This window comes from Pongo abelii, chromosome 13, assembly GCF_028885655.2.
Source record: "Pongo abelii isolate AG06213 chromosome 13, NHGRI_mPonAbe1-v2.0_pri, whole genome shotgun sequence".
Lineage (NCBI taxonomy): Eukaryota > Metazoa > Chordata > Mammalia > Primates > Hominidae > Pongo > Pongo abelii.
The window spans coordinates 26063798-26135886 of record NC_071998.2 but is presented as its reverse complement, the minus strand read 5'-3'; the positions used below and the strand labels follow the sequence as shown (position 1 = coordinate 26135886).

Genomic DNA, 72089 nt, shown 5'->3' with positions numbered 1-72089 from the left:
GAAGCCCACTTGATCATGGTGGATAAGCTTTTTGATGTGCTGCTAGATTCGGTTTGCCAGTATTTTATTGAGGATTTTTGCATCAATGTTCATCAAGGATATTGGTCTAAAATTCTCTTTTTTGGTTGTGTCTCTGCCCGGCTTTGGTATCAGGATGATGCTGGCCTCATAAAATGAGTTAGGGAGGATTCCCTCTTTTTCTATTGATTGGAATAGTTTCAGAAGGAATGGTACCATTTCCTCCTTGTACCTCTGGTAGAATTCAGCTGTGAATCCATCTGGTCCCTGACTCTTTTTGATTGGTAAGCTATTGATTATTGCCACAATTTCAAAGCCTCTTATTGGTCTATTCAGAGATTCAACTTCTTCCTGGTTTAGTCTTGGGAGGGTGTATGTGTTGAGGAATTTATCCATTTCTTCTAGATTTTCTAGTTTATTTGCATAGAGGTGTTTGTAGTATTCTCTGATGGTAGTTTGTATTTCTGTGGGATCAGTGGTGATATCCCCTTTATCACTTTTTATTGTGTCTATTTGATTCTTCTCTCTTTTCTTCTTTATTAGTCTTGCTAGCAGTCTATCAATTTTGTTGATCCTTTCAAAAAACCAGCTCCTGGATTCATTACTTTTTTGAAGGGTTTTTTGTGTCTCTATTTCCTTCAGTTCTGCTCTGATTTTAGTTATTTCTTGCCTTCTGCTAGCTTTTGAATGTGTTTGCTCTTGCTTTTCTAGTTCTTTTAATTGTGATGTTAGGGTGTCAATTTTGGAACTTTCCTGCTTTCTCTTGTGGGCATTTAGTGCTATAAATTTCCCTCTACACACTGCTTTGAATGTGTCCCAGAGATTCTGGTATGTTGTGTCTTTGTTTTCGTTGGTTTCAAATAATATCTTTATTTCTGCCTTCATTTCGTTATGTACCCAGTAGCATTCAGGAGCAGGTTGTTCAGTTTCCATGTAGTTGAGGGGTTCTGAGTGAGTTTCTTAATCCTGAGTTCTAGTTTGATTGCACTGTGGTCTGAGAGACAGTTTGTTATAATTTCTGTTGTTTTACATTTGCTGAGGAGAGCTTTACTTCCAAGTATGTGGTCAGTTTTGGAATAGGTGTGGTGTGGTGCTGAAAAAAATGTATATTCTGTTGATTTGGGGTGGAGAGTTCTGTAGATGTCTATTAGGTGTGCTTGGTGCAGAGCTGAGTTCAATTCCTGGGTATCCTTGTTAACTGTCTGTCTCGTTGATCTGTTTAATATTGACAGTGGGGTATTAAAGTCTCCCATTATTTTTGTGTGGGAGTCTAAGTCGCTTTGTAGGTCACTCAGGACTTGCTTTATGAATCTGGATGCTCCTGTATTGGGTGCATATATATTTAGGATAGTTAGCTCTTTTTGTTGAATTGAACCCTTTACCATTATGTAATGGCCTTCTTTGTCTCTTTGGATCTTTGTTGGTTTAAAGTCTGTTTTACCAGAGACTAGGATTGCAACCCCTGCCTTTTTTTGTTTTCCATTTGCTTGGTAGATCATCCTCCATCCTTTTATTTTGAGCCTATGTGTGTCTCTGCATGTGAGATGGGTTTCCTGAATACAGCACACTGACGGGTCTTGACTCTATCCAATTTGCCAGTCTGTGTCTTTTAATTGGAGCATTTAGTCCATTTACATTTAAAGTCAATAATGTTATGTGTGAATTTGATCCTGTCATTATGATGTTAGCTGGTTATTTTACTCGTTAGTTGATGCAGTTTCTTCCTAGCCTTGATGGTCTTTACAATTTGGCGTGTTTTTGCAGTGGCTGGTACCGGTTGTTCCTTTCCATGTTTAGTGCTTCCTTCAAGAGCTCTTTTAGGTCAGGCCTGGGGTTGACAAAATCTCTCAGCATTTGTTTGTCTGTAAAGGATTTTATTTCTCCTTCACTTATGAAGCTTAGTTTGGCTGGATATGAAATTCTGGGTTGAAAATTCTTTTAAGAATGTTGAATATTGGCCCCCACTGTCTTCTGGCTTGTAGAGTTTCTGCCGAGAGATCCGCTGTTAGTCTGATGGGCTTCCCTTTGTGGGTAACCCAACCTTTCTCTCTGGCTGCCCTTAACATTTTTTCCTTCATTTCAACTTTGGTGAATCTGACAATTATGTGTCTTAGAGTTGCTCTTCTCGAGGAGTATCTTTGTGGCGTTCTCTGTATTTCCTGAATCTGAATGTTGGCCTGCCTTGCTAGATTGGGGAAGTTCTCCTGGATAATATCCTGTAGAGTGTTTTCCAACTTGGTTCCATTCTCCCCGTCACTTTCAGGTACACCAATCAGACGTAGATTTGGTCTTTTCACATAGTCCCATATTTCTTGGAGGCTTTGCTCATTTCTTTTTATTCTTTTTTCTCTAAACTTCCCTTCTCACTTCATTTCATTCATTTCATCTTCCGTCCCTTTCATCCCTTTCTTCCAGTTGATCACATCGGCTCCTGAGGCTTCTGCATTCTTCATGTAGTTCTCGAGCCTTGGCTTTCAGCTCCATCAGCTCCTTTAAGCACTTCTCTGTATTGGTTATTCTAGTTATACATTCATTTACTTTTTTTCAAAGTTTTTAACTTTTTTGCCTTTGGTTTGAATTTCCTCCTGTAGCTTGGAGTAGTTTGATCGTCTGAAGCCTTCTTCTCTCAACTCGTCAAAGTCATTCTCCGTCCAGCTTTGTTCCGTTGCTGGTGAGGAACTGCGTTCCTTTGGAGGAGGAGAGGTGCTCTGCTTTTTTAGAGTTTCCAGTTTTTCTGCTCTGTTTTTTCCCCATCTTTGTGGTTTTATCTACTTTTGGTCTTTGATGAGGGTGATGTACAGATGGGTTTTTGGTGTGTATGTCCTTTCTGTTTGTTAGTTTTCCTTCTAACAGACAGGACCCTCAGCTGCAGGTCTGTTGTAGTTTGCTAGAGGTCCACTCCAGACCCTGTTTGCCTGGGTATCAGCAGTGGTGGCTGCAGAACAGCGGATTTTCATGAGCCGCGAATGCTGCTGTCTGATCGTTCCTCTGGAAGTTTTGTCTCAGAGGAGTACCCGGCCGTGTGAGGTGTCAGTCTGCCCCTACTGGGGGGTGCCTCCCAGTTAGGCTGCTCGGGGGTCAGGGGTCAGGGACCCACTTGAGGAGGCAGTCTACCTGTTCTCAGATCTCCAGCTGCGTGCTGGGAGAACCACTGCTCTCTTCAAAGCTGTCAGACATGGACATTTAAGTCTGCAGAGGTTACTGCTGTCTTTTTGTTTGTCCACACAGAACATTTATCAATTTAGTTTGTCAACTTTTATGATGTGGTTTGGGGTACATTTAAACAATTACAGTAGTAATATCACAGATCACTGATCACAGATGAACATAATAGTTATAAAAATAATGGAAAAGTTTTCAATATTGTGATATTACCAAAATGTGACACAGAGACATAAAGTAAGTACATGCTGTTGGAAAAGTGGCCCTGATAGATATGTTCATCACAGGGTCATCACAAACCTTTAATTTATTTAAAAAAACTGCAAAGTGCAATAAAGTGAAGTGCATTAAAGTAAGATATGCCTTTTCTTGGAGGCAGTTGAAACCATAATTAGAATTCACATAGATACCAAATAATCCATGAAATTATTTTATGGGCAGATCCAACCTTCCATCTCAGTTTGTACCTCAGCCATCAGCATAAATTTAGACAACCAGAGTCTATTAAATAATCCAGACACACTTAGGGGGAGAAGTACAGCATGACTAAAATCTTGAAGGATTACAGATTACTTTCATATTGTATTGATATTTTTGATGTGTCATTATCAGTTAATATTTGGAAACTTGGGAAATATCCTTTCATCCTGGTGAGCAAACTGCCTAAAAACAACTCTCCAAAAGAACTTTTCAACAGAATTCCAATGGGAACCATCAGCACAGTTAACTCCAATCATTCCTCTCCTCTACAGTCCACATTGAGCACATTGCTTTGAAAAATTTGTGCACCTCTGAATCCTTCTCTCAATTCTGATTAGAACATCTTCTTTGTGCATTCTCTTTTTACCTCTGAACCTCCTTTATGTTCCTAATTTTACTTGCACCCTCCAGAACTACAGTTGACCATAATCAAACTCCCCTTCTATGGTATACCTGATTATTCATTTATTTATTTTACTCCTGTGGGAGTGGCATACTTCTTCACTCCATTGATATTGGACTTGTCTGTCTGACTTGCTTTGGATAATGAGACCTTAGTGGTCATATATAAAGCAGCAGAAGCACAACATATACTTTTTCCACTGGGCTACTGTTCCCTTGCACCTCTGGCACTGCCCTGAGAAGAGCGTACTTGTAGCATATGTACCTTGTACCATAGGTCTATCATTCTCTGTCTAAGGGGGAGGATAATATACATATGGTACAAGGATATCCTATGTAAGTTGATTGAGCCAAGTCCAGCATAGATAAGCCAACCCCATCCATCAGAGACACATACATTAAATAAATCCTTACTAATGTATACTTTTAGATGTTTGAAATCCATTGTTATTCAGCAATAGCTAATTTATTCATCTACTCTCAACTCTTTCTTTACCATCTGGCCTTAGGTGACACCCACTTCTTACCTCAATTATACCACTCTGCTGAAGTATTCTGAAGTAAAAACTGATTTTCCTAATGTGGATGATGGGTTGATGGGTACAGCAAACCACTATGGCACATGTATACCTATGTAACAAACCTGCACGTTCTGCACATGTACCCCAGAACTCAAAGTATAATAATTATTAAAAAAAGCCAAAAAAAATGATTTTCCTGGGTTGTGTACTACAGGGAAAGAAGGCACATTTGGAGTTCTTGAAGTCCAATGTGATATTACCAAAATGTGACACAGAGACATAAAGTAAGTACTAGATTCAATTCTAGATAATTGAAGTTTTTCAATCCCTTGCAAAAGCTCCTCTTCCTTCAAGTCTTATTATTTGTATTGTGTCCCTTGTCATACACACAATTTGCTGCTGCTATGGATAGGGCCAGCTCATTCTCTGTTACTCATTACAACACTTGTCATATGTTACAGTCTTTCTCTTTTTCTCAACATCCTGCCATTGTCCTGGGTGACTTTGGCATCAAAAAAATAATTCAGCCACCTTCCAAGCTTTCAGTGTCTTAAGCTTATCATCTTCAGTGGCTAAAACAAAACAGATACACAATAAATATGAGTTATTTTATTTTCCTTTTTATTTCTTATAATAGCCTGTATTTCTACTTTACTTGAGCTACCCAATCCTTGATCCTTAACCCTATTTTCTATATTCTTAATATGATTCTCTGTTTCTATCTCTCACTCCTTTACTACTAATGGCACCAGCACTTCAAATCTATCAAGAGCTCCTGTCTCTATATTTTCTCCTTTATCCATTACTGTCAGGCATCTGTATCAGTTCTTTCCCTGCTCAGCCTGGAATACATGTTTTATCACTTCAACTGTCTCTTAATAAAGTCCCTTTTTCTCTTTTTCTTTTCTATTATACCCATTCCACATTGCAAATGCTCATTTGTAAATCTGGATTAAAGCACACACACTCACTTTCTCCAGGAGAGTGTTGGCAGAAATCACACAGGCTTAAAGATTGATGACATTTCAAGTAAACAGTTTCTAACCTCTTCTGGGTTTTTAGACCCTTCAGTAATCCTGCTACTTGCCCCTGACCCATTTCTTTACTCCTTACTGTCACCAGAATTGCTGAATCTTTCTCACATTCTCAAGTCTCTTTCCCAATCCCAGTTGCCCTCACTTTCAAGGGAGATGACTTTACTGCCCACTTTATAGAAAATATATCACATCCGTCAGAAGCATCCCCATTGTCTTTCCCATACCCCAATCACCAACCTCTCCACTGGACTATAAGCTTCTTATGGGCATAAATGGGGATTAATAATCTTTGTGTGGGTGAAATTCAAGCAGCTGAAAACAGTGGCCTCACACTTAGCCTTTTAATACATATTTGCTCAATTGCTCTGAACTCAAAAAATGATTCATCTTTCTTTATATGTTTTATTCTATCCAAGCATAGTTGCTCTATCTATTCTTTGAATCCCATTCTCTTACATCTCTTCCAAATTTGCTTCATCTCCTATATTTGCAAAGAGCCACTCATGCTTAGTCTCCCCCTTCCCACAATGAAAATATTCGCGTTTTCTTCATTCTAAAAACCTAGCCTATTCTTGACCCTACATTTCTTTCTATTAACCATCGTGACCTTTCTTCTTGCCTCTTTTCATTAACAGCAAAGTTTTTCAAAAAATATTGTATGCTTGAGGACTTCAGTTCTTGTTATTTTGCTCACGTCTCAACATAAAGGAAATCCAGTCTCATCCTTAATAATCCATGAAATCTCTGGCTAAACTCACCAAAGGCTACCTGATGGATACATACAAAGGTTGTATTTATTCTTCCTCTTATTCTGTCCTCAGTGTCTCTCCACTACTCTCTTTGTCTGGAAAATTCATTTTTTTCTGCATAAACATTAGTATTTGTTCCCATTTCCACCCCCACCACATCTGTCTAATCATTAATTCTGGTTTTCCTTGCTGGGTCTTCTTCTCCCACTCTCACCCTTGTCTCACCCTCTTATGGATCTCACCCTCTAAATCTGTAAATGGGCATCTCCAGGGCATCTAAATGAGGCTCTTTACTTTTCCATTCTAACTCTGTATATTCTTCCTTGGTGATCTTGTCTATGTCCACGGTTTTAAGCATCACTAACAATTCTGCATTCTCCTGGCATAGTTCAATCCACTTGGGCATTCAATGGGAACATTAAACTAAGTATATCACAGATACATTTTTTATCTTTATCAGCAAAACTTATGATTTTAATTAAGATACTGCCTACGTTTCCATCACCTTTTAGGAGGGAGTCAATTGCTGGTCAGGTTCATTTTTCCCACAGAGCTAAGGTACAGGAGATGAGATCAGAGTGCCTCTACCAGAGTCATGTGTAGGGCCACATAAAATAATCCAGAAATTTTAAATATCAAAAGGAAAATGATGGAAAAAAATAGGCAAAGAAAAATTTGCCTACATACAAATAGTCTCTAAATATGAAAAAATTAATATCTCCAACAAGTCAATAACTGGAATCAGAAACAATGCTAATCATTCAATGTGGGTAAGGTGGCAGTGCAATGTACAGACTCAAACTTGGCTATTAGGAGTGTAATTTGGTAGAATATTTCACCTTCCTGGGGCTTATGTCTATTCAATAATTTGAACTCTTTCTTTTTCTTTCTCCTCCTTCACCACAGTCCTAATTTAGACTCATTATTTCTTCCGTGAACTACCGCAGTAACCACTATCCTCCTCTCCTTGTTTCCATTCCTCTTCTGTCTCAAGTCCATCCTTCACTCCTCCAGAACACTCTTTCCGATCATGTAGATCGCTTGCAGAAATCCCCCATCAGTGGTTCCCCATTATCTCAAGCCAAAGACAGATTCCTTAGCATGAAATTTATGCCCTTTTTGATATAGTTCCTGTCTGACCTTTTCAGCCTAATCTCCTACCAGACTATCTGGGTTCAAATCCTGGATCCTGCCCCTACCAGCCATGTGACCTTTGGCAAGTTGCATAATATCTGCCTTACTTCAGGGTCATCTTCCTGTAAAACAGGACTATAAAAGCACCAATACACAGACACGTAAAAATTGTATGTGTGAATGTACCCAACATGATCAATAGCAGCGTCTGGGACATGGTCAGCCCTGTGGCAATATTTGCTATTATTTTCCATTATTATTATTGTTGTTACTGTCACTCTTCTACAATGACTCAGTGAGATAAAGCATGTGAAAGCATGTGAGACAGTCTTTCTTTTTTCTTTCTATTCCTCACTTTGTCTGTGCTATTCTCCCTGACAGCCTGGTAAACAACACTCATTCTTCATAATTTCCCTGTAAATGTGTGAGAAGGATAGTTCATTTTTTTCCCTGCCCCAAGGGACTCATTTTCAAATGAGGAGACAAATAAATAAGAAGTTAATATATAATTTATATTTTGGAATAATAATTGATATGGAGAAAATAAGAGCTCCTTAGAAGAATTCACAACTGTGTAAGTGACTTCTTTGGTCCAAATACTACATTGTTAATTATTTTTTAACTAATTATTCTGTTTATTTTACACTATGAGTTGCCAAGTTTACTTGCTTCTGTATCTCCAGGGCTTGGCATTTTACTGAACATATGAAAAGTATGGGAGGTACTTAATAAGGACTTACTCACCGGGCCTGGTGGCTCACGCCTGTAATCCCAGCACTTCAGGAGGCCGAAGCAGGTGGATCACGAGGTCAGGAGTTTGAGACCAGCCTGGCCAATATGGTGAAACCCCATCTCTACTAAAAATACAAAAATTAGCTGGGTGTGGTGGCCGATGCCTGTAATCGCAGCTACTTGGGAGGCTGAGGCAAAAGAATCACTTGCACCCAGGAGGCAGAGGTTGGAGTGAGCCAAGATCGTACCACTGCACTCCAGCCTGGGTGACAGAGCAAGACTCCATCTCAAAAAAAAAAAAAAATAAATAAATAAAAATAAGGACTTCCTAAATGTGCATGTGAATGCATGAAGGAAATGATGTCTAAGGGTGTTTGTAATATTTATCTCTTTTTCATTTATACTTTATCTCAGAACACAAAACCTTGTAATTACATTGTCATGATGTTTGTCTTTATTACAGAGATAGTGGAAATTTAAATTCACCTATTTGATATATACGAGTCAGTCTGAAACCCCTGATTTACAGATATATTTTACAAAACTATAACTGGGAATCAACTGCATATAAGCACTGAGAGAATTCCCCTTTCTCTTCACAGCTGGAATGCCTAGGGACCTCTCTGCCACCACTAATATGTCCTAGTCCTTCCTCACACATCAAGAATTTTTAAAACCTGAATCTGCATGCAACAGTTGCTACAGCCTTTTTAAGAGTGGGGAACACGGATTTCTTCCAGCTCATGGAAATCCACCTAAGTTGGCTCTATACCTGGTGTCCTGAAGTGCTGCAAAGCATGAGTTTTGTCAAAAAAAAAAAAAAAAAAAAAAAAAAAAAAAAAAAAAAAAAAAAAAAGCTACACGTGGTCAAACTTGTTTTTGTGTCTAATTTGTCATATTTTATAGAGAATTGGCTTTTTCAAGGTATCTGGGCACATCATCACTATTCACAGTGAGGTTTCTGTGGAGCAAACTATTGCAACTGCTAACCGGCCAATTTACAAAAGGGAATTTGGAATTCTGCCTGTTCATAAATTGGGGTTTGTCTTCACTACTGGACCAGACTTACTTCAAAACATTCCTGCTCCATTCAGTCCTCTCTCCAATTATATAATTAATTTATCTTCAGAGACTTTCACATTGCTCAGATCAAAACAGAATAAATTCTGTAGCAAATTCAAATTAGAATTAAATAGCTGAAGACTCTTTCTTTCTTTTTAATAGTATAACATTTAGGATTCCTATTGATGATGGTGGCCACCCATTGGGAGTGGCTGCTGCCAGGATGAGAAAAGCACAGCTGGAACTATGCACTCCATGGAGCCTGTCAGGGCTGGCAACAGGTGGGAACCCTGCCTCCTACCAAGTTCGTGGGCCAGGAGTCCCTCACTCCATGGGTGCAGCTGCAGCCACCCAGCCACAGCTCCAGAGCTGGGCATCCCTGCACTCTTGGGGGCCCAGGAAGCACCTCCCGGCCCTGCAGGCTCAGAAGTGCCTGTTCGAACTCCTTGGCCTCTCCCCACACCCAGGGCCTGCTCCAGCACAGAGAAAAGTAGTAGCTGAGACCAGACACTGTCACAACCCCACTGTGTGGAAACATGCTCAGGGAAGTGCTGCATGCCACCTCAAGCCCCTCTGGACTTTGGGTGCTGATGAGCTCGGGAAGGACACTGGGGAGTGGGGGCTGAAGGCAGCTCAGTGCAAGCCTGAAGGTGCCCCTTGGCACCAACAGCCTGGGTGCCATGAATGGCATGTTGATGGCAGGAGGCCAACAGTTTCCTCTGTGGAAAGGGACAGGTCCTGCCCATCTTCAAGTCAGGGACAGCCTGAAGCATGGGGTCAGGCTGCCAGTTCCAGGTGGAGTCCATGGCCCCAAGTGAGAACTTATGGTGCTTTTTTCAGGCCCACCTATGGCCACCCATGGACCAGTCAGCATGTACTTCCTTTTGAGTCCATAAAAACCCCAGACTCAGCCAGACTCAGCCAGACGTAGGGATGACCTGCCTGCAGATAGGAGCTACCCACTCGGGGTCTCCTCTCCTCTGAGGGCTGCAGGCTCAACCAGGATGACCTGCCTGCAGATAGGTGCTACCTTCTAAGGGTCTCCTCTCTGCTGAGAGCTACACACTCATTGGGATGACCTGCCTGTGGAAAGGAGCTACCCACTTCAGGTCTCCTGAGAACTGTACTGTTGCTCAATAAAGCTTCTCTTCCCCTTGCTCACCCTCCAGTTGTCCATATGCCTCATTCTTCCTGGACACAGTGCAAGAACTCAGGACCCACCAAATGGCAGGACAGGAAAAGCTTTAACCCAAACAGGGCTGAAACATGCACTCCACCCCTCTGCTCACCACACTGTGGGCAATGGGAAGGAGAGAAGAGCTGTGACCCTTCTAGGATCCCAAACCTAGGGGCTCCCTTAGCCAGGGCTGTGACACCTTCTTGGGGGCTCCGCAGTTTCTGGCATTGCTAAGCTTCCAGATGCCACCATGTTCCCCTCATCCAACCACAGGCTGCATGATGCTGGTGCTTGTGCCAGTGCCTGGAGCTGCCCACCCCACTGCAGCAGCCAGCATGCCTGGCTGTGTGCAGTGGCCAGACCTGCCACTTGTTCGCTCACACACCCTTTGCTCCTTTGTGCCTGGCTCACTTTTAGCAGGCATGGGATCTGGGCTGGTAGCATGAGCTGAACGCAGCTTGCCAGACCAAGTGAGTAGAATGAGCCCAGTGGGCCTGAGCAAAACTCAGGCAAAGGCACCACTGGCTACAGAAGCTTCCAGCTGGAAAATCGACACCCTAAGGATCTTGTGACAGCGTTGTTACAAATTATAGCAATGCTTTTCAAATTAATTTAGCAATTCTCTTCTCAGAGATTATTTTTTTAAAGGCCCAAGTAACAATGGAAAGGGATGCAGTCATTTCTGAGGGACTCAAGTGCTACCAGGGCTTTCTCTCTCCATCCCTCAACTCCATTCCTGCCTCTGTGCTTGCTTCTTTCTCTTAAAACAGCTTGCTTCAATTTGAATGACATGGCGCTGTCAGCAACTTCTGTGTCACCAAAACAGAACTAGGCATTCTCTCCTTTATTTTGTTCCTAAAAGAGGAATCTCATTGCCTATCTTGGATGATATGCTCATCCCAAGATCAATTATAGTAATTGTTCCTAAACATGTCTAATTGCTTTTTCTCTCCCAACTCTGAAATTTTCCTTTCTAATTGCTTATTATTATTTTCAAATAAATGAATGAAAACTGTCAAATTAAAATCAGTATGTTCACACCCAAACTCACTTCTCTTCTTACATAATTTCTTGCTCTTCTGCTTTTATTATCTATTAATAATGTGATTAAATTAATAGTCTTCTAGGCATCTGGACTTGAAATTTACCCACTTGTCCTAAATTCAGTTAGGTATTAAGTAATTAGCTTTTGCTTCTACCAGAACTTTCTTTATTTGCTTTCTCAATTTCCTTCTCATTCTTGCCTCCGCAACTGAAGTATACTTCCCCTCTTCGTAGACTAATGAAATAACTTTCTATTTAGTCATCATACTCCTATTCTTTATTCTAAACTAGATTTCACATTGCTATTAGAATTACCACTTTACAATAAAGCTTAACATCACATCTGTTTCTTATTAGGGGGCTCTCAGGGGCTCCTAATAGCTCCAGAATGTAATGCAACCTCATCATCTTGAATTTAACATCCAAATTTGAATATGTACCTACCAGTTTCCAGAAGCTGCTCCCCCATATATCCATACTCTTTGCTCTTGCACTGTTTCCTCAATTTCAAATGCTGTTTCCTCTTTCCCAACTACAGCCTCATTCTACTTGTGAAAATCCTATCTATCGTTTTAGGTTTATATCAAATGCCATATTATTTTTGAAATTTTTCCCATTTCCATCTGATTATGAATTTTCCTTCCTGATGATTCTTATAATTATCCTTTACATTCTTTATTTCTACTTTACTTATCACATTTGATCTATAGTCATGTATATGCTTTACTTATTTTACTTCAACTGGTTAAGTGGGCCACTTGAAAACATAGTATGAATCTTATTCATCTTCATAAATCATTCTGTAAGATGACTGCATCTTTCATAAAGTTTTTGTGCTAGTGACATTTCTGAAGTAAGCTGAAGAGCTTCAGGAATTCACTATAGATTTGCATGGCAAGAGACTGCATATGCTTGGTATACCTACTCTAAACTTTTATAAAGATGGACAAAATCACAAACAATAGCAGTGGCCCTGTATATTAAATATATGGAAAATCTGCCCAAATCTGAGCAGAATTTCTAACTACTACTTTATGAATGAGGAAATAATGAGGAACACCTTCTTAAACTCTGCACTCTGTGATGCTCTAAAGCAAGTCAGAATTTACTAAAGAAGGTGAAGAAACACTAACTCACCCCTACCCAGTTTCAGGATTCACAACCTTCATGCGTCATAAAAGGGGTTATAACCTCCAACACACAAAACCATCTTGTCTACCAAACTAATTCTGCAAATTGTCTTTTCTGGGATCTGTAAACTCTTGGTCCCTTTGATACTTTCTCTTTCTTCACTTTCACTCAGGGATGCCCAACATAAAAATGGCAGAAAGTATGGGACAGCTCAGAGCATGTGCCATCATGAGATGCTTAACTACTTAGGAAAAACCATTGTGATATTATTTTTTTCTGTCAAATTAGCAAATATTTTAAAGCCAGCGTTCAATATTAATGTAGATTTAGCAAAGTGGGCATCTAATGTACTATAAGTGGAATATAAACTGGTATGACATTCCTGGAAAGAAATTTGTAATGTGAATCAAGAGATTTTTTTAAATACACATACTCTTTCACCTAGTAACTTGCCTTCTGTGGAATAGTCAGATATATGAATGAAGATTTAAGGGTCCTCTCTATAAGACAGTATAATAAGGAGAAGATAAAGGACAGAGTCTTGTAAACTGTGCAGTCTTAGAATACCAAGACGAGGATTTAGGGAGGGGGTCTGATAGAGGACTTCAGATAACAGGATGCATGGGAAGTCAATGGAAGAGAAAGTTTTAAGAAATTATGGTGGTCAAATGTTAAATACTACACTAAGGCCAAATAAGCTGAAGACTCCGTTCAGGCTATTAAATTTAGTTATTAAATAAAATAAATTTATTTTTAAGTAAAATAGTAACATACATTTTGTTGTAAAGAGTGTAAGTTTGGAGGGCAGTTTCACTGAGGGCAGAATTGGATAGCAAGAGGCTATAGAGTGAGTGTGTGGTAAAGAGTAATGGTTATGAGTTGTAAATTGCACTTCCAAATACTTGACAGTGAAGAATTCTGCCAGTAACCATTTAAGGAGAACGTACTCTGGGGATGGCAGTGAGGGGCAGTGAGGAAACAAAAATGAATGAGACTCAGCTCTTTCCCCCAAGGGGTTTGCAGTCTGCTAAATCTCTTGGAGGCTGGCTTTAGTGGGGGCAGTGTATTGCTCAGTAGCCTCCTTTGTATCAATGGTTAAGGCTCTCCATTATCTTCCCAATATGGAATACACATAAATTTATCTTCCTGGATTACTTATTCTCTAGCAGTCTTCTTATTCATTGCTGTTTCTACCTGCAGAATTTATAGCTAAGCTGTTTTACTAACTGCTCTTGCTTGTGCAAAGCAAAAAAAAAGCAAACAAAAAACTAGTTTGATTTTCTGGACATCCTGAGTTGCTATGACACCTTGAATTAACAAACAAAGACTATTTACCTTTTTTTCAGTTAAAAAAATAGTCAGTTCATCTCTCAGACCTGAGTGGTGAAACATGAATTTAGTGACCCTGTCAACTCATAAGCGTGTGACTTCATGTGACAATCTGGCATGAAGCATGAGGCTTATTTGCTTTTCCAAGAGACAACAATGATTTCACAAGAGGCCAGTCACACTCTCTATCTAGTGCTTCTCTGATCATGGTTTGCACTTAAGAGGTGATAGGTGTGGATGGTCAAAGTTTTAAAACCAAAATATTGCTTCATTTCACACATAGGAGAAATGGGAATAGGCATTATCACTGCTGATAGAAGCAGTCTTTGGTGAAAGGGACTGTGGAGGGTATTTATCTGAGAGAAGTAAAAGTCATCCAAGGTTAAAGAAAGCTCCCTGATTTCCCAAGGCTTACACTCTAAGAAGGAAAGGCCTGCAAGGCTAATTGTAATCCGTTTACAACAATTATGGGAAAGAATGACACAATATAATTTGGGATCTTTGAACCATGTTGCTTGTGCTTCACTGTTGCTTTTCAGTGCTGTTGGGAGTGATTTCCTTGTTTGCCTGAGCCATTCTGTCAGCCATTTCTTTGAAACTAGCCCTTGCACTCATTCTATTCCTTTTATACTTTTTTTTATTACTGTGAGAGAATAGTAATAGGTTTTATATAAAGGCTGATGGGTCTACTTAATTGCTGATTGTGCTATTCCCCTTATTTCTCATCTACAGAGCTTGGCAAGCAAACAGATGCCATTATCAGAGCTATTTCTTTGTTATTCAAGGTCTATTGTTGCCATCATTCTAAAAGTAAGATTTAAGAGCAGAGCCTTGGGTTCTTCTAATTACTGAAGTCAACACAGTTTTCAACTTTTTCAAATTACTTTTGGACTCATTCTTCCTATTACTTTCTCTCTTTTCCTTCCTTCTTCTATCCCTTTTACCACCTCTCACTCTCACACACACTTATTAAGCCCTGGGCAGCATGCCAAATGCTGGAGAAACAGAGATAAGAAAGCTTTGTTACGGCCAGGCGCAGTGGCTCACGCCTGTAATCCTAGCACTTTGGGAGGCCAAGGCAGGCGGATCACGAGGTCAAGAGATCGAGACCATTCTGGCCAACATGGTGAAACCCCATCTCTACTAAAAATACAAAAATTAGCCAGACGTAGTGGTGCGCACCTGTAGTCTCAGCTACTCGGGAGGCTGAGACAGGAGAATTGCTTGAACCTGGGAAGCAAAGGTTGCAGTGAGCTGAGATCGCACCACTGCACTCCAGGCTGGGCAAGAAGAGTGAAACTCTGTTTCAAAAAAAAAAAAAAAAAAAAAAATTGTTACTAAGCCTGAGGGGGATTGGAATCCCTGGGGAAGAAGTCATTACACTTGTGATTTCTTGTTCAAATTTGGGTGTTTTCAAGAGGCTAAGTACTGTGGGTATGTGGAATTGAGGTGGATAAACAGGTCTGTAAATAAATGGAAGCCTTCATTAGAGAAATGCTATTTAAAATGAGACCTGAATGATACATGGGTCATATTTATAAGTGATTATAGTAAGAACAGATGCTGTTCTCATGACTACATTTTGAAGTCTCTTGCTGCCTCTATTTCTCTCCTTAAAAAAAGCCTCTGGCTGGGCACGGTGGCTCAGGCCTGTAATCCCAGCACTTTGAGAGGCCAAGACAGGCAGATTACCTGAGGTCAGGAGTTCGAGACCAGCCTGGCCAAAATGGGAAAACCCCATCTCTATTAAAAATACAAAAATTAGCCAAGCATGGTGGTGGGCATCTGTAATCCCAGCTACTCTGGAGGCTGAGGCAGGAGAATCTTTAGAACCCAGAAGGTGGATATTGCAGTGAGCCAAGATCGCACCACTGCACTCCAGACTGGACGACAGAGCAAGACTTCCATTAAAAAAAAAAAAAAAGCCTCTGCACAGCAAAGGAGACAACCAACAAAGTGAAGAAACAACCCACAGAATGGGATAAAATACTTGCAAACTGCCCATCTGATGAAGGATTCATAACCAGAACATATAAGGAGCTCAAACAACTCTGTAGGAAAAAAATCCAATAATCTGAACAAAAAATGAGCAAAAGATTTGAATAGATATTTCTAAAAGAAGACATACAAATGACAAACAGGCATATGAAAAAGTGTTCAACATCGTCGATCATTAGAGAAATACAAATCAAAAATACAATGAGATGTCGTCTCACCCAGTTAAAATGGCTTATATCCAAAAGACAGGCAATAACAAATGCCAGTGAGGATGTGGAGAAAAGGGAATCCTCGTACACTGTTGGCAGGAATGTCAATTAGTACAACCACTATGAAGAACAGTTTAGAGATTCCTCAAAAAACTAAAAATAGAACTACCATATGATTCAGCAACCCCATTGCTGTGTTTATACCCAAAAGAAAGAAAATCAGTATATCTAAGAGATATCTGCACTCCCATGTTTGTTGCAGCACTGCTCACCATAGATAAGGATTGGAAGCAACATAAGTGTCCATCAACAGATGACTGAATAAAGAAAATGTGGAACATATACACAATGGAGTATTATTCAGGCATAACAAAGAATGAGATCCTGTCATTTGCAACAACATGGATGGAAATGGAGATCATTAAGTCAAGTAAAATAAGCCAGGTACAGAAAGACAAACATCACATGTTTTCACTTATCTGTGGAATCTAAAACTCAAAACAATTGACCTCATAGAGCTAGAGAGTAGAGGGATGATTACCAGAGGGTGGGAAGGGTAGTGGAGGGTTGTGGGGGAGGCGGGGATGGTTAATGTGTACAAAACACAATAGTTAGAAAGAATGAACAAGACCTACTATTTTATAGCACAGCAGGGGGACTATAGCCAATAATAACTTAATTGTACATGATAAATTAACTAAAAGAGGGTAATTGGATTGTTTATAATAGAAAGGATAAATGCTTTAGGGGATGGATACCTTATTCTCCATTATGTGATTACTATGTATTACATTCCTATGTGAAAACATCTGAAATATCCCATAAATGTATATACCTACTATATACCCACAAAAATGAAAGAAAAAAAAAAGCTTTAACTTAACCATCTAATGTGCTTGTTAAAGTGCTTTGGGACCAAGGGAGGATTCAGGGGTTTGAAAAGAAACCATTAACAATGGTTAAAAAAAAAAAAAAAAAAGCAATTACCACAATATCAGATGTACATTAGTTTAAACAGTCAGGAAACTACTTATAACACGAATTTACTGGCTCAGAAACCGTGAGGAACTTCTGCAAAAATGATATCACAATGGGCCTAAACACAGAATTAATTGACCAATGAGAGGCAAAAGGAACATTAAGAAAGACATAAGATAATTTACCAATCAGAAAATAATAATACCAAGCACCATACTGTGTAAGTTTCTTATAGAAACAAACAGGATATGGATTTTTAGGGAAATAATTTTTTAAAATCATGGATGGCACATGAATGTGGGGCCTTTGGTCAAAGCTTAGGATCTCTGTGTGGAAGGAAGGGAGGACAAACTACAGGCAAGCTGTGGTATCTCCATTGAGAAGGCTTTTAAAAAGTAGATAGATGTTTTGTCAGTTATATGTCCTAGGAATGTCTTTTTGAAATACCTGGGAGCTATCCCTTTGAAATGTCAGCAACGAGAGAGAGAGCAACCCTATTTCCCAGTTTCTGTGGGACGGTAAAAGTCTAACTTCAGTAGGCACCTCATTCAAAGTTGCAAAAATACCTCCTGTCATAAAGATATGAGAATTATGTTTTTTCCTCTGGATGAAGCCAATTAGCTAACACAGATTGTTGTTTCAATTGCCATGATAAAGTTATAATGAACAATGTGTGACAAATGGTGCTGTCCAATCCTCTTACTTGAGGATTATTGTTTATCTTGAAAATAGGTATTCAATGAGTTGTATCTGCTTGGTTGTATAAAAGGGAGAGATTCCTTTCTATTTTTGCAATCTCTTAGCACATTGCCCGTGATGGACATCACATTGGTTTAATGCCTATTCAGTAATAAATATGTTTTTTCTCTACTACCTTGGTGGGAGGAATATTGGGTGGAAAGAATGTTTTGTTTTTAATTGTATTTCTCCAACACTCTATACACACAATCAGGCCATTATACTGAGCTCTTCATTTCCAGTCTATTTCCCAAGCCCAATTCATCCTCCACACTGCAGCCAGAGTGAGCTTTCTATAAGATAGCTTTAGCAATGGCATTCCCTCCTAAAACTCTTTACTGACTTACCACCAGCTCTGAGAAAACAACTATATTTAATGAGCTTTTCTGTGTCTCAGGTACTACAATAAGGGCCTACATGTATTAGTTCACTTAATTCTCACAGCAATCCTGTGAAGTAAGTACTATTTTTACACACAAGTGGATATAAAAATGGCCCTAGTTCCCACAGATGACATGGGTTTTAGTTAGGCCTGGAAGCCAAGTAGCATGTATCCAAAATACCTCTAGATTAGACTGCTCAAACTCTGGCCTCTCATTACCTTTTTGTTCTATACTTCATAAATGTTGAAGTGTCTATAGTTAACCTATCTGTTCTTTCTTTTTTCAGAGTATAGACCTCTCCAATTTCAGAACTATATAAATAAGTGACACAAAAGGTAGGATTTGGAAAATATACTGACACATACAAAATTACAGTACGTTACTTAGAATACACAGGATAAGTGCAATATTTTAAGAGATGTACAATAAGAAACAAAGAACTATTTACTAGCACCTGTTATCATTCAATAAAATTCAAGAAGAATCATTCTAAAATTTATCTGTGAGAAGAATATATAACAATAGCTCATTTTTTAAGAAAAAAGTTGAGATAACTTACCCTACTAAATAGTATAATAAAATGTGTGTTAAGTTGTAGTGATTAAAACACTGTGATATAGTAAATGAAAAGAAGGATTTATAAAATCACATAGAGCCTGAAATTACCTTACATATATTTGAGATTAGGATATAGATAGTTTAAACTAAAAAGCTTTCTGCATAGTAAAATAAATAATTAACTGAATGAACAGAAACTGAATGAACAGAAATTCTCCTATAGAATGGGAGAAAATATTTGCAAACTATGCATGTGACAGGGAATTAATATCCAAAATTTATAAGGAACTCAACAACAACAAAAAAGACAAATAATCCCATTAAAAAGTGGGCAAGGAACATGAATAGACATTTTTCAAAAGAAGACATGAAAATGGTTAGCAGAAATATGAAAAAATGCTCAACATCACTATTCATCAGAGAACTGCAAATTAAAACCACAATGAGACATCATCTTACACAAGTCAGAATGTCTATTATTAAAAGGAAAAAATTTAACAGATATTGTCAAAGACGTGGAGAAAAGGGAACTCTTATACACTGTTGGTGGGAATATAAATTAGTACAACCTCTATGGTAAACAGTATGGAGATTTCTCATAGAACTCAAGATAGAACTACCACTCAATCCAGCAGTCCCACTACTGAGTATCTACCCAGGGGAAAATAAGTCATTATATCAAAAAGATACCTGTACCTGTATGTTTATCACATCATTATTCACAATAGCACAGAGATAAAACCAACCGAAGTGTCCATCAATGCATAACTGGATAAAGAAAATGTGGCATATATATAATACTCAAGCACAAAAAAATGAAATAATACCTTTCGCAGCAACATGAATGGAACTAGAGGCCATTCTCTTAAGTGAAAAAGATGAGACACAGAAAGGTAAATACCACATGTTCTCGTCTGTAAGTGGGAGATAAATAATGTGTACACATACATGTAGTGTATGGAATGATAGACAATGGAGACTTGGAAGGGTAAGGTGATGGGAGCGGTTGGATGATGAGAGATTACTTAATGGTTACAATGTACATTATTTGGGTGATGAGTACCCTAAAAGGCCTGACTTCACTGCTATTCAATCTATGTGTTTAACAAAATTACACTTGTACCCCATACATTTATACGAATAAATAAGTACATGTGGAAGGAATCGACTTTTTTGGTTCAGCACCACCTTATCAAACAGCCTCTATTTTGTCTACTAATCATAATAGGCATTTTTTTCATAATCCCTGTAAGCACTAAGACATGGTACGAAATGATGGATAAAGATCAGATCATTCTCTGGAGAAGTGATTCTTTGCTCATTTTCAATCTAGACTCAGAGCACCCAATTCCTTTTCTCACAATTAATTTCTGAGGCAAAGTAGCATTTTTATAAGGGTTTTCATAATGAAAAAGTGGTGAAAGATTAGTAATAGCTAATGGAAGAGGCATTGTTTTATTAAGAAAATCCTGTTTCTCTGTATCTCTTTGCTTTCAGAAATGTTTTTAAATCAAAGCATAGAGCACATACATCTAAGGGGATTGAGATGTTCTTTGAGGAGAGAAGAAACCTTAAAATTTAGAATAATCAACTAAATTTTAAGATTACATCATTAAATTTAAAGTGAAATTTACTGTACTTCTATCTCACAGTCCAGAGTTTCCCAAATGTTTTCAGTTCATAACATTCTTAGTATCTCAGTATTTCTTTTCATGACATTCTCGGTTTTTTATTAAATAATTAGTTTCCAACTACTTAATAAATATCTATGTCTTAACAAATTTGTAGCTATTTGAAAAGCTAATACACATATATTTAAAAAATATTTTATTTCATCCTTAATAATCATGACAACATACTGATGGAAGGTGTGTACCTGCTAGTCACTATAAATTTTTCAAATTGGATTCCATCACACCCTTCCTCATTTCCTCTTCCATGTTAGTTTCTGTATGATACTTGCTTTTTCCTCCCTATGCACCTAAGACACTACCTGACATAAAGAAAATGCCCAATAAATGGATCAACAGAAGCATTGGAGGTGGAGAGAGCTGGGTTTCCCTCCTGGCTTCACTATAAACCAACTAAATAACTTTGGACTTAGCTTCTGTGAGTCTCAGTTTTTATTTTGTTTAAACAGAGATGGTAAAAGTGAATTACTATCTGGATGATTTTAATGATTTAATGAGCAACTAAAATGCTCAGCACAGTGTCTGACATGTTTTACTGCTTTTAAGTGATACTTTTTAATACTATCACTACCACTCCAGAGTTTTGCTTCCACAGTTATTAAGTTTCTAGAAAGCAGATTTTAAAATCTGACAACCATAAATACCTATCGTCAAAATACCAAAAGGAAATAGAGGATTATAATTATATTTAAGGGATTCCTGCAAGTTCTGTTCCAGATAAGAATTCGGAGGGGTTATAGAAATAGCATAGAAAATTTGGCTCAAATCATACTTTTGCTTCTCATCAGCTTTGCTGCTACTTAGAATTGCGAACCCTCAGCTTCTCTTTCTGTTAAGTAGAAGAAAATAATACTGCTCAGAGCGATGATATTAAGAAAACTGGAATAAATATTCTCCTTTATCTCCATGAGGAGAAGAGGCTGCGAATTCCTGCCTGGTAAAATTTTGGGTTCCAAGGCTGGCAATTGAGTGGTCTCTCAACACCATACATTATAGTGTGTGGATAAAATTGCTTAAGTTAGTATCCAAAGGGGTTTCCTATTTAGTCTTGACATACACTATCTAAAACTTGGCTACATTGTTAATCAGAGTTTGGTCTGGAAAATTAAAACCATTCTAAGTATTTTACCCAGAAAAGTTTTGAATACCAAGTGTCAGAGTCTCACAAAGCAATTGGAAGAGCTGTTGGATATTGAAGAGTAAAAGTCAGCCTCTGCTGTCTGCTAGCCGACAGCCTCTGCTAGCTTTCAGTTAGCTGAAAGCACAAGAATTGCAGGGAACCACCACTGCTGAATCATGTGTGGACATCCCCAAACTATTGTCAAGACCACACAATTGCTGCTTGCTAGAGCCCATGTACCTGCTGACCACTGCTGGGGAAATAATTGCTTCTTCTCTCCAACCTTCTAAACATCATGTGAGAACCTCTCATTGATTCCTACATAAACCAGAAATCTGCTAGCAAGGAAGCATAGGAAAAGTAGTTTCCAGGCTTCTAGCCTCTGAAATATGAGAGAGAATATAGAAGGCAGCAGAAATGCTAATGAGAAGCCCAAATCAAAGTCTAACAAAAAATACAAAAAAAAAAAAAATCATGGAAACAAACAAAATGACTCACAAGGCAAGGAAGGGTAAGACAAGAGCATTAAAATATAAGACAAGAGAATTAAATAAAGGAACCCAAGGCAGAGCTATGGTGAAGGACAAAGCTAAGACTAAGCCTCCAGGATATTTTCTGTGCTGGTCAGCAAACTCCTTTTCCCTTTTGGGGACACACAGAGACAGCCAAAGTGGTGTCTTGATACACAGTGCAGTTAAGTGAGGGGCTTTCCAGATAATATGTACAGCCACCTTCCTTAGTCAGCCTGCCCAGTATTTCACATCTCCAAGGCAGCCCCTGGGTTAACCTGGATCTTACCGTGACCATGCTGCTGAGATCAGAGCACCCTGGGACAAGGCAGCAAGCATTGTAGCTAAAAGATATTCCACTGTGAACACTCATCAAATAGGGCCACTCTGCTAGTCCCTGGTGTATAAATATTATGCTGAAATAAAGGAACAAAACTATAAGTTTCCTCCATTTATCCATATCCACAGTGGCAAAGGTTCCCTAAAATCTGAGTTAATTTCCATTTTATAGCATTGAAATGCCTCTTAACTATCACCATGTATTTAAGGATCTTTTCCTTTTTTCAAGAAAGCAATAAATGGTAATACCTTTTCTTCTTGAGAAAATCACACCAAGATTTGTATATACCTGTTTTCAGAGAGAGAAATTTCCTGTTGTTGTAGCAAATGGAATATATGTTTGCGAAGTTCCTTGGAGACCCTTAGTTCAAAATCCTGCCAGCTTACTTTTCAACGCCAGCCTCAAAAAAGGGAACCGCTTATTGATCTCGACTTATTTCTTTCCTCAGGAATAATAAAACGAGTCAGAAAACGGTTTACTTAGAATTATCCTGTGGTAGACAATTTTGTCTCTGGGTTTTCACCCGCAAAAGCAGGAAATGAGCAAACTCAATTTCCCTTTTGGGAACGAAGGAAAACCTGCTAGCACTTTTGGAAGAATTCACCTCACGTGCAGTGAGCTAAAACCAACGTGATAATACCTGAGTGTTGTGTGATGCTATTGCAAATAGAGAATAAAAGGCAGCAGAATAATTCCTTGAATGGCTCCTAGATTTGATGCACTAAAATTTCTGTCTCATTGCTTATCCCAAAAGAATTTGGCCTAGTCAAGGCAAGGGACTTACTTACCCCTGCCTTTAGCAAACTCCTAATGAGTCTTCTAAGAGTGAAAGTTCTCTATCTGATCTCTCAGCTGGAAATATATGCCTTACCAAGCTGCTGTTAAGGGAACAGAAAAATGATCAACATAAATTGCACCAGGAGATGGTAAAACACAAGTGTTTTAGCAATGGGGGCTATTTAACGGGCTTCAGCTGTTCCAGCTCTACTCATTGTCATGAACTGAGGGTATAGGTACCACGGGATCCTTTAATATTCATTGCCAGTCACTGTTACAAATTTCTAATATTTTAAACAAGGCTATAAATGTTGTTAGTGTTACTATTTTCATCTTACAGTTGTGACAACTGAGGAACGAGGCAGCTAAGTGCCTTGCCTACACAGATACTAAGTGAGCAAATTGGGATTAACACCCAAGCACTCTAACTCCAGAGGCCATGCTGGGAACCCTTGGGGCACTTGCCCAAGCTGTTAAAGCAGCATGCGCCCACCCACAAACTTAAGGCAGGTGCTATACATCATTGCCAAAAGCAAGTTCCCCACCTCCTATCTTTGGTACTTGGTAGCAGCTGATATCAGGCCATCAATGATGATTTGCTTTCTAAAATGAACTCCAGAAGACTTCTGGTAAAACCCATCAATTCCTAAAGACTCGAGACCTGGGTCCACGTGTATTCACTACCCAGATAACTCTGCTTTTTTAATGTACTCAGTAAGTCTCCTGACCTATTTTATTACAAGTAAGGTCAGAACATATTGTAGCAGAGAGGCCAGTGATGCTGCCAGACTGTAGGTAGTAGCATGGGCCATGTTCTACAGAGTGCTCTTTGGGGCAATCTAACCTGTTCTTTGCTGATGCCAAGAGGTCCAGGCAGTATTTAAAAATCAAGCTACCCAGCTGGACAGAGTGCAAAGCTAAGGATATCATATGTCTCAGTTCATCTGGGAAAGTCTTGGTTTCATCCTGCTTTCCCAGTGTAGTTATGAATAGCACTCCCTTTCACTTTCAAGTCTTCCAGTGTGAACTGTGGATAGCTACATGGTGATTCTGGGCATCTTCCACCTCTTCATGCCTATAGCTAGGCAGGAGCCCCAAGAATCTGGCTTATTTGAGAGAGATGAGCTATTGATTTCATCTTCTAGATATCAGGGACTCAGGAGTCCCATGGATAATCACACCTAATCAGAGAGCCTGATGACATCAAGGAGTTCATCAATTGTGTGATGATTTTTCTTTTGTAAATTTTTTTCACAGAGTTTCAGGTTAAGTATAAGCCATTCAGAATAATTTTTTGTGTATATATTTCTCCCATCACATATGCAAAGCTGCTTGAAAAATCACTATTGGTTACTTTCTTCTTCAGAAGTTTTCATTAGCATAACATGAAAAGGACATGCACATAGCCTGATTATATGTTCACATGAAAAGTAGGTCACTCGAGGAAATTAGGAACAGATTTTATTGACAGGGATAAATAATAATAACACCTGAGCCTCTCCCACAAGTCCTAGCGGCCACTGGCCAAATGTACCAATTGTTATTAGCAGTCATTTGAGTTTCGACATTCATTTCTTTCAGTATAGAAATCTTTGAAGGAAGATCTCCAAGCATGCCTTACTGACATTCTGAAAAGCATTGCAGCTTAAACCATTATCTAATACCTTATTCATTTTTAGTTAGGTTAGTGGCAAAAATGATACACTAGATTAGAAGAAGTAGAAGGACAATAAAGGACAGGCCAGTTTAAGAAAGGCTTTATTGTTAGAGAAAAGTAGAAGAGACCAAATCTAAGCATTGTCTGTTTCAAAAATATGATTAAGTTCATGTATGCCCGGCACAATCTCAGTCTCAGTCTACAAATTCTGTTACTGACTCCTGCACAATGTCAACCCCTCTCCTCACCTCCCAGCCTGCATCGGAAGTAACCTCTATATCCACATAGTGTCTAGCTCCTGCTCCACTGGTAATGTGGAGGAGGTGTTGAGCAGCTTTTCATCTGGGTGCCCAACCAATGGAATTTACTCACTCAGACATTTAAAAAGCCCAAAGCATCATTGACAAGCTTACATCACAAATCTTTTGATCTGTGGCTTTGGAAAATGAGTGTAGGTGTCAAACCCTGAAGAATTAATTAAACATGCATTTGATTTAATTTCTACAGCCCTCAGGTCTGAGACTGAGATAGACAAAAGCAATAGGCAACATTGAGTCTCACCAATATGTACCACTGGGGTAAGGTGCCTTCAGCTCTTACCCTGTCTATACATCCCCAGCACTGAGGCCATCAATCCCCTGGGCTTCACTTACCTCTGCTTTACTCACCTCATTCCACCCTGCATTGTTTTAAACTCCCTGTGAAGCTCCTCCAAAGCAGCCCGAACTCTGGATGCTTTTGTTATGAGATGCTCCTTGAGGAGGAAGCCAGGACTTTGATTCTGGAAAAAAGAAAAAAAAATCTTCCACATACTGGAGTTGGTGCCCAGTATTTCCATTGCCTCAGCCAGACTTTATGGGACATTGCTTTCTCTTTTATTGTAAGACTGAATTTTAAATCTGACTTGTGTAAAGATTTGTCTTTTTATCAAATGTTCTATCCCTTTTTGACCTGCACCAGAAATCATTTTCCACATTCTTATTGGAGAAGTTCATGGGTCTTCTTCCCTTAGGTTTAATGGTGAGTAATAATTGTGAGGCCCAGATGTTCTCCAGACTATTTTATTTCTGTAGCAACCAGGAAGAAATGCTTTCTGTTCAGGCTCTCTCACTCTCAACTCAGATATTCAGGACGTAAAGCACAGTCAACACATCACTGTTGGTTCCTTTCTTCTAGTATAGCCCTCATGCATATCTTCTAGCTTTAAAGTGAGAAACTCCATTAAATTCCAGCCATTCTTGCTTAGTGTCCCCACTTCCTCTTATTCCCTAGGATGTGTAAAAGAATTAAATACCTCCAAACCTTGAGGCACGGAGTTTTTCTTTTACAGTTTGAAACCGGCTTGTCCAGTATTTTTTCATCTGGTTGACTCTAAAAGGCTAAAAATCATAAGATAAAACTGCCCCTCAACTTCTAATAGGACTCAGGCCTTGGGGCTCCTCATCAGTTTCCCTACTTTTCCAGGGACCAACATCCCCTTTGAACATCCAAAGCAAACAAAAATGTAAATGTTTTACTCTCATTTGAACAAGAAAATAGCTATATATATATATATAGAAAAGATTTATTATATGAATGTGCAATTCAAGACTAAGGTATTAAAGTAAGCTTTCATGAACATAATATGTAATTTGAGCTTGAGCCTTGAGGAAGAGGTGGTGTTTCACTCTACAGTAAGAAATAATTTTGCCTGTCATTTGTTTAAAATAATAAAAAGAAGAAACAGATTAATGAACAATTTTCTTTAGTTTTTATGAATATATTAGAGTCTATTGTTTCTGAATATGAAGTATACTGATTCTGAATATGGAGTATATTGTTTCTACAGCAGCAGCTGTGACTGTCCTGCTTGTATGCAGACTTTGAAGAACAAGTGGCTATTGTAAGTATTGATTCTATGAAGCTATATAATTTATGAATCCAAAATATTAAAATTATGACAATAAACCTCGGTCTACCCTTGACCCTGTGCCCATTAACAATAAGATGGATGAACTGAAAACTAATGGAGGAAACCTGAGTCATTTACTTTCCTACTACATGAGGAGCCTTAATCCTAGGCGATTTGAACAGAAAATGCTCTTTACAACTCTTCTAGTCCAAATAAAACAGCTAGATTTCATCTCACATTTTAACTCCTGGGGAAGGAAGAAGTAGAGGAAAAACATTCAGGAAAAAGTCATTTACTCAAAAAGATGATTTCCAAGGGAGCCAGATTTTTGAAAAATCGGTTCATCAAATAAAGACAGAACATATGTTTAAAGGAAAAACAAAACTGCAAAATTATCAGGTTATCAAATTTACAGTTAGTTTGTTTATGGTAGAAAAAGAACAATGTTCTCCCATTATTATCATATCCAAGAAGATCCTGACATGGTATCAACTGTCAGCATTATAAAAGTCAAGGGTGAAGGTGTTTGCATTAGGAAGTCAAAACTTAAGAAGTCAAAAACTCAGAGAACATCTGAGCTTTCCCTAATTTTGAGACTAGAATTAAACATAATGACTTGGTTATTTGGCTTGTGTTGAGGTGCTAACTTTTGTTTTTGTTTAGTTGGTTCCCTGGTCTTGAGATGTGATGTAAATTGTTACCTAATATGGAGGCCTTCCAAGAAGTCAATCTTGCTTTCACCCTCCAGACTATCAGTAACAGTTGTTCAAGCATGAAAGATTCTAAGATGCCCCAATTGGGATAAGTATATGTTGTAATATATGAACAGAATTTTCTCCCATGAACATGAAAAAAGTTGAGCAGGATCATTTCTACCAAACATTTTATTTTTTAACTTCTGCTCAATTTGAATGCCCTTCTTTTACACATAAGAAGGAGAGGAGTAACCTGGTAAAAATCATACATCAGATAGTATAACTCTGACTTGAAAATAGGTGTTCTAATAAGTGGTCCAGCAAACACATGGTAGAGAGTGAGGAGGAAGGGGACACTTATAAATATTTGTAGAATAAGCAAATTCTCTTTTCATTTCACCAAGCTGAATGCACTACAAAAATTAAAATTGCCATATCACACTCTGGAGCTTATCCATTCAGAGTAATTATACCTACTCTACTGTGATGATTTCTTTTCCAATGCGGAGAGAATTGATTTTTGTAAAATATCAAGTTGAATAATCCTTGTGTGCAATATGATCATTGAGTATTCGCTGTATGAAGGACCTCATGTGGTTTGCCAGAAATCTCAGTGTGACTCTGGCTAAGTAGTAATTGGCAGAATGCATGAATTATGTGAAGTGAATGCTGTGTGCTCATTACATGATTCCACAGAAGGTTGCTATTTCTGCCTGACTTCTTATGTAAAGGGTCATTTTTTTAATTTCCAAAATTTAGGTTTTTTATCTCAATTTAGTTTCTTGATAGTTTTTTCCCCTGTAATGAATCATTAGCTTAGCCAAGAGTTTTTATCTAGTTTTGCTTTAGAGTGCACAGATTTTCCTGAAAATTCACTCGAATAACATGTTCCTTGCCTCTTTTCCTCAGAGATGAACTGCCTTTTTCAGTTTGAGTCTGGCAAACCTAGGGCTTCTTACTCAGCTCCAGTCCCACCTTTTAGCAGTGGAAAGGGGCCAGAATATATGTTTTGCAGACTCTTGCCAAATCAGCTGTTGATGTAGTTCACTTACTTTTCAGGCCTCACCACAGATGGCAGCAAATCCTACAGCAAAGAATGTGTTGAGACCAGAGGGCCCACAATAACTGGCAATTCACTGTAGTGTACTCAAAATCAACTGTGAACCCTGAGCATCCTCTGCATGAGGTAATTCTATTTTTAAAATATTACTATCAGATTTAAGAACTATAATGCCTAACTCCTTTTGCACATTAATATTTAAATGTTAAATAATAATTGCATTCAAAAGAAAGCCACTTCTAAGAAGTAAAACAAACTTTGTTTTGAAAAGGGGTAAGAATCTCTTTGGAAGAATAATGAGAATGAACAGGAGTAAGAGAAAACTGTAGCCTGAAAGCTAGTTTCATTGACTCTGCATGAGACTAGAACATACTTAATGAATTTCTGTTTCTTTACAGACAGCCAATTAAAGTCCATTGACAGATTATATATATAGCATTATTTTATATATATATATAGCATTCTTGATGTTGGAGTGAACATACATAGAAAAAATTATAAAATGGACTTCAAGTCTACTATTTTTTCCTTTAAAAATGTATAAGAAATTAAGGTAGCATTTTTTTGCTTTGCTGATACCCATGCTATTTAAAATGTAATAAAAAATTAAGAGTTTTGCTGCACTCTTAGAAGACATACTCTTTTTTCTAAATGTGAAAATAGTGGCTTGTTCTATAAACTTCATTTCCATAAACAAATATTTAATATTTATATGTGAATGTTTCACCAAAAAGTCCTGCATTTGTGAGGTCCTGGAAAAATATATAAGAAATATCTTCTCTGAATCTTTATTCTAATTATAAAACCCACTGAAAAATGTATTGTTCATTGAGCTTTTCATTTATTATTAAAGCACATACTATATGTTAACTTATGTAAAAGATGACACTGTGAGAAAATGACTGTGACTCTCAACCTGTCCCCTATGATGACTGGAATAAACAAACGGATATTAAAATAAGAAAAATTATCTAGTTAATTATGATGAAAGCATTCTATGAAGGTTATATCAAAAGATTGAGGAGTAAATGCTGCCAAAACAGGCAACATTGTGGATTAATTTTACTCACAGAAAGTATTTTTAGTGATATGCAAAATGACTCTTTCTCAACTCACCAAGATTTTCACCATTGTGACTGGACATTCTCACCACAGAAACAAGGTTGCAGAAAATTAAATCAGCAATATGACATATATTCTGGGAATAAAAAGAAAGATCAGAAAGAGGTAATAATAACCAAAATTAACACATTAGGTCTGAAGGCCAGAAATTGAATCCCTATTTTATGGAGGCTCCATTTTTTTGAACATGAAGTCAGAAAAAATGAAAGATAAAAATACTCCAAGATAAAAATAGCAGACAGAATTAGCAGAACAAGTGGGGGTGCTGGCGGGGGAAGACTTGAATTCTAAACTCAAAAGGCATACTGAACACTTGAAGAAAATAATAAAAAGAGAATAACTAGATATATTTTGGCAGAATCATTTAATTATATGAGTTAAGAAAAATCCTACAAATATTCATTCAGAAAATGTTGTATATAACCTAGGAAAGAAATTTCTTCCCACGCTCAAAAACAAATCTAAAATATCATAAGACAATGAAGCAACATCTAAAGAGTTTTAACATGGAATACTTGTTCAAAATTTTTCTTCATGTGTGCAAGCACAAGAAATATTTTCCTCATTCTTACATATTTCAGCATGTCTATTATTCTTACATCTTTCCTAATACACATATTAAAGCCTGCAAGGAAAACTAAATTAAAGAAAAAAGAAGATGAAATGATTTCATCTATTCAAAATAAATCACCCTCAAACTAAGCAAATATATTTAATAACAAATACATCACGATCAAAAACACTAACAAGTTTAAAATAGGTCATAAAAGAAAATTATGTTATCTAAGTCAATGTTAAAATAATTTTATAAAATTTAATTCGCATGCTGGGTATAATCGAAATGAGAAAGTTATTTCTTGACATGTTAAAATGTAACCATTCTGAATTGGATCATCATGCTTAATGAAGAAATTATTGAAGCATTTTAATTAAATTTAGTAAAATAAAAAATAAAACCAAATCAAAATATAAAAATAAAGTTACTCATAACTAAATCATTAGTAAATATTTTTCTGATAATACTAGCCTAAACCAAAAATAAGAAAAGGAAATAAAAAGGCATACATTCTGGAAAAATGAGATAATAAATTTATTTGCAGTTGATATGATTACCTAGAAAATCCAAGATAACTCACTAAAAAAAGGAAAAAAAAACACACTATTAGAACTGATTATTAATTAAATACTAAATAAATAAACTAATATTACATACCTTGTTCAGAAGAAATATACAAAACAAGTAGCTGTCATATATATGAGTAACACTTTTTTCTATAACAGCTTTACCAGACAGTTCTGCACTGAGAATTACAGAAAATGCTTAGGTAGGACACAGTAACAGAATTACAAAATTTAGCTCTGAATTTCTAATACATGATCCAAAAACCATCTGTTAATTATTGCAATACCTACTTAGCTGAATGGATGAGCAACAGAAGGGGAAGTCAAGGAAGTAGAAATCACTGCCCCTGATATTATGAAACTTGAATACCTGAGAAGAGTATATATATACACAAAACCATTCAAACCTGGAATTAATTTTACATGATACATTTATATTTTTACATTCTATAGTTTTACATTTTTTATATAAGAAGAGTTCCGTCTGCCTGAATAGTCAATACAATTTGTAAATGTTTTCATCCTCAAATATAATTTCTGACAAAAAATACCTTGTTTGGGTTGGGGGAGGCAAACAGGGGCACGAAGTCAGCTTATTTCTAAATACAAAGTAAGTATATGGATTTTTCATCAAGAAAAAAGTCCATTAAACTCATCCTAGGAATTCACGAGTGAAAGCTTTTTCCTATATCAAAGGAATGTATCCCTCACTCCACAATTGCACCCCTAGAAAACCTATTTCATGGCATAATTTTTGTTCTATTACTGGAATGAAATAAAATCATGGAAATAAAACCAATCTCAGATCATTATTTTCTGAATATGCTGAGACATTTCAGGACAACCAGTAACTAAGCAATGCCTAAAAATAGCAAAAGATCATTAAGGAACAGCAACTGTGTATTTCTGGTATTTCATTTGCCACAGGTGGGGGATTTTCCAGCAGGCACATGAAAGACGAAGGAAAAATGAGACAAGAATTATACCTGCCATCTGACCCAGAAACTTTATGAATTAGTCTGAGAATGGTTCATGAGTTATCGTTTTAACAGTGATTTAGGAACATGTAGCATATCACTTTTAAATGCTGAGTGAATCTGACATGATCAATTCTTAACATTAAGAAAAAAATTATATTTGGACAAATTGCATCTCATCTACTGCTTCTCAACGGTGCCGGTGCCAGCAATATTAAAGCTTTTAGCAAACTGACTTACAGTCCTCTGTGTCAGTTACCTGGCAGACATCAGAATGGAGGCCAAGCGGTGGCCACTGTTTCACGTATTTCCACTTTTTAATCCCTGTGACTGTTTTGTATAAGAAACTTGAGTTAGTCCCAGGTATTTAATATTAATCCCATAACCCTTCTATATTCCAGCATGCAAAAAATGTCTATTTTTTTTACTTGATAGATTCTGAAGAATCAAGTACCTAAATAAATTTAAACTGATTTTGCTAACAGCAACATCAGAGAAATTACCTTTGTTTCTTGGCAATTTTAGTTTATTATAAAATATGCACAATGCAGTAAGCTGTTTTACTAATTTTTAGGCTGGTACTGAAGGGCAGCCTCATCTCCTAAGCCACCACGATGAGCTAAGAATTCGGGACCTTTAGATGTACAGTTTTCTTCAATTGGTGGCTTTATTGAGGTCATCACAATCAGTTGAGAAATCCTCTGTTTAAGCTTGCTTTGTTACAAGATCATAGATGCAAGAAAAGCAGGATTTGTGTACCTATCCTTACTCTATTGTACTTCCTCTAAGAAGGTCATTTGCTAGTTTCCTGGGCCATCTACATCAAATTAGATGAAGGAATTCTTCATATTCAATTCCTTTGGGTTCTGTTCGATTCCGGGTCACTTAGTGTTTTTGCTATATTAGGCATAGACAATTGTACTTATATCTAGAAAATTTTCTTTTCTACACTGCATGTGTCTACACTGAGATTTACGCATCTTTTGCAGGATGTGCCTTTTACTTACTCCCTATTACAAGGCCAGTTGGTCTCATGTTTACGATAATTTGCATAATAGATTGGGTTCCTCATAGAATTCCTGGTATTCTTTTCTGGATAGATGAATTAAGTCAAACAGAAATTCCCTTGATATTGATGGTTCAAGCAGTTTTAAGGCTTAGGATGCAATGACATATACAGTAATATTTTGCAAAGTTAATTTTGATGTTGAAAAAAGTGAGGGACAGAGTGGTTAGGTGGCTTCCCAAGGTCACAAAATCAATAAGGAGGACAGCAGGAATTAAAATGGTTTAATTAAAATGGTTTAATATAGTTTAGAATCTATATGCCTAAATACACTGAGATTCAATGAGTTTTACTCATCATGTCTTTGTCATCATTTCATTATCTCGTACTATCTTAATATATTTTTACCGGGACTTTCCTGGGGTTGTGTAAGTGGAATCATTTTGTTCCTATTAAGCACAAAAGATATTTGGCAGGGACACATTAAGGAAATCATAAGTTAAATAATGGAGAATAGTCACTCAGACCTGAAGCAGGCTGAATAAGTATATCTTGAAGCAGATGTATCCCATCAAGTATCAATTTCATCGATCTATTCTATTGAGCGTAAATAGGCTAGCCAACATTTCATTGCTTCATAGAGACACAATATAATTTTCAGCAGACTGTGAAGTCTAGTGAGCTGCCTGTGGCCTGCAGTGTGGCAATCAGAAGCTGTATAGGTTTGAGCAAGTCACTTAACCACTCTGGGGTTCAGATGAAATAAGGGAGTTGAGCTTGATGGGTTCTACCAATCTTTCCACTTCTAATCATCATTTTTGCTTAGACTAAGTTAGTATTTTTCATTATGATGTTACTGGACTATAACATTAGAATAGGAACCCTTAATTATAAATGAAAGGGATTTTACCGAAAATGCCACAAAAAAGGGCAAAGGAACATCCTTTGAAATGCTTTTTCAAAACCCTATCTTTTACTAATCTTAGAGTTATATCTTCTTAAGGATAATTGTATTTTCTTCAAAATTAAGTAGAATCTCTTTCAAGAAAAGAAGGTTATTCTCATGGATAAAATATAGTGAATGTTTTAAAATTTGAATTTCTTAGAAGAAAAATCGCTCCAGTATAATGAGAAGAGTCGGAGCCTCTCTCTGAAAGAGCATTGATTGTTCCCCACCCCTTCTGTCTGACAGTCAATTACTAAGAAATAAAATTTTGTATTTAAGTAAATAATTTTTTGAAAATGAGCTTTCAAATTACTACTTACATTATCGGCCTTTGAATTATAAGTGTAAAACTATTTTAATAAAGTTATTTTATAAAATAGTTATATTTTTATACCTTGTAAAAACTAGAATACTATCCACATTATATGTTGCATTTTACAATCTTAAGCAGTATAAATGAATGTAGAAATTGCTTAATATTAATTAGCCAACATAAATACTGTTATTATCTATGATTCTTAATTGAAGACAGTCCACAGTAAAAAATAAAAAAAAATTGTCTTAAGAAGTAGTATAACTGGAGTCTACTTTCTAACCCCATGTTGTACATAGTGAATCATAAACCCCAGATTTCCATGAATTAGGGTCTTGAGCCTTTTATGGCAAATATAAATACTCTGGGGGATTCTGGTTTAAAATTTTCTAAGACCATACTTCCTGCGTCAGCCTCTTCCAATTTGTCACTAAAATTCTAATGGAGCCCTGAAAAGAAGAAATTTCTTAGTAATACTGACAACAGAAATATACACCTGGTCTACTGGCCACACCAGAGAAATTTCTGCTAACCACAAAACCTTTGGGACTCAGTTGACAACCATAATCAGGCTTCTCAATCTTAGAATTAAAAAGATGAAAAGACACTTGGCCTTCTACTAACTCCCTTTTTCCTGATTTGATAATTCTGTTTGTGTCAACCCAAACACCAAGCTAACATCTCTCTATTATGATTCCATTCCCTACCTCCCTGATGCTGTCTTTCTTCATGCATCCAACTAGAAAGTTCAACTTCCAAGGAAGAAAAAAAAATAGAAGGAAATAGAGGGATAACATATTACATTCTGGGAAGCAAAGTCCCAGCAGATAAAGCACTTTGGGAAAACATATTCAAAAAACCACTAGTAGCAATTCATGGAGGTGATCATTCTTATGAATTATTTAATGTGTTTGTTGTATCACAGAAACAGACTGTAGGAGGTGAAGAAATTCCGATCAAAATCTATCAATGCTACACTAAATGCATTCCTGTTAGAAAGTGTAAATTATCTTGAGAGTTGTTCTTTTTATCTTGCCCTTCAGCTATTGGTATGAGAAGGAAATTATAATATTGTAATACTATAGCAAAGACAGAGTACCTGCTCAAGATAAAGTTCCAGCTTATTTATCTGGTAGGCATTGGGTCTGTTTGAATCTCTTCATGTTCTAGGACAAGGATGAATATGTAAGAAGGTAGGTAAATTGATTGATAAATGACAAATTAGATAGAAATAGATAAATAAGAAAAAATGAAAGTTAACATGTACATGATTCTAAAGAGTTAGAGAAAACAAATATTAATACATCGAGAAAGAATTTGCTATAGAAGAAAAGGAAATCTTTAAGCATATTCATACACCTTTGTTAGGAAGTTAGAAAACACAGTATTCAATGAAAGAGTAGCAGAAAGATGGGATAAAACTGGATTACAAGGAAACTCAAAATTTAATAACAGAATTAAAGAGTTTATTTGAAGCAAAAAAGAGTACATCCAGGTGAAAATGAAATCAATCATTCAGAGGGCAAAATAGAAACAATTCTTCCATATCACTTTAGAGTGCTTGTGTTTTTGTTTGTGTGCACAAAACTGTGACTGCACAAAATAAGGCAGAAATGTTATCAGCGATGATGAAATCATTCATGGGTTTTATTTTTCTCTTTTTATACTGTGTTTTATTTTATAAATATTTTGAAAACAGCCAGTGCTATTCAAATAATCAAAATAAATATACATTATAAAAAGTATGATAGCAGTGCAAACTCAGAGAGATCAATTGTCAGAACAAAACACATGGAACAGATTTTAGTACAGCTGTAAGAAAAAATTGCAAGCTAATTAAAAACTGCATAGATTTTTTAATGTTCAGAAGAAAATTAAGTTAAATTATTATCTTACCTTATACATGTAACTACATAGTAAATGAATCAACTAATTAAATGGACATAAGCCATAAAAAGCTAGAAGAAAACATGTTATACTATTTGATTAATCACTCTTGAGATAGAATTCTAAAGCATACAGTAAAAAAGATTGCATCAAGCAAAAGGAAAAAATATATATAAATATATAACATATATTTTAATAAAATAATATACAGTTAAAACATTGCTAAATATAGAAAATCAGAAATCATGATAAAGAATCATTAACAAATATTCAATCATATTTAAAATTAAAGAAAATAATATTAACATGATATATTAGTATTCATATATGAAATTGGCAAAAATTTAAAAATCATTTTTCAGAAATTGGACATAAGGCTTCTTGTGGAAATGGATATTAGTGAAACCATCTAGAAAAATGAATTGGTGAAATGTATAAACAGCATTAAAAATTTCTATCATTTTTGAACCAGTAATCCAACATTAAATTTTTTATACTTAAAAGATATTCAGAGGTATCCACAAAAATTTATTTTAAATGTTTATACAACATTATTTATGCTGGTAAAAAGTAAAGATAATATAAATGTCCAAGTATAAGAAAATAACTACCTGTTAGTATAGTCAAATGTTGGAATCAGGTAATAATTAGAAATTAATTTTTCAAAGAATGTTAGGTATAAAATTTTTATAAGGTGATATTACATGACAAAATAGCAATATAGAAACAGTATACAGATGGTCCTCCACTTACAACGAGTTTACATCTCCATTATAAGTTGAATATACAGTTGGGTTGAAAATGCACTTAATACACTTGCCCTACAAAACATTATAAGCTCAGCCTCGCATATGTTAAAAGTGCTTGAATACTTACATCAGCAAAATCATCTAACACAAAGCCTGTTTTATGATTAAGTATTAAATATCTTATGTAATGTATTGAATAACGTACTGAAAGTGAAAAACAAAATGGTTGTATTGGTCCTCAAAGTACAGTTTCTACTGAATGTGTATCACTTTCTCATCACTGTAAAGGTGAAAAATTGTAAGTCAAACCATCTTAAGTTGGGGACCATCTGTGTAAAATACAGTAGTTCTTGCTTATCTGTTGTTTTACTTTTTGTGGTTTCAGTTACCCGTAGTCAACCGTGGTCTGAAAATATTAAAGGAAAATTCCAAAATAAACAATTCACAATTTTAGATTGTGGATCATTCTGAGTAGCCTAATGAAATCTCATGCTGTCCCTCTCCATCCCACCCAGGACATGAATCATCCTTCTGTTCAGCATATTCATGCTGTATACACTGCCTGCACTTTGGTCACTAAGTAGCCATCTTGGATACAAGATCATGGGTCATGGTATCACATTGCTTGTCTTCAAGTAACTCTTATTTTACTAAATAATGGCCCTGAAGCAAAAGAGTAGTGATTATGACAATTCAGATATGCCAAAGAGAAGTTGTAAAGGGCTGCCTTTAAGTAAAAAGGTTGAAAGTTCTTCACTTAGTAAGCAAAGAAAACAAAATCATTTGCTGAGGTTTCTAAGATCTAAAATAAGAATGAACTTTCTATAAAATTGTGAAAAAGAAAGAAATATGTTCTAGTTTTGCTGTCACACCTCAAACTGCAAAAGTTACTGCCACAGTGTATAATAAGTGTTTAGTTAAGATGGATAAGGCATTTAACTTGTGAATATGAGACAGCCCGGTACGAGTGGGTGCACGGAAAAACTCCAGACGGCCTGTGCACTGGAGGCAGCCTTGGGAAGTTCCTACTCTTTGCAGCGGGGAGGAGCCTGGCTCCTCCTCTTCCTGTGTGGAACCTGGGATTCAAACCGCCAGGCAAAGCGCCCCAGCAGGGACTCCGGCCTAGTGAGAGTCTCTGTTTCCCCCTTTTCTTTCTTTCCACCCAATAAAACCGGGTCTTACTCATCATTCAAATTGTCTGCGAGCCTGAATTTTTGTGGCCGTGGGACAAAGAACCCCGTCTTTAACGGAACTAAGGAAAAGCCCTGCAACAACTTTGGCGCGCACCATGGGGACTTGAGAAGCGGTGAGTGAAATGGAGACTCAAAATACTCTCACTGTGGTTTCTAAACCTTTTCATCCTGGGAATTCTGAGGGTGGGGGAAACCATGCCCCCACCCCCTGTCACTCCAACGCCTTTTCCTGGCCTTTTCCTTCCTTTTTCAAGTCAGATCTGCGAGCAACGGCTCCCCTCCACCCTCCCATTCTTGCCATGGCTGGGACTTTTGGCCCAAGGGTCCCACACAGCTGGCTGGCTGGCGTTTTCCACCACATCTCTGGAGACTTCCCCATCCCCAGCCAACGGGTTTTACTCCATCAGACAGTAAGTAAGCTTTTCTCGTGGTAGAGGAAACAGTTGTGTAAGAATAAGAAGTTCTTCTCTAGGCACCTTTTTTTTCCCCTCTTCTCTACCCCGTCAGCAGTTAACCTTGTTTTTTCCTTTTAGAAGCCATTTTACTAGGCCAGGCTCCGCAACTCTCACAGTTGGTACTCTCTGCAAAGTTTTGGTTGTCCTAGTGTGGGGTAATACATAGTAAAATTATGATATTTTGGTCTGAGACAGTATTTGAAAGCCGAGGGTGACCAGGCGCGCTGGCTTCCGCCTGTAATCCCAGCACTTTGGGAGGCCGAGGCGGGTGGATCACGAGGTCAAGAGATTGAGACCATCCTGGCCAACATGATGAAACCCCGTCTCTACTGAAAATACAAAAATTAGCCAGGCGTGGTGGCACGGGCCTGTAGTCCCAGCTACTCAGGAGGCTGAGGCAGAAGACTCGCTTGAACCTGGGAGGCGGAGGTTGCAGTGAGCCGAGATCATGCTACTGCACTTCAGCCTGGTGACAGAGTGAGACTCCTTCTCAAAAAAAAAAAAAAAAAAAAAGCCCAGAGTTTAGATGGCACTTTTACTCTAATTCAGGACCTTGTAATTGACAACTCTAGGGAAAGAGTGAGGCATTCTGCTTCCTATGAGCCTCAAGAATGATGTCCTTCTAACATTCACAGTTTTACAGTTCTGTGGGTCTGCCTCTCCATCATCAGACTGTTTTAAATGTTTGCTTCTTCTCCTTGCACATCCTCTTCCCACATCTGAATTAAACTATTCTTAGTGCCTCTTCCCCTTTCCCTTTCCCTTTGGAGAGACAATACTTTTTTTCTTCCTTGCACCACTTTACCATCTTCTTCTAGGGTCATACCCTGTTCTTCAACTCCTTTCCCACTCTAACCCCATGAGTGTGGCCAATGACAGCACCCCATCTCCTGATCCATAGAGGCAGACCTGTGCCTGAGATCTGAGCATTCATGGGACTACCGCCCTTGCTTTTTTGATGGGTTCAAATGCCAACAAATCAATCAAAACACTTCACTGAATTTTTTCTGATTGAAGTGAATACAGGAGAATTTCCCCACCCACCATTTCTGGGTGAGTTTGAAAATATATAAGCAATGATTCTATACTCCTGAGCTTATTCCATCTGAGAGAACACAGAGGAAGCACAGATAAATAAACAGCAAGAGACTGCTGACAGCTTTTGGAGGCTGGAACTGTTTATACCAGGGTTATCTATCTCATCTTTTTCTACAGATTATTTCCTTAGATCAGTTTTTTGTTGTTGTTGTTTTACTTAAACTAGTTTAAATTTTCAAATGAAAACTGGCCAGTATAACACACAACCTCATCACACTTAATTCTACAAGTTGTGTATGTTAACTACGACTATTCTATTTAGACATAGGAAAGTTTGAAACTCATCCCCCTAGCCCATGCTGGCAATTTTTCCAATATAAATAAACATCTCTGCTCTCTCTCTTTAGCCTAGAGAATTTTCATAACCAGAAAGAAATGTTTTTTTGGCTATAAAGTGTCTATAGGTTATAATGGCAAGAACAGTATAAATAATAAGACAGTGTATGTTTATTTTCAACAGTAATAATGAGAAGATTTAATGTACATCTCTAACACTTTGAAGGATAAATTATAATAAAATGGCTAGGGATAATGTAGATGATACATATAAATCTAGTGAATAAACTGCATTAAATATTATACATTGCAAAAAGATTTGCAAAACAACTTCTTTTCTAGTGCCCATGGATCACTTATAAAAATTGATTGTGTATCAGAGAAGAGAGAAATCCTCAGTAATTACTCCAAAGCAGGTTTTAAATACTGAGGTTTATGCAATAAATAACTTTATTTATGAAATATAAAAATATTCAATAATTTGTATATTTTGAATCACTACCCTATATAACTCTTTGTTCTAAAAGAAATCAAAAGGGCAATTCTTTGCATTAGGATAAGGATAATAGTACACAACAAAATCTGTGGTTCTAGTAAAAGCAAAAATCTATGAAAAAGTACACCATTAAATACATTAATATTAGCAAAAAAAGAGAAATTATCTAGATGTTCAATTAAAATTATTTTTAAGTAGAACAAAGTATTATTGGAGATAAAGTAAGGCTGAGGAAGTGGAAAACAGAAAATTCATGTAGTTATTTGCTCCCATTCATATACCTAACAATAGGCAGGGCCAAAACAGCTTCAAACACCATACTTTGGAATGCTTCATTATACCTCATCTAGTACAATCAGCAAAAGAAAGGGTACGTGTATACAAAGACAGTCATGGAAAAGTCAAATGAAGAAAAATATTTGTTGATTTAAAAAGAATAGGCTGTCCCTTACAACATATAAAGAGTAAATTCCAGATAATTTTTTGCATTATATAAATAATTTTATACAATTATATATGATTACATATACAATTATGAATATAATCTATAATTATAGAAAACATATATATAATTTAGAAAATAATATTTGCATGCATTAAGGTGAGTGAAAATTTCTTATGGAGGGAATAAAATCCAAAAGTCTTAAATGAAAAAAAGGAATATTGTATAAAAATAAATATTCTTCCATGGCAAAAGACATTGAACATGATTTTTAAGAAAAAAGGAGTGATATAATGGGGAAATTTTTTGACATGTATGTAGACAAAGGGTTAACAGTTCTATACACCAACTGTAAATTCATTGTAAAAGAAGCAAATTCAAGAAGTATAATTGGGAAAAGAAAATAGAAAACAAATTCATGTGAGTGGAAATGTAAATAATGGAAATGGACAATAAGTAATGAAAAAATATGTTCAGGCTTGCTGATAATCAGAAGAATGCAAATTATAAAATGAGAATTTGTTTTTTATCCATCAAACTGGCAAAATTAAAATGTATGGTAATATTAAGGTTTAATATTGGATATAAGGAAATGGACAGTCTCAGACATTACCATAGTGTGAATGAAGTATCTGGCAAAGCATACAGAAATGAAGACAATTAAGTGAAAATATGTACATGCAGCGATATTTTTCACAGCAATACTCATGGTAGCAAAAGCTGGAAATTCCCACAAACAGAATGTCAGATATATAACTAGACATATAAGTCATAATATTGAGGAATGGCAAAAAGACAGCAATCACAGACACACATATATAACCTAAAATGTATGATTTTATTGGACAACTTTATGGTAATACAATAGAAAAAATCTTCCCAGAGGATAACTTTCTTGGAAAATGCAAATAATCATTTCAGAAATATACACCTGAGCAGATGAATTAATGAGAGAGTAAAATGTAAAAAGACATTATCAAATAATTACTTTTGTAAGAACATCTAAGTTTAGAGAGTTGCATGAATGGATTCGTCATATCTTCAGGGAATGGTTACTTCCCATGGGATTTAAACTGGTTCCAGGAATTAATAAACAATGTAAATATTTTAATTTTTTTGATATATACACACATTCAGAAGAGTACATGTATCCTAAATGATAAATATTAAGTGAGTGCCTCTGTAACCATTAGGCAAGTCACAAGATGGAATGTTTTCTGCACTCCTGATACTCTCCAGGTGTGTCTTCCCTTCATGGTCTTTTCACTCTCCCAAGGCCATAACCAGTATGGTAACTTTTGAAAATAACTTCTATTTGTTTATGGTTTTAACTTATAGGAGCATCATCAAATGATATAGCTTAGTTTTTCATCTTTTTAAACTTTATATAAATGTATGTATTCTGACTGAATTCTCTTATTCCACATTTTGTTTGTAAAATTTATTTGCATTGTTGTTACTACATGTGGCCCTAGTACATTCACTTTTGTCAATTACTGCACTGTATAAAGGACATTGTATGGAAAGTCTACAAGTAAGCCATCTAGTTTATTGTGGATTTTTTTTTACTTTTTTTTCTGTTTTTAATCTATTTCAAATAATGTTGTTATGAACATCTTTGTACATGTTTCCTGGCATGTGGGCATATATTTCTTCAGGGTATACTCTCAGATCTGAAATTGATAAGTTATGAGATATGCCTGTCATTAAACTTACTAGAGAATGTTATATTGCTTTCCAAAGTTGTATTCCAATTTGCCTATTATGTAGTAGGGTATGGAAATTTCTGTTGCTCTACAAATTCATCAACAACTAGTATTGACAGACATTTTTTATTGTTTGGCAATATGGTGGTTGTGATTTTAAATTTGACTTACTATTGGGTTCAGTATTTTTACTTACATTTATTAATCATTTGGATTTCCTCTTTTGTTAAATTCCCTTTCAATTATTTGGCCCAGGAAGGAGCCAAGATAGTTCTCCCACTGAGATACTAGACCATCAAAAAAACTGGAACACTCCAGGCATATCTTCAGAAGGAAAGCATTGAGAACAAACAGAGGGAGGATATAGATCCTAGGCTGAAGAGTAAGGCAGCTGGGAAACCTGCACAGGGCTACTGTGTACCAGGACTCATTCCTGGACCCCAGTGGTTCCTGGGGAAGAGGTGAGTTAAATGAGTAAGGAGTGAGCATATTATATTATACTGCCAAAGATCTCCAGAATCCTAGTGCAGGAGACCTCACAGCCTCCACAGACACAAGCTGAAAGGGAAAGCAGTTTGGAGAGGTGGTAGGGACAGGACTTTAGCCTGTGTAAAGCCCACAGGGTATGGCATGGGAATGGCTGCAGTGGAGCATGACCTGGGACAGCCATCCCTAAAGGCTCGCCACACTCTTCTAGGTGGTTTTGGCCTTTGTTGATTGTTGGACCTGGATGGAGTTGGGCTGTCTTGCCTGTGAGATGAAGCCAGTCTGATCTGAACTCCCTTCTGTCTTCCAGGCTCTCATGGGGTCCCTGCCTGGCCACACCCACTTGTAGCCTCAGGTGCCCAACAAGTTGCTTCCTAGCAGCCAACACCAAGGCTACTTCACTGGCAGACTGCACATGACCATCAGAGAACTCCATCAGAAGGGACCTTGCCAATGCACAACCAGCCACCCGTAGCCTCCCCCCACCATTTTGTTGTCATGCACTCATCTGCAGCCCTTGTGCACTGCATTGCTGTCATGTGTGCAAGTAGAACACACCACCCCTCCACCACCAGCACAGAAGCACAACCCACCACTGCCATTGACACACGTGTACTCCACTGCATTGCCACCCCATCTCCGTTTGGAACCACATGCCCACTGACACGTGCACCCTGCCATGCCACTGCCACTGCTGGCATGTGCATATGAGCTCAGACTCTCTGCCACTCCCCCAATGAAACACATTAGCTTGCACTCCCCATTGGAGTGTTGTTGCCAGTAGACCAGGAATACCTCAGCCCTTCCAGTTCAGCAGGTGCTTAACCTTGAGGGGCTAGGGAACAAACCCATAGGCCTGGTACCAGCACCCAGGGTTAGAATCCACAGCTCATGAGTGCCAAGCAAAGCCTTGGCCCCCTGAAATCTTCCAGAAACAAAGCTAGTGAACACAACCTACCTTATACCACAGTCAAACCCTCAAGGTAATTAAATAATATAAAAGAAAAAAAAACCAAAGAAAAGCAGTTTCAAAGACCAAATGTCCATCAGCCCACTCAGATGAAATAGAAACAGCTTAAGAACTCAGGGAACTTAAAAAGCCATAGTGTCTTCTTACATCCAGACATCCACATTAGTTCCCCTGCAGTCGTTCTTATCCAGGCGGAAATCGTCAAATGACAGGCATAGAATTCAAAATCTGGATAGGAACAAAGATCATTGAGATTCAGGAGAAAGTTGAAACCCAATCCAAGGAATCTAAGGAATCCAATACAGTGATACAAGAGCTGAAAGATTAAATAGCCATTTTGAAAAAGAACCACACTGATCTGATAGAGCTGAAAAACTCACTACAAGAACTTCATAATACAATTGGAAGTATTAACAGCAGAGTAGACCAAGTTGAGGAAAGAAGCTCATAGCTCGAAGACCAATTTTACAAATCGATTTAGTCTGATAAAAATAAACAAAAAGGAATTAAAAAGAATGAACAAAACCTCAAAGAAATATTGGATTATATAGAGACAAATGTATGACTCATTGGTGTCCCTGAAAGAGAGGGGGAGAGAGCTGCCAATGTGCAAAACATATTTGAGAATGTTGTGCATGAATCTTTCCACAACCTCAATAGAGAGGATAACATTCAAATTCAGGAAATGCTGAGAACAGCCATGAGATACTATACAAGATGACCATCCCCAAAACATGTAGTCATCAGATTCTCTGAGGTCAGTAAGTAAGAAAAAATATTAAAGGCAGTTAAAGAGAAGGGGCAGGTCATCTACAAAGGGAACCCCATCAGGCTAATAGGAGACATTTCATCAGAAACCCTACAAGCCAGAAGAGATTGGGGGCCTCTATTCAGCATTCTTAAAGAAGAGAAATTCCAACCAAAAATTTTATATCCAGTCAAAGTAAGCTTCATAAGTGAAGGAGAAATAAAACCCTTTCAGGCAAGTGAATGCTGAGGGAATTCATTGCCATCAGACTGCCTTACCAGAGGCCTTTATGGGAGTGCCAAACGTGGAAACAGAAGACCATTACAAGCCACCATAAAAACACACTTACTACATAGATAACTGGCACTACGAAGCAACTACCCAATCAAGTCTTCATAGCAACCAGCTAACAAAATAATGACAGGATCAAGTCTGCACATATCAGTATTAACCTTGAGCATAAATGAGCTACATATCCCCACAGAAAAGGCATAGAATGGCAAGTTTGATAAAGAAGCAAGACCCAACTATATGCTGTTTACAGAACACCCATCTCATATGCAAGGACACCCATAGGTTAAAACAAACAGAAAACACAAAGAGCAGGGGGTTGCTATTCTAATTTTAAACAAAACAAACCTTAAATCAACAACAATAAAAAAAGGATGAAGAAGGGCGTTGTATAATGATAAATAGTTCAATTCAACAACAAGATTTTAACTATCTTAAATATATATACACCCAACACTAGAGGAGCCAGATTTATAAAATGAGTTCTTAGAGACCTATAAAGAGATGTACATAAACACACAATAATAGTAGGAGATGTCAACACCCCACTGACAGTGTCAGACAGATCATTGAGGCAGAAAACTCTCAAAGATGTTTAATACCTGAACTTAACACTTTTCCAAATGGACCTAACAGTCATCTACAGAACACTTCACCTCCAACAGAATATACATTCCTCTCATCTACACATAGAACATTCCTGAAATTGAACCCACGATTTGCCGTAAAACAGTTATCAACCAACTCAAAAAAACCGAAGTCATGCCAACCACACTGTCAGACCACAGTGAAATAAAAATAGAAATCAATTCTAATGTCAAACCACAATGCAATAAAAATAGAAATCAGTTCTAAGAAGCTCTCTCAAAGCCATATGATTACATGGAAATTAAATAACCTGCTTCTGAATTGCTTTTGGGTAAACAATAAAATTAAAGCAGATGCCAAGAAATTATTTGAAACTAATGACAACAAAGATACAGAATACCAGAAGCTCTGAGACACAGCTAAAGCAATGTTAAGAGTAAAGTTTTGCTAAATGCCAACATAGAAAAGTTAGAAAGACCTAGCATCACACCTAGAGGAAGGAGAAAACCAAGAGCAAACCAGCCTCAAAACTAGTAGAAAACAATAAATAACCAAAATTATAGCTGATGTGAATGAAATTGAGATGCAAAAAGACATACAAAAGATGGATGAAGCTAAAAGTTCTTTGAAAGAATAAATAAAAATAAATAAAAGAATAAATAAATAATAAATAGAATAAAAAACCGAAAGTCCGTTCTTTGAATGAATAAAGAAAAAATAAATAAAATTGATAGACTGCTAGCTGGACTAAAAAAGAAAAAAAAAAGAGAAGATCCAAATAAACAATCAGAAATGATAAAGGGGACATTATTATCAATGCCCCATAAATATAAAAAAAAAACCCTCAAAGACTAGTATAAATACCTACATGCAAACAAATTAGAAAATCTAGAAGAAATGAACAAATTCCTGGAAACATACAATGTCCCAAGATTGAACAAGGAAGAAATTGAAACCCAGAATAGACCAACAACAAGTTCCGAAATCAAAGCAGTAATAAAAAGCCTACCAACCAGAAAAAGTCCTGTACCAGACAAATTCACAGCTGAAAGCTGAATCCTACCAAACATATAAAGAAGAGCTGGTACCAATCCTACTGAAACTATTCCAAAAAATTGAGGAGGAGGGATGCTTCCCTAACTCATTATATGGGGCCAGCATCATTCTGATACCAAAACCTGACAGGGACACAAGAAAGGAATATTTTAGACCAATGTCCCTGACGAACATAGACGCAAAAATCTTCAACAAAATCATAGCAAACCGAATCCAGCGGTACATCAAAAAGCTAATTCACCATGATCAAGTGGCCTTTATCCCTGAGATGCAAGGTTGCTTCAACATAGGCAAATCAATAAATGTGATTCCTCACATAAACAAAGCTAAAAACAAAAACTACATGATCATCTCAATAGATGCAGAAGACTTTCAATAATATTCAATAACCCTTTATGTTTTAAACCCTCAACAAACTAGGCATTGAAGGAACATGTAATAAGAGCCATTTGTGACAAACCCACAGGCAACATAATACTGAATGAGAAAAACCTGTAAACATTACCCTTGAGAACCAGAACAAGACAGGGATGCTCACTCTTATCACTCCTATTCAACACAGTACTAGAAGTCCTAGCCAGAGCAATCAGGTAAGAGAAAGGAATAAAAGGCATCCAAATAACAGAGAACATCAAACTATATCCCTTCACTACATCTCTTCACAGATGATGTGATTTTATTATACCTAGAAAACCCCGTAGTCTCTGCCCAAAAGCTTCTAGATCTGATAAACAACTTCAACAAAGTTTCAGCATACAAAATCCATGTACCAAAATCGGTAGCATTTTTATCTACCAACAATGTCCAATCTAAATGTCAAATCAAGAATGCATATCACATCGCAATAGCCACAAAATATAAAATGCTAGGAATACAGCTAACCAGGGAGGTGAAAGATATCTACAATGAGAATTACAAAGCACTGCTGAAATAAGTCAGAGATAACACAAACAAGTGAAAAAATATTCCATGCTCATGGATAGGAAGAATCGATACTGTTAAAATGGCCATACTACTCAGACCTATTACAGACTCAATGCTATTCCTATAAAACTACCAATGACATTTTTTACAGAATTAGAAAAAAATTCTAAAATTTATATGGAACCAAAAAAGACCCTGAAAATCCAAATCCAAAGCAATCCTAAGAAAAAGAATGAAGGCCTCACATTACCCGATTTTATACTACAAGGCTACGGAAACCAAAACAGCATGGTACTGGTACAAAAACAGACACACAGATCAATGCGACAAAATAGAGACCCCATAAGTAAAGCCACACACCTAAAAACATCTGATCTTTGACAAAGTCACCAAAAAGCCATGGGGAAAGAACTCGTTATTCAATAAATGGTGCTGGGATAACTGGCTAGCCATATGCAGAAGATTGAAACTGGACCCCTTCCTTTCATTATAGACAAAAGTCAACTCAAGATAGACTAAAGATTGAAATTTAAAATAGAAAACTATAAAACCTCTAGAAGAAAACCTAATAAATACCATTCTGGGCATAGGCTCTTGCAAATATTTTATTATGAAGATTCTAAATGCAACAAAAACAAAAATTGACAAGTGGGACCTGATTTAACTAAAGAGCTTCTGCAGACCAAAATAAACTATCAAAAGAGTTAACCAGCAACCTACAGAATGGGAGAAAATATTCACAAAATATGCATTTGACAAAAGTCTAATGTCCAGAATCTATAAGGAACTGAAACAAATTAACAGGCAAAAAACAACCCTATTTTAAAAAGGTCAAAGGACATAAACAGACACCTCCTAAAAGAAGACACACACACGGCCAACAAGCATATGAAAAAATGTTCAACATCACTAATCATTAGAAACATGCAAATCGAAACCACAGTGAGATACCATCTTATACCAGTAAGAATAACAATTATTAAAAATTTAAAAGTAACAGACACTGGGAAGGTCGCACAGAAAAGGAAATGCTTATACACTGTTGGTGGGAATGTAAATTAGTTCAGCTACTGTAAAAAGCAGTTTGGAGATTTCTCAACGAACTTAAAACAGAGCGACCATTTGACCCAGCAGTCCCATTACTGGGTATATATCCCACAGAATATAAATCATTCTACCATAAAGACACATGCAGGCATATGTTTATTGCAGCACTATTCACAATAGCAAAGACATGGAATCAACCTAGATGCCCATCAATGGTGGACTAGATAAAGACAATGTAGTATATATACTTTATGGAATACTATGCAGCCATAAAAAGAACAAAATTGTATCCTTTGCAGCAAAGTGGTTGTAGCTGGAGTCCATTGTGCTAAGCAAATTCATACAGGAACAGAAAACCGAATAACCGCATGTTCTCCCTTTTAAGTGGTAGCTAAACATGAGTACACATGGATGCGAAAAAGGGGACAATAGACACTGGGTCCTACCTGAAGATGGAAGGTGGGAGGAGGGTAAGGATTTTAAAAACTGTCTATTGGGTACTATGCTTATTACCTGAGTGATGAAATAACCTGTACACCAAACCCCTGTGACATGCAATTTACCTATAAAGCAAACCTGCACATGTACTCCTGAACCTAGCATAAAAGTTGGGAAGAAAATAAAGAAAAAAATTATTCTATCTAGCCAAAAAATTATTTTTAAAGCGAAAAATAAAATTTTGTGCACATTTCTATTGTGCTTTTTAAAAATATTGATTTGCAAATGTTCTTTACACAAGTTTTCTATTAATCATATATATTATAAGTATTCTTTCTCATTCTTTGGCTTGTATCTCTTTGTGGTATCTTCTGTAATTTAGTATAGTTGGATTTATCATTTTCCTTAATATACAGACATTTTGGTCTTTCCTGTGATAGCTTTTTGTCTCCTAGTTAAGGATATTCTATATTATCTTCTAAAAGCCTTGTAGTTTGCCTTTTCCATTTAGGTCTACATGTATTCATTGGTTTTTGTGTATAGTATGATGTCTAATGTCATTTTCTCTGTATAGAGGTCTTACTGTCCCAGTATCACTTATTGAAATACCTTTCTATATAATGAGTATGCATGTAATCATGGATCTATTTATAGTCCCTTTATTCTGTTGTGTCTAGCTCTGCACTGTCTTAATTACTGGAACTTTATAATAAATCTTGAAAATTGTAGGAAAAGCTCTCACACCTCGACTAGGCTTTTTTAACCTTTTACATCTTCATATAAATTTGGATTTTGATTAGGATTGCAATTAATCTTTAAAACAATTTGTAAAATGAAATACATTAAGAACATGCATCTAAGATATCTTCCTCTTTTCTGAGGAATTATTTTATGAAAAAAATGCTTTCTATTGAATCTTATGCTTTAAAGATTCTCCATTAAAGATCCATCAGTTTCTATCTTCATGTATTACAAGTCCGTGTTTCTCAGACTCGTGATCTATATAAGAAACAGATGGAATTTTATATGGCTATTCTAATATTGGCACTGTAACAATATTCATCATGTTTGGAATGAATTATTTTTATGTAATGAGGCTTTTAGGGAAGTGTTTCTCGGTTATTGACTCTTTGTAAAGGAACTCTGTGTGCCAAGTTCTGCAGAATAAATTTAGTCCCCTGATTTTAGATAAATATATTTAAATATTACATGAAATTGAGAACTGGTGCAAACTGATATTTTGAAGGTACTTAACAGCACTTCTGAATTATGTAATGTGGGAATTTATATCCTTCATTAATATGTTTTAGCATTTTGTTGTAGGTATAATATGTTAATTATAGGTAATTTATAAAGAATAGCATAGAGAAATAAAAAAGAACAATTAAAAAACCACCCAAATGGCTTCATCCAAAATTAATAATTTTTAATATTACAATAAACCAAATTTCCTTCTTGAATTTATATACAGCCATATACCCCATCTCCTACATGTGCATATATCTTAAAATCAGTATAAAATAGTTATTTCAATAAATTGGCACCAAAGCTCCTTTATAGTTTTAAAAACAATGTATTAAATATTTTCAAAAAACAGGCAATTTTAATTCTGTGTAATTTTCTTTGGAGCACAAGAAAAGATGAAAGAGTATTCAATTTATTTTCTGAAGTTAGAAAAACCTTGAAGTCAAAATATGACAATCAGTGCAAGTAAAAAAAAGGCAAAAATCATTTAAGAATTTAGAAGCAAAGTATGTAAATGAACTACCAGAAAATAGATTATAACAGCATATTAAAAGACCAATCTACTATAATCAAGTAGAGCTTATCTTAGTGACGAGAGGATGTTTTAAAGTTAGGAAATTTATAAAAATAGTTTGCAATATCACCAAGTCAAATAGGAAAACAAGAGAAACATTAGCTAATAGTGGATTAAGTAATAAATCACAAATACTGGACAAATTATACACTTTCACCACTCAGCAACTATCATGATTATATATCCAAGAACTTGAGACAAAAACCAAGTATACTTAATACAAGAATGAACTCTGAATGAAAATCTATAAAACATATGTAGGAATCAATAACTTTTCTATGTCCTAGAATAAACTTTGTAATATATGACCAAAATTTCATTTATAAAAACTGTAAAAATTATAAGACATATCGATCCCACAGAAATACAAACTACCATCAGAGAATATTACAAACACCTCTATGCAAATAAACTAGAAAATCTAGAAGAAATGGATAAATTCCTCAACACATACACCCTCCCAAGACTAAACCAGGAAGAAGTTGAATCTCTGAATAGACCAATAACAGGAGCTGAAATTGTGGCAATAATCAATAGCTTACCAACCAAAAAAAGTCCAGGACCAGATGGGTTCACAGCTGAATTCTACCAGAGGTACAAGGAGGAGTCGGTACCATTCCTTCTGAAACTATTCCAATCAATAGAAAAAGAGGGAATCCTCCCTAACTCATTTTATGAGGCCAGCATCATCCTGATACCAAAGCCTGGCAGAGACACAACAAAAAAAGAGAATTTTAGACCAATATCCTTGATGAACATTGATGCAAAAATCCTCAATAAAATACTGGCAAACAGAATCCAGCAGCACATCAAAAAGCTTATCCACCATGATCAAGTGGGCTTCATCCCTGGGATGCAAGGCTGGTTCAATATACGCAAATCAATAAATGTAATCCAGCATATAAACAGAACCAAAGACAAAAACCACATGATTATCTCAATAGATGCAGAAAAGGCCTTTGACAAAATTCAACAACCCTTTATGCTAAAAACTCTCAATAAATTAGGAATTGATGGGACTTATCTCAAAATAATAAGAGCTATTTATGACAAACCCACAGCCAATATCATACTGAATGGGCAAAAACTGGAAGCATTCCCTTTGAAAACTGGCACAAGACAGGGATGCCCTCTCTCACCACTTCTATTCAACATAGTGTTGGAAGTTCTGGCCAGGGCAATTAGGCAGGAGAAGGAAATCAAGGGTATTCAATTAGGAAAAGAGGAAGTCAAATTGTCCCTGTTTGCAGATGACATGATAGTATATCTAGAAAACCCCATTGTCTCAGCCCAAAATCTCCTTAAGCTGATAAGCAACTTCAGCAAAGTCTCAGGATACAAAATCAATGTGCAAAAATCACAAGCATTCTTATACATCAATAACAGACAAACAGAGAGCCAAATCATGAGTGAACTCCCATTCACAATTGCTTCAAAGAGAATAAAATACCTAGGAATCCAACTTACAAGGGATGTGAAGGACCTCTTCAAGGAGAACTACAAACCACTGCTCAAGGAAATAAAAGAGGATACAAACAAATGGAAGAACATTCCATGCTCATGGGTAGGAAGAATCAATATCGTGAAAATGGCCATCCTTCCCAAGGTAATTTACAGATTCAATGCCATCCCCATGAAGCTACCAATGACTTTCTTCACAGAATTGGAAAAAACTACTTTAAAGTTCATATGGAACCAAAAAAGAGCCTGCATCGCCAAGTCAATCCTAAGCCAAAAGAACAAAGCTGGAGGCATCACACTACCTGACTTCAAACTATACTATAAGGCTACAGTAACCAAAACAGCATGGTACTGGTACAAAAACAGAGATATAGATCAATGGAACAGAACAGAGCCGTCAGAAATAATGCCACATATCTACAAGTATCTGATCTTTGACAAACCTGACAAAAACAAGAAATGGGGAAAGGATTCCCTATTTAATAAATGGTGCTGGGAAAACTGGCTAGCCATATGTAGAAAGCTGAAACTGGATCCCTTCCTTACACCTTATACAAAAATCAATTCAAGATGGATTAAAGACTTAAATGTTAGACCTAAAACCATAAAAACTCTAGAAGAAAACCTAGGCATTACCATTCGGGACATAGGCATGGGCAAGGACTTCATGTCTAAAACACCAAAAGCAATGGCAACAAAAGCCAAAATTGACAAATGGGATCTAATTAAACTCAAGAGCTTCTGCACAGCAAAAGAAACTACCATCAGAGTGAACAGGCAACCTACAAAATGGGAGAAAATTTTCGCAACCTACTCATCTGACAAAGGGCTAATATCCAGAATCTACAATGAACTCCAACAAATTTACAAGAAAAAAACAAACAACCCCATCAAAAAGTGGGCGAAGGACATGAACAGACACTTCTCAAAAGAAGACATTTATGCAGCCAAAAAACACATGAAAAAATGCTCACCATCACTGGCCATCAGAGAAATGCAAATCAAAACCACAATGAGATACCATCTCACACCAGTTAGAATGGCAATCATTAAAAAGTCAGGAAACAACAGGTGCTGGAGAGGATGTGGAGAAATAGGAACACTTTTACACTGTTGGTGGGACTGTAAACTAGTTCAACCCTTGTAGAAGTCAGTGTGGCGATTCCTCAGGGATCTAGAACTAGAAATACCATTTGACCCAGCCATCCCATTACTGGGTATATACCCAAAGGACTATAAATCATGCTGCTATAAAGACACAAGCACATGTATGTTTATTGCAGCACTATTCACAATAGCAAAGACTTGGAACCAACCCAAATGTCCAACAATGATAGACTGGATTAAGAAAATGTGGCACATATACACCATGGAATACCATGCAGCCATAAAAAATGATGAGTTCATGTCCTTTGTAGGGACATGGATGAAATTGGAAATCATCATTCTCAGTAAACTATCACAAGAACAAAAAACCAAACACCGCATATTCTCACTCATAGGTGGGAATTGAACAATGAGAACACATGGACACAGGAAGGGGAACATCACACTTCGGGGACTGTTGTGGGGTTGGGGGAGGGGGGAGGGATAGCATTGGGAGATATACCTAATGCTAGATGACGAGTTGGTGGGTGCAGCGCACCAGCATGGCACATGTATACATATGTAACTTACCTGCACATTGTGCACATGTACCATAAAAGCTAAAGTATAATAATAATAATAAAAGAAAAAAATAAAAAAATAAATAAAAAAAAGAAAAACTAAAAAAATAAAATAAAATAAAATAAATAAATAAATAAATAAATAATGCTAACAAGAAATGTGGATAATCCAGATAAAGAAAATTAATTATTCAAGCCATCTTTTATGTCTGTTACTTAAACTCTGTAGGAAAACATACCATGTTCCTGAATAGTAAAGTTGAATATTGTAAAATGTTGATTATTCTTCAGTCAGTTTTATTTGTTTAATTTAATGTGATAAAGAATCATCTTATGTTTTTGTGATATTTTTTGAAATTTATGTTAATTGACAAATGATAATAGTACATATTCATGGGGTACATAATGTTTCAGTACATACAATGTGCAGTAATCAGATTAGGGTAATTAGCACATCATTTATTTCTTTGTGTTGAGAAACATTTATTTCTTTGTGTTGAGAACATTCAGTATCTTCCTTCTAGCTATCGTAAACCTTACATTATTGTTAACTATATTCAGCCTACAGTGGTATAGAACACTAGAACGTATTCCTTCTATTTAGCTGTCATTTTGTGTCCTTTAACAAATCCCTAGGTATTTTACCCTTTCCCCTTCCTTCCCAACCTGTAGTATCTTCTATTCTACTTTGCACTTCTATGAGATCAGCTTATTAAGTTTCTACATATGAGTGAGGATATGTGTTTAGCTTTCTGTTCCTGGTATACTTTACTTAACAATAATGTCCTCTAGTTCCATCCATGATGTTATGAATGACAGAATTTCATTCATTTTTATATCTGAATAGTATTCCATTGTGTTTATATACATTTTCTTTATCCATCAATCTCTTCATGGACTCCTAGATTGATTCCATATCTTGGCCGTTGTGAACAGTGCAGCAATAAACATGGGGCAGCAGGAATTCCTTTGATATACTGATTACTTCTTGGGGGGTAAATACCCAGTAGCAGTGAGATTGCTGGATCATATGGTAGCTCTATTTTTGTTATTTATTTTATTTTCAGAAATCTCCATACTGTTTATCACAGTAGCTTTTTAATTTGCATTCCCAGCACCACTGTATTTGAGTTCACTACTCTCTGCATTCTGACTAGCATTTGTTATTTTTTTTGTCTTTTTAGTAATAGCCATTTCCACAGGGGTAAGCTATCTTGTTTTGATTTTCGTTTCCCTGATGATTAGTAATGTTGAGCATTTTTATATACCTTTTGGCTGTGTGTATGTCTTCTCTTGAGAAATGTCTATTCATGTCCTTTATCCACTTTTAATGGGATTATTGGTTTTTTATTGTTCAGTTGTATGAGTTCCTTGTATATGCTAAATATTAGTCCCTTGTCAAATGAATGGTTTGTGAATATTTTCTCCCATTCAACAGATTGTGTCTTCACTCTATCTATTGTTTCCTTGACTGTGCAGAAGCTTTTTAGTGTAATATGGTCCTATTTGTCTATTCTGTTTTTGTTGCCTGTGTTTTGAGGTCTTAACCATTAAATATTTGCCTGGACCAATGTACTGATCTAGTGGTTTTATAGCATCAGGCCTTATATTTAAGTCTTTATATTTATCTTGAGTTGATTTTTGTATATAGTGAGAGATGGGTACAGTTTTGTTCCTCTGCATATGGATATCCGATTTTCCCAACACCACTTATTGAAGAGGTTGTTCTTTCCCCAATGTATGTTCTTGGTGCCTTTATTTAAATTCAGTTGGCTGGAAGTATGCAGATTTATTTCTGGGTTGTCTATTCTGTTTCATTGAATCTGTGTTGCTGTTTTTATACCAATACCATGCTATTTCATTACTATGGCCTTGTAATAAATTTTGAAGTAAGGTAATGTGATGGCTCCAGTTTTGTTCCTTTTACTCAGCATTGCTTTGACTATTCAGGCTAATTTTTGGTTTCATATAAATTTTAGAATTTTATTTCTGTGAAAATTGACATTTGTATTTTGATAGCGATTGCATTAAATATGTAGATTGCTTTGGACATTGTTGTCATTTTAACTATATTAATTCTTTCAATCCATGAGCATGAGATGTCTTTCCAATTGTTTGTGGCCTTCTCAGTTTCTTTCATCAGTGTTTTGTAGTTTTCTTTGTAGAGTTTTCTAATCTCTTTGGTGAAATTTATTCCTAGATATTTCAAATTTTTTTGTAGCTATTGTACATGGGATTCCTTCTTTCTCTGCTAGTTCCTTACTAGGGTATAGAAATATTACTGATTTTTATATGTTGATTTTGTATCCTGCAACTTTGCCGAGTTGATTTATCAGATCGAAGAGTATTTTGGAGTTTTTAGGTTTTTCTAGATATAAGATCATGTCATCTGCAAAAAGGAACATTTAACTTTCTCTTTGCCAATTTGAATGTCTTTTTTTTTTTCTCCTGCTTGATTTCTCTGGCTAGAACTTCCAGTACTGTGTTGAATAGGACTGGTGAAAGTGGGCATCCTTGTCTTTAGCCAGTACTTAAAGAGAAAGTTTTCAGCTTTTCCCAATCCAGTAGAAGTTTAGCTGGGGGTTTATTGTATATGCCCTTTATTATGTTGAGGTATATTCCTTCCATGCCTAGTTTTTTGAGAGTTTTTATCATAAAGGGATGTTGAATTTTATTAATTGCTTTTTCTGTATCTATTGAGATTATCATAGAGTTTTTGTCCTTCATTCTGTTAATGTTACATATTATATTTATTGATTTGCATATGTTAAACCATCTTTGCATCACTGGGTTAAGTCCCAGTTGATCACTGTGTATTATCTTTATGATGTGCTGTCTGATTCAGTTTGCTAGTATTTTGTTGAGAATTTTTGTGTTTATGTTTATCAGGGATATTGGCTTATGATTTTCTTTTTTTTTTTAATTGTACTTTAAGTTTTAGGGTACATGTGCACAACGTGCAGGTTTGTTACATATGTATACATGTGCCATGTTGGTGTGCTGCACCCATTACCTCATCATTTACATTAGGTATATCTCCTAATGCTATCCCTCCCCTCTCCCCCTATCCCACAACAGTCCCCGGTGTGTGATGTTCGCCTTCCTGTGTCCAAGTGTTCTCATTGTTCAGTTCCCACCTATGAGTGAGAACATGCAGTGTTTGGTTTTTTGTCCTTGCGATAGTTTGCTGAGAATGATGGTTTCCAGCTTCATCCATGTCCCTACAAAGGACATGAACTCATCCTTTTTTATGGCTGCATAGTATTCCATGGGTATATGTGCCACATTTTCTTAATCCAGTCTATCATTGTTGGACATTTGGGTTCGTTCCAAGTCTTTGCTATTGTGAATAGTGCAGTAATAAACATACGTGTGCATGTGTCTTTATAGCAGCCCGATTTATAATCCTTTGGGTATATACCCAGTAATGGGATGGCTGGGTCAAATGGTATTTCTAGTTCTAGATCCCTGAGGCATCACCACACTGACTTCCACAATGGTTGAACTAGTTTACAGTCCCACTAACAGTGTAAAAGTGTTCCTATTTCTCCACATCCTCTCCGGCACCTGCTGTTTCCTGACTTTTTAATGATCGCCATTCTAACTGGTGTGAGATGATATCTCATTGTGGTTTTGATTTGCATTTCTCTGATGGCCAGTGATGATGAGCATTTTTTCATGTGTCTTTTGGCTGCATAAATGTCTTCTTTTGAGAAGTGTCTGTTCATATCCTTTGCCCACGTGTTGATGGGGTTGTTTTTTTTTTGTAAATTTGTTTGAGTTCTTTGTAGATTCTGGATATTAGCCCTTTGTCAGATGAGTAGATTGCAAAAATTTTCTCCCATTCTGTAGGTTGCCTGTTCACTCTGATGATAGTTTCTTTTGCTGTGCAGAAGCTCTTTAGTTTAATTAGATGCCATTTGTCAATTTTGGCTTTTGTTGCCATTGCTTTTGGTGTTTCAGACATGAAGTCCTTGCCCATGCCTATGTCCTGAATGGTATTGCCTAGGTTTTCTTCTAGGGTTTTTATGGTTTTAGGTCTAACAGTTAAGTCTTTAATCCATCTTGAATTATGATTTTCTTTTTTTATTGTGTCCTTGTCTGGTGTTGGTATCAGGGTAATGCTGGCCTCATAGAATGTCTTAGAGAAAATTTCCTCCTCTTCATTCTTTGGAGTAGTTTGAGGAGTACCAGTGTTAGTTTTCTCTGAATGTTTTGTAGAATTTGACAATGATGCCATCTGGTCCTGGAGTTTTCTTTGTTGAAAGATTTTTATATTCTGATTCAATCTCATTACCCATTATTGGTCTGTTCAGGTTTTCTAGTTCTTTCTGATTCAATCTTGGTAGGTTGTATGTGTCCAGGAAAATTCCATTCCTTCTAGGTTTTTCAGTTTGTTAGTGTATAGTTGTTCATCATAGTCTCTAATGATCTTTTGTCTTTCTGTTGTATCAACTGTAATGTTTCCTTTTTCATTTCTAATTTTATTCATTTGAGTCTTCTCTCTTTTTTTCTTGGTTAATCTATCTAGCAGTTTATCAATTTTATCTTTTCAAAAAAACAACCCTCATTTCATTGTCCTTTCTATGCTTTATTCTCCATTTTCTTTAGTAGTGCTCTGATGTTATTATTGCTTATTGTCTACTAATTTTGGCTTTGGATTGCTCTCGTTTTGTACTTCTTTCAAGTGCATCATTAGATTATTTTAAATGTGTCTACCTTTTTAAGGTAGGCACTTATTACGGTACTTTTGCTGTATCCCCTAGGTTTTGGTATGTTGTGTTTTTATTTTTATTTTTTTCAAGAAAATTTTTTATTTCCTCTTTAATTTCTTCCTTCACCAAGTGTTCATTCAGAAGCATGTTGCTTAATTTCCATGTATTTGTACAATTTTCCAAGTTCCTCTTGTCATTGAATTCTTGTTTTATTCCATTGTGGTCTGAGAAAATACTTGATATTATTGAGATTTTTAAAAATTTTTTTGAGACTTATCTGTTATACTAATTCTCTGTGAGAATATTCTCTGTGCTGTTAAGAAGAATTTGTGTCCTGTAGCTGTTGGATAAAATATTCTGTACATGTCTATTAGGTTTATTTGGTCTAATGTGTAGTTTAAATCCAATGTTTCTTTGTTAATTTTCTGTCTAGATGATCTATCTAATGCTGAGAGTGAGATGTTGAAATCTCCAACTATTATTGTATTGGAGTGTTTTCTTTTAGACCTAATAATTAATATGCTTCATATATCTGGGGGCATATGTTTATAATCATTATATCCTCTTGCTGAATTAGTCTTTTTATCATAATAAAATGATCTTTTTCTCTTTTTTACAGCTTTTGACATAAATTCTGTTTCATCTGATATAAGCATAGCTGCTGTTGCTCACATTTGGTTTCTATTTGCATGGATCTTTTTCTATCCCTTTACATTCAGTGTATGTGCGTCTTTATAGGTGAGATGAGTTTCTTATAGCAAGCATATAGTTGGGTCATTTTTTATCCATTCAACCATTCCATAACTTTAAAGAGGAAAGTTTAATCTGTTTACATTTGAAGGTTATTACTAATATGTGAGGGCTCATTCTTGTCATTTTATTAATTGATTTATGGTTGTTTAGTATATCCTTTGTTTCTTTCTCTCTTATTGTTTATCATTGTGGTTTGGTAGTTTTCTGTAACGTTTGAATTCTTTCTCTTCCTTCTTTGTGTGTTTTCTTTACTAGTGGGTTTTAACTTTCATGTATTTTCATAATGGCAGATATTGTCTTTTCACTTCCAGGTGTGGACTCATTTTTTGTAAGGCCCTTTTAGTGGTTTTGAATTCAATCAGATTTTTCTTATCTGGTAAAGACTTTATTTCTCCTTCATTTATGAAGGATAGCTTTGCTGTGTATAGTACCTTGATTGACAGTATTTTTTTAATTTTTATTTTAGCACTATATAGAGAGATATATATATATAGATATATTTAGATATATATAGATATATTTAGATATATATCGATATACATCCCATTCTCTCCTGGCCTGAAAGATTTCTGTTGAGAAATCCACTATTAGTCTGATGGGTGTTCCCTTATAGGTGACGAGATGCTTTTCTCTTGCTATTCTTAGAATTCTCTTTGCCTTTGACTTCTGACAGTTTGACTATAATGTGCTGTGAAGAGATTTTTGAATTTTCTATCCTTTTCACATTCTCTTCACCTTCTGGGACACCTAAAATTTTTATATCAGGTCACATTTTCAGTCCCATATGTCACATAGGCTTTGTCCATTGTTTCTTATTCTTTGATTTTTATGTTTGTCTGGTGGTGTTATTTCAAAAGATCTGTCTTCAAGTTTTGAAATTTTTTCTTCTGCTTGATCTAGTCTATTGTTGAAGCTTTTCAATGTACTTTGTATTTTATTTTAAAATTCTCAAGTTCCACAATTTCTGTTTGGTTCTTTTTTATGATATCTAACTTTGATAAATTTTTTATTCACATCCTGAATTGTTTTTATAATTTTTTTTTTATTATCTTATATGTCACTGAGCATCTTTAGTGTCATTATCTTGACTCTTTTTCCTGGAATTATAAAATTTATTTTTCTTTGGAATCTGTTTCTGGAGAATTATTGTGTTGCTTTGGAGGTGTCATATTTCTTTCTTTTTCATGTTCTTATGTCCTTTCATTGATATCTGCACATGTGGTACATCTTTTCCAATTTTTTGTGTTTGCCTTTGTAGGGGATGACATTTTTCTGAAGATATAGTGTTGGTTAAGTAAGGCACTTGATTCTGAATATGTCCAAAAATTCAGCCTCCATATCATTTATTTGACTGTAAGTAGCATCAGTGATGTTTGTTAGGGTGCTGTGGTTAGTGGAGGCTATGGTGAAGTTTTGCTGGGGACAGGGCACCAGATGGGCCTGTACTCATGCCCATTGGTGGCAGTAGTGGGCCAATTATGCCAATGTTTTGGCCCTAAAGTAACATACACTGGTACTAGTGTTAGAGAGTCCAGTCGGGCTAATTCTTGGGCCTCCAGGCAGCTCGTTCAGGCATTGTTAGTGACAGTGATGGGCCAGGCAGGTGGGCATGTTCTTGGACCAATGAGCAGTGGATGTGGAATGGACAGTGGCAGCGCAGTGAGAGGGCAACCCTCTGGCTTCTGAGTAATTCATTCTGGTGTTTACAGTGGCTGTGACAGGCTGGGAAAGCCAGTCCCCAGGCTCACAGGTGGCCCATGTGGGTGGTATCAGCTGTACTGGTAGCAGCAGATTGGATGAGCCCAACTTCACGTCACCAGGAGAAGTGCTTCAGTCTAACAGTGGTGGACTGAGCTGGGCATTCCCCAGGTCTCTGGATGGCATGCTTGGGCTGTAGGTAGGTGGATCTGGGCCAGGTAGACTTGTCTTCAGGCCCCCCAGCATTGCATGCATGTCCTGGCCATGGTAGGCAGTGGCGGTGTAATCTCCAGGACCCCAGCAGAATGCTCGAGTAGTGGAAGTGTCAACTGCACTGCATTCTGCTACTGGTGAGGGTGGGATTGCTTTCAACGGCAGCAGTTGGCTGAGAAGCATGCACTCTTTGCTCTTGTTTTGGCCTTAGCTGCAGCAGCCTGCAGTGGCAGCATCTGTAGGTAGGAGAGTTTGTCCTTGGGGCATGTAAAAATGTGCGCTGGTTTTGCTGCTGGGGAGCAGCAAGGCCATCGTCAATAGCTTGTGCTTCGGTTTTTATGGCAGCAGCCAGCCACAGCAGTGTCTTGAGTGAGAATGTCAGTAGAGGTCCAGGGATGTGGAGATGCAGGGATTGTTGGGCTCCCCCAGGCAGGATGCAATCTGGTGTGGGCTGAGGTCTCAATATGGCACCTTGCTGTAGCTACTTAGAACTGAGAGTGTGTGTGGGACCCAGTGTAAGTTCCCTCTCTGGAGCAGTGCTGTTGCATGGTCTCCAGGTACTGCCCTGTGTTAGTCTCAGGACCTGTGAGGGCCCAGGGGCTTTCTTGGGGCTAGGATTGTAGGGGTCTACAGTGAAAATGTAGACTACTTGGGATCTCTCACTTACTCCTTCACATTGGGGAACTTCTCTAGCCTCCCAGCCAATCCTGGCTGAACAAGGTGCCTCACTTCCTTCTCCTTCCTTGCCGTAGGTGTTTTCTTGTCACTGCTCTGTGAAATTGCAGTGCTTTCTCTTAGATTATTTGAAGTATGATTATCTACTCACTATTTTGCTTTTTCTTTGGAAAGGAGATCAGTATCAGATTCCTCTAGTCAGTCACCTTGAAGCCTGTTCTACGCATGCTCAACATTTTCTTCTTTCTTATCACAAAGTTTGAATCAAAGCCTCTTTATACTTAGAGACTAAATTTCTGTGAATCACTTTGGCCACAGACAGCAATATCAGCATCACAGAGGCTTGCTGCTTTTCTTGTTTCCTCATTAGGAGTTTGGCCCTTTGGGGCCCTTTATGCTCAGTGGTGCAAGTTCAAGGAAAACCAAAATAAGCTGGAATTTCAAGTCCATTTTAAAATTTATTGAAGGCCTGGGACATTTTTGTTTTGTTTTGTTTCGTAATTGCATACCAATGCAGAACATTAAAAATCTTTCCCTGGAAGCCTGATAGAAGATTTTGACAGATGATATTTGGCACTGGAGTGACATCTACGAAAATTCCAGGATCCTGTTTGACATAATAATTTCTACTGTCTTTAATTGTATCACTGTGTGTGTGACAGGGTTTGCAGTATAAAATAACTTTTAATGTCAATGTTTTATTCCAGCATAATCTTTTGGAAGATAGTTTGGCAATATTAAAAATGCACATTTAAATATTAAATGCACGAGATGGTACCAGTGATCATAACGGACCTGCTAATCGGTCAACAAGCTCCCCTTATGTACTAGGATGTTCTCACATGGGCAGGTAATCACAACCGTGTCTCAGTTCACTCCCTTGCTTGGTGGCTGCCAAAAATCTTTCGACATATGTTATAACACACACCTGATTTCAGAAATTTGGACAAAACATGCATTTGAATTAGGGATTTTCAGAAATAGAGTGTACATGCACTTTATATTATTTTACAAAAGTGATGTTTTAATAAGACATGCTATTTCACTTAAGGGCAATTTATTGGGACTGTTTTTCAATGCCATTAACTACTGCTTTCAAACATAATATTTAAGGAGAGACTAATATTCATTTATAGTTATGACATTTTAAAAGTACTTTATTATGGTTATATTAGTTGTTTATAATTCTAAGCTACTATAAATAACAGTGAAAGGTAGTTAAATCTTTCTGAATACCCAGAACCATTTCCCTGGATAAATATGCAGAAACAGAGTTCTGGGGTCAAAAGATATATATATCTTTCTGAAGGATTTGAATGCAAAAGCTTAAGTGCTCTACGGAAAAACCATATGCTGTCCTTCAGTCCTCAGAATGCATCATGCCGCCTCCTGCCTCTGTCTGATTTTCATGGTGCTGTTGGTTTTGGTACAACTAATTCCTGGCAGTATTGATTCCTCACAGATAAAGGGCTTTCGTGGGGAGACCACCACATGCTCTATCTTTGCAAATTAAGGTGGTGTGTGGCATTTGCCAGGATCTCCTCTGCTTACTTCTTGTATTACTATGGCCCCTTCTCCAGGAAGGAATTGTAAGAATTAACCAGAGGTCTGTTTCTTCCATCTGGCCCCATCTAGAAGCTAGCTAGCAAGAAATCTTCAAAGTCCATGGCATATGGGGAGCATTGATCTTTGGCTTTTAACTTCAAGATCATTTATCAATTAATCTCTTAATATCCTTTGGAAATTTGGGGGTTTTAGAGAAGAATATTTCAACAAAAGTTTCAACAAAAAGTTTTTGGTGATTGTTGACTTGCTTTATTACAGTGTATGAATAAAAGAAGTGACATATCTATAGTAATATGGTTAAAATGAAATGACTGGAGACTTAGAAAATTAGTGTTTATCCTTTTTCTAATAGCATCTCTTAGGTCTTCCTTGAGCCTTTGTAACTCATTTTTCCATGCACCGTCAGTGCCTAATCCTCAAGAACATACATGGTAACATTGGCAGGAAAGTGTTCCTGAAAAGGAAGTAAGTGTCCTATACAAGGGCCAGTAAAGGAGACCAGATACACACTTCCATTGGATACCCCTCTCACAGATTCTCCCACAGAGCTGAACCTGGGTGGTAGTGGACCCTGAGGTCTGATAGTTCCTGCTGCCTTTCCACTTTTATCTAAGGTAGGACATACAATCATGTGATATTCCATAGATGCTGCCCTTATCTTGCCCTCAAATGGCAATTTTATAAAATGCCAAATCAAGCCCTGCTAATAAAGCAAGAGATGAAATCCTACTGACATTATTACAGGGTTCTGGTCAGTTCCCAAAAGGAAATCACTGGCAACACCATCACAAATAAAACCCCAAATTTCGTTTTTTCAATTTTTCGATTTCAGAAAGGTCATGTTTATTGTCAGCAGATGCATTAGAGCTAAGTTCTCTTATTCTCTTAGTCACGTCTTTATCAAGTAGCACTGGATGAACATCAGCTTTCAGTTATGATGAATAAATTGAAGTTCTAGAGATCTGGTTTACCACCTCAATGAATAAGATGAATAAGTTCTAAAAATCTGGTTTACAAGCTTGTTCCTATGGTTAACGATACTGTATTGTGCATTTAAAAATGTGTTAAGTAGAAAGATCTCATATTAAACATTTTTTTTTTTTTTTTGTAAAAAAGTAGTATTGGATGGTCTCATGGTATGATCACAGCTGCTTTTAGGCCAGCAGTTCTCCACCCATGAGCATGTCCTGCAGAGATTTGTAAAAGTACTAGTTCTCTGGCCCCACATCCAGAGATTCTGATTTGCTATAAGCAGGTGTAATCGTGCTTAAAACTCAGTCATGGGAATTAAAAGAACCAAAAAGAGAATGGTGTAGACACACAGAAAACTAATTAGATATTAAATAAAACAGATATTCAATTTTACATTCCCTTACCAAACCACATAGCAAGCCGTATTTGTGGAAATGTAGGCAATTTAATTTCATGCTTTGTGCCTTTTCCTCCTTTTCACCTTCCTCTTCCTCCCCTTCCTTCCTTTCCCCTTTTAATTCCTCCTCCCCTTCTTCCTTTTCTTCCTTTTTCTTCTTCTTTCTCTTTTCATCTAATTGCCATGGATTAGATGAAACTTTGCCCCCTTTTGGAAACCTTCCTTGTGTTCCCGAAATGGTTAGGTGAACCTGCTTTTGTTCTTTCATATCGCATTGACCATAGGGCTCTTATAAATTGCTTCTCCCTGTGTGTGTGCATATTTATAATCCTCTTCATTCTAAGCAGGGTTTGAGTCTGCATGGTGTGTTTAATTATTCATTCACATTTTTGTGTTTTTACCTGGACTCAGTTCTGAGTGCCAAGGTCCCTGGATTATTAATCTTTGTATCCCCAGCACCTAACACTCAATAAATTCTCTGTAAATGCCACGGAATTAATTCGGAAGAAAATAGTGACTGCTTTTGTTTGTTTGTTTTTCAGCTAATACATAGTTTAGAACCTGTTTCTTCCTCTTTTGAGGCTTCCTGGGATTTTAATTGGCCTAGGCACATTAATTTCAAAAAAGAAAGAAAAATAACTATATAGCTTCAATGTTCTAACCTTCAACATTAAGTTAATGTGCTCTAACATTAACTTAACAATTGCTATTGGGCTAACTGAATCAGAAAGAACAAACAAAATGGTTATATATACTTGAGTTGAGAAACTTACATTTATACTTAAAATATCAAGGAAGATATTTTCCCCCAGAAAGCATTCATTTATAGGAAATGTACACAGGATTGAAGTTCTTATACCCAGCCCTTTTCCTGAATTAGAGGGTAAAATTATTCATCACCATTAAACTGTTTACATAAAAATATAGAACTGTGTTTAAGAGATGAACGTTTTTCTTCCTCATGTGGTTGTGAGAACATCAGATTGCCAGTCTATTCTCTTGACAGGTGTCTCTTGGAGTAAGCCATTGAGAGGCCTGGCATGATTTGACGCCACTTTGACAGGACATTGTCTCTTACGCATAGTCACTGAGCAAATTGGCTTAAGAATTTCCCTTAACAAATTCCAAGTCAGAGCGATTTGAGGCAGCACGTCAGTTTAGATTATTCTCTCCTGCAGCCTCCAGAGACAACATGGCTTCCCTATCAGCTCTCTGTAGACATGCTGCATGATTAGCTTCAAATTTTAAAAAGTAAAGGAAGTGAATTTACTTTACTAAATTTCAAAAGGCAAAAGGATTTTCATAAGCATTCCTCATGGGAGCATTGGGTTACTTGAATCTAAATTCAACCTCTTCTGTTTACTAGCTACTGAACGTAAACAATGTACTTGATTTATTTAAACCCATGTTTCTTCATCTGAAAAATGGGGATGATAATAGTATCTACCTCTTGGATCTACTGTGTGGAGGAAATGAGCTAATTCATATAAAGTTCTTAGGATGTTGCCTAGTCCATAATTAGGGCTCAATAATGCCAACTATCACTATTCCAAAGCCTTCCTTACCTTGTGGCAGTTGGGAATGATGACCTTTATAGTCAGTTGAAGAATCATTTTGTATGTAAATCCATTACCACTTAGGCATAAAACATAATGCATCTACATCCTAGCAGAGCCCCAGGCAATCTTAAGAGAATAAAAACAAATGTGCGTTGAAATTCTTCCTACCTTGCCATTCTCAGCTTTATTATACATTTATAACATTTATAGAGGTATCACTTTTTATGACCAAAGTAAAGTATATTTCTTATGAAAACTTGAAAAGCACAAAGAACCTTGAGTGTGCACATAACAGTAACTCCATGATCCAGATATAAACGCAGATAACATGAAGGTATTTATGTTACCCTTCCAGTATTTTGCGAATGCATAAAATGTATGCAAATAAAACATAATTAAGATTATGTTGTTCTTATTTTGATTTTTTATTTAATATTACTTTGTAAAAATTTTTTAATATCTTTAAATATCCCTCTAAAACTCTAGCTGCACAAGTTTATTTCAATAATCTATTGGCATTTATGTTATTTCTGTATTTTTTTGGAACCTCATACTTTATTTTTAAAAACGGAATTATTTGGTCCTCAAAGATTAAGGCTTCTAAAAATTGAGAGATATATTAAGAAGTTGGGGTAGTCATTTATAACTTCAATTATGTCATTCTTAATTGCCATGAGTTTATTTTATTTTCATTAATAATACTTGGTCAATTGTTTCCTAAAAAGCAGATTGTATCACTAATGTCTAAACACCAAGCTAAAACTTCCTGAATTTTTTAAATTAACGAATTCAAAAAATATCTATCCAGCAGTGACAGTGTGGTAGACATAGTTTTCAGAAGTGGAGATGCAATAATTGTCAGTGCAGATAAAGCCTTTGCCTTGTGCAACTTACATTCATTTAAGAAATAAGTTTAAATTTTCATATATAAATGTAAATTTAGAAATAATGATAGGGAAAGATTGATCTGAAATTTCTATTAGTGACAAAAGATTTTTTTAAATACATAAGAGCATAATTATTATATTTAATATATCATAAATTAAATAAAAATTACATAATACATTAAAAATTAAATAAAAATTACAAATTTTAAATGATTTTCTTTCTCAGTAGACCCCCTCTTCCATCTGCAATTTCTTCACTGGTATATGTATGCTATTGTTTTTCCAGAAATCTTCAATATATTCTGTTAACTACTTCATGTCAGACCACAGATAGCTTGTTTCATTTATGAACCATAGCTCTCTTTAGGAATTTTTTCTTTTCCAAGTTTCCATCTTTGTTTATTTATTTGTTTTTTAATTTTAAGTTCAAGGGTATATGTGCAGGATGTGCAGGTTTGTTACATAGGTAAACATGTGCCATGGTAGTTTGCGGCACAGATCATTCCATCACCTAGGTGTTAAGCCCAGCATGCATTAGCTATTCTTCCTGATGCTCTCCCTCTTCCCCTGCTCACCCTTTGACAGGCCCCAGTGTGTGTTGTTCCACCCCGTGATCTTTTTCCTTTTTATGGCTGCATAGTAATCCATGGTGTAATATGTACTACATTTTCTTTATCCAGTCTATCATTGATGGGCATTTAGTTGATTCTGTGTCTTTGCTATTGTGAATAATGCTGCAATGAACATACACATATGCATGTATCTTTATGATAGAATAATTTATATTCCTTTGGGTATATGCCTAGTAATGGGATTACTGGGTCAAATGATATTTTTGCCTCTAGGTCTTTGAGTATTTGCCACCCTGTCTTCTACAATGGTGAACTAATTTACCGACAGGGTAAAAGCGTTCCTTTTTCTCCACAACCCCGTCAGTGTCTGTTAATTTTTTACTCCATTCTGACTGGTATGAGATGGTATCTCATTGTGGTTTTGATTTGCATTTCTCTAATGATAAGTTTTTTTTCATATGTTTGTTGGCCCCATGTTTGTCTTCTTTTGAGAAGTGTCTCTTTATGTTGTTTGCCCATTTTTTAATGGGGTTGTTTGTTTTTTTCTTGTAAATTTAAGTTCCTTGTAGATGCTGGATATTAGATCTTTGTCATATGGATAGATTGCAAAAATTTTCTCCTATTCTTTAGGTTGTGTGTTCATGCTGATGATACTTTCTTTTGCTGTGCAGAAAGCTCTTTAGTTTAATTAGATCCCATTTGTCAATTTTTGCTTTTGTTGCAATTGCTTTTGGCATCTTCATCATGAAATCTTTGCCCATGCCTGTGTCCTGAATGGTATTGCCTAGATTTTCTTCTAGAGTTTTATAGTTTTTGGTTTTATATTTAAGTCTTTAATCCATCTTGAGTTGATTTTTGTATATGGTGTAAGAATGGGGTCCAGTTTTAATTTTCTGCATATGGCTAGCCAGTTTTCAGCACCATTTATTAAATAGGGAATCCTTTCCCCATTGCTTTTTTTGGTCAAGTTTGTCAAAGATCCAATGGTCATAGGTGTGTGGTGTTATTTCTGGGTTCTCTATTTTGCACCATTGGTCTGTATGTGTCTGTTCTTGTACCGGTACCATGCTGTTTTGGTTACTGTAGCCCTGTAGTATAGCATGATGCCTCCAGCTGTGTTCTTTTTGCTTAGGATTGTCTTGGATATTTGTGCTCTTTTTTGGTTCCATATGAATTTTAAAATATTTTTTTCTAATTCTGTGAAGAATGTCAATGGTAGCTTAATGGGAATAACATTGAATATATAAATTACTTTGGGCAGTATGTCCATTTTCAACAATATTGATTCTTCCTATCCATGAGCATGGAATGTTTCTTCATTTTTCTGTCATGGCTGATTTGTTTGAGCAGTGGTTGTAGTTCTTGTTAAAGAGGTCTTTCACTTCCCTTGTTAGCTGTATTCCTAGATAATTTATTCTTTCTGTGGCAATTATGAGTGGGAGTTCATTCATGATTTGGCTTTTGGCTTGCCTGTTGTTGGTGTATAGGAATGCTAGTAATTTTTGCACATGATTTTGTATCCTGAGACTTTGCTGAAGTTGCTTATCAGCTTAAGAAGCTTTTGGGCTGAGATGATGGGGTTTTCTAAATATAGAATCATGTCATCTGCAAAAAAAGATAGTTTGACTTCTTCTCTTCCTATTTGAATACCTTTATTCTTGGCCAATTGCCCTGGCCAGAACTTCCAGTACTATGTTGAATGGGAATGGTGAGAAGGGTATCCTTGTCTTGTACCAGTTTTCAAGGGGAATGCTTCCAACTTTTTCACATTCAATATGATATTGGCTGTTGGTTTGTCACATATGGCTCTTATTATTTTGAGATATTTCCTTCAATACCTAGTTTATTGAGTTTTTAATGTGAAGGGATGTTCAATTTTATCAAAGGCCTTTTCTGCATCTATTGAGATAATCATGTGGTTTTTGTCTTTAGTTTTAGTCTATTCTGAATTATCACTAAACGTGCTTTCACACACATCTTTACAAAATAAATGAAATTAATGATCCTTAGAATAGTATGAGATTTTCATAAATACAAGCAATTTTATCTCTAAGTATTTTTAATAGTTTATATTCAGAGCAGCAGAGTATAAGAATATCAATTTTTCTCACCTCTGCTAGCATTGAATATTAACATGTAAACGTTTTTGTATGTCTTTACATACTAAAAAGATAAAACTTTATTTCCTGCTCTAATTTTCATTTAAAAAAATCTGTTTTCAGTGGATAATTTGTTTCTGCAATTTTGACTTAAAATATGTATTGAGTGCCTATTTGGTGCAAAATATATTGCCAACAAGGTATGCCATTTATTTATTCATTTATTTACTTATTTAGGTCTTGCTATTAAACATTATTTGTATTTTTCTTCTTGTGATTTCCAGCTTTTTGTTGCACTTTTTAATTAAAATATTTGTCTTTTCCTAAATGCTTTGTAAAAATCCCTGTTACAGAATACCAACTCTTTGTCCCTCATACAGGCTAGCCTGCCATTATGTTTCTTGTTTTGTGTGCTTTTCAGTAATATTTATATGTTAATATTTTTATTTTTTAAATTACATGTTTTTAGAAAGTTAAACAATACAGAAAGCTAAATAGCACAAAAGAAATTCCCTGAATTCTCTATACTTAGAAATTTCCACTAAATTTTTTTAATTTTAACTTTTAAATTTTATTTTTTATTTTTTTGTAGAGATGGGATCTTAATATGTTGCCCAGGCTGTTGCTGACCTTAAGGAGCTCCTGGCCCCAAGTGATCCTCCTGCCTTGTCCTCCCAAAGTGCTGGAATTATGGGCATGATCCACCATGTGCAGCCTAGAAATATTTTACAAATATGTTTTATACACATTTACTTGTGTAACACATAGGTAAATTTAAATTTAAATTTAGATTACATTTTGCACTTAAGTACTAGTCACTGATATTCTTTTTTATCGATAACTTTTCCCATTCTTGAGAACTTATTTTAAATCATCATTCCATTGCCTGAGATGCAAGGTTTAGTAATTTCTATATGAAGCATAGAATTGTGTATTTAACATAATATTGCTGTTGTTTTCATATATAAATGACCTGTGTTGTTTACATAAATAAGATCATCATATATGTCATTTTTCAATATTTTCTAATAAATAACATGTTTTGTGAGTCTTTCCATTTCAAGAAACATAGATCTTCGTCTTTCTTTATAATGAATGCATTGTAATATAGACCTATGTCATACTTTGCTTAGTTAATTCTTTAGTAATGAATTTTAGGCTCTTTCTAATTTTTCACTACAATAAGCAACACTACCATAAATTCCTGGCACATTTTTTTTTTTGTACTGACCTGATTGCTTCACTGTTGAGCATATAATTAAAGCAATCCATAGAGACTTTGCTCGAGATTGAAATTCATAACTTCACTGGGAATTAAAATTTTGAGGTTAAAGACTTTTTATTTGAATACAAGTATAATGTCACATTTTAAAAGTCTGTCAGTAAATTTCATATAGTTTTCTCTTCATAGCCCCATTTATATCATGTGTCCAAAGTATCATGGAGATAATTTTCCTTTTTATCTTTGAGCCAATTTTTAAAGTTGTATACATTTTATCATGTTGTATTAATAAAGAATATTAATGTACTAGGCCGGGCACAATGGCTCACACCTGTAATCCCAGCACTTTGGGAGGCCGAGGCGGGCGGATCACGAGGTCAGGAGATGGAGACCATCCTGGCTAACACGGTGAAACCCCGTCTCTACTAAAAATACAAAAAATTAGCCAGGCATGGTGGCGGGCGCCTGTAGTCCCAGCTACTTGGGAGGCTGAGGCAGGAGAATGGTGTGAACCTGGGAGGCGGAGCTTGCAGCGAACTGAGATCGTGCCACTGCACTCCAGCCTGGGTGACAGAGCGAGACTCCGTCTCAAAAAAAAAAAATAAAAAAAAGAATATTAATGTACTAATAACAAATGAAATTATTACATGTATTATTAAATTAAAATAAGTAATAATAGTAGCTAGTACTGTTATATTATCATTTTCAACATTGGAATTATATTTTCAAATTACTAACCAAAAAAAAAATCAGTGCATTTATTCTGACCTGCATCAACTGAGTTAACAAAGTTACTTCTTCACATCTTTATTCTCTCACCTGTTGTTTTATTGAGAGATATACAGTCTCAGATTTTTTATTTGTTTTTGTTTTTAATGTTTGTTATTATGTTAGTA

The 72089-nt window shown here is 36.3% G+C and overlaps 1 protein-coding gene and 1 long non-coding RNA gene across 2 annotated transcripts in view; both read left to right on the top strand.

The window, feature by feature from the left end:
• Positions 1-9085, top strand: part of LOC129047804 (uncharacterized) — a 17635-nt gene extending 8550 nt beyond the window's left edge. The window contains exon 3 of the long non-coding RNA XR_008509561.2: positions 8838-9085. This is a non-coding gene — a long non-coding RNA (uncharacterized LOC129047804). The remainder of the gene's footprint in view (positions 1-8837) is intronic.
• Positions 9086-37652: 28567 nt separating this feature from the next.
• Positions 37653-71028, top strand: LOC129048074 (uncharacterized). Its single transcript, XM_054521054.2, has 3 exons — positions 37653-38010; positions 38156-38307; positions 70564-71028. The coding sequence occupies exons 1-3, from the start codon at positions 37653-37655 to the stop codon at positions 70669-70671; spliced, it is 618 nt and encodes a 205-aa protein (XP_054377029.2). The 3' UTR covers positions 70672-71028.
• Positions 71029-72089: the final 1061 nt, after the last annotated feature.

Coding starts and splice junctions, on each gene's coding strand:
- LOC129048074 (XM_054521054.2), top strand. CDS start 37,653: ATGAGACAGCCCGGTACGAGTGGGTGCACGGAAAAACTCCAGACGGCC. Junction 38,011..38,155: donor CCATGGGGACTTGAGAAGCG/GTGAGTGAAATG, acceptor TTTTCAAGTCAG/ATCTGCGAGCAACGGCTCCC. Junction 38,308..70,563: donor GGGTTTTACTCCATCAGACA/GTAAGTAAGCTT, acceptor ATTTTTTTGTAG/AGATGGGATCTTAATATGTT.